We start from the raw sequence: 72,089 nt of genomic DNA, 5'->3' as shown, positions 1-72,089 counted from the left end.
CCCATTTTGTTTTCGGAGTTCTGCTTTGACTGTTCTCTTCATTATTCAAAGCAAAATATTAGGGATTTGGAGTTTTGTATGATACATTTGGCAACTTGTTTTTTCTTTTTTCTTGCACCCATATTATTAATTGAGTAAAAGTGAGAATGTAGTACCTGAATCCCGTAATCCTCAAAATCATCTTACGTGACAGATGATGTAGTCATAAAATTTTATTAAATTAATGACGTAGTTGTATCACGTCTTGCCACAGAAAGTGAGATGCAAGTGATATACAAAAAAATGATTCACCTAATATCATTCATTCTCAAAAGCACATTTCCTATAATCATCTCAATTGAGCTACTAGAAAGAAAGCAATTAGAGTGCAAATATATACTGTGATATCCGCCAATTTAATTAGTTTGTTTTGTGGGCATTGCTATTGCAGATCTTATTTGTTTTGGTAGTGTGAAATATATTTATTATATTTTTATGAGACTTTAGTTTATTTTTGTACGGTCAGTTTTAAGGTTAATTAGTTATTTTAGTAAAAAGAAAATAGGAATTTTAAACTAGTTGTTACAAAGAGGTTGTGTGAAATAAACTGAACTTGTGAATTTTGAGAGAGAAGAAAATTCTTTTGGACATGTTTAAAGTAGGAAAAGAAGAGAGAACAACGTTTCTATGCAAGGATAGAAAAAGGAGAAAATATGTTAGGCTACGCTGACTAGAGAATTAACCATAGAGGCTTGAGATGAAGTATCAAGTCTGAGATTAGATGTTTTTGTTACAATTTCAACCAGGTATTTTTCCTTAAACTATTACGGTTCTTTCAATATTCAAAATTAGACTCATCAAGGGTTATTTTGACGTCAATTTCACAAAAAAATATTAAGAATCGAATTTATGGTGATTTTTCAAAGTTGACACAGAGAAAATAGATTTTCTGCCGACAGAAATTTGGAACGTGTTGCAGTCATTATTTGAAGAGCCAAATGCTTTTTTTTAGTCGTCAAATTTTTTTGGAACATTTCCTTTGTGTCTACTTTCTGCGATAAAAGTTTAATGAATTTATCATTTGAAGTTATTTTTATAAAATTCGTTAACCATCTGAACCTAGTTGTTTAGGTGGAGAGGCTTATTTTGGGTTCTGTTTTGAAGACAGCTTTTGGGGTTTGGAGAAAACTGATTTAGCTCCCGAATTTTTACTATATGCTAGATATTGAGTCTTAAATAGATTTGTCAAATTTCAACAAATTTTAGTTCATATTGAATCCTGTGGAATTTTTGGAAGAGTCATTGTTGGTGAAGGTCTTGTTTCCTGGCAGCAACAGAGGTCAGCTTTGGAATATTATTTGGACAAGTTTTTAGTTTTCTTTTGACTTGATATTTTTACTGTAGATACTTGAGCATGTCTAGTTTAATTCTGTAAATTTTCTAGGGTTTTGGTTAATGATTGTAGCAAGTGATATTTTCCCTTTGGACGTAGGTCCTGCAATATTGTTTTTACCGCAAGTTATAAGGTTCTAGTTCGTGTCTTATTTTGAGTTTTTGTTTGCTTTAGGCCAAGAAATCACAACTTAGGACGTTGTACCAATTGCTTGTATAGCTTGGTTAGTTGAGATAAGTAACTTTTGTCTGCTCTAGAACCATGATAAATATATTATGGATGATATATTACTATTTTATTAGACACTTATGATTTTGAGTGCGCCATTTTTGTTTATGTTGTGATTGCTTTGGCTTATACTATTATGTGTGCATCATGCAAAATTTGATAAGTTTTTGAAAGAGATTTCCGCTAGGTAATCTTTTGGCATATCAATACCAGTAGGCTGTATGGGGAGAAATCTGTTCTGTAAGTGCAAGTTATGCATTGTTCTGTCTTTTCAGGTTCTGCATTGTCTGTTATATGGCTCACATAGTGGGTTCGTCACCGACGGGTGACGTCTGTCTCCCACCTCTGATATATTTGGGTCTCATTGGTATGTTATATTTAAAAGGACCTAGAAAGTTCAGTTTGATTTGTTTTAAGTGCACTCCATGTACTATGCATTTTATTATATTGTATATAAGTATGGAATGCCTTCCTATTTGTTATACGTGGTGTGTTATGGTTACTTACTGAATTTATATCTCATTAGTAATTTGTTGTGGTTCCAGGTACTGAAGATGAATTGAATGCTTAGAAGACTTGGTAGTAGCTAGTGATTGTGTCGACGTCCCCTAGAATAAAGTTCAAGTTTCTTATTTAAAATTGTTCTAAGTTTTAAAATAGAGCTTCCGTTACCTTTTTTATTTTTTTTATTTAAGTTTTTATTTTCAAAGTAATTAAAGTGTATTTTGAAGCTTTTCTTTATATCATTTTGACTTAATAAAAGTACAGTTTTCACCTCCAAATTTTGTAGCATGACATATACAATCTTTGATATGTTGATTATGTTCTCACATCTAAACGAACTTTTTACTTGAGTTGTGAGCTCACCTAATTAACTATACTGTCTTTTTTTATATTTTTTATGACAATATCACTACGTCACTAGTTATATAGTTGAGTAAAAACTCCAAATGGTACCTGAACTATTGTGAAATGTACCTACAAATTTTTTTTACTTCAAATGATACCTGAAGTATTATGCCCTTACCAAATATAATACATCCATTAACTTTTCTGTTAAAATCGCCTACGTGGCATGTACTTTTTTGAAAAAAAAAAAACTCTAAATGGTACCCAAACTACTGCACAATGCAGTTTTTGGTACCTGTAAATTTTTTTTAACCCTATATGGTACCTCAAGTATTGCACCTTTACTATTTCTTTTTCATCATAATATGATATTCATTCATCGGAATAAGTATTTCATCAAATTAACTATTTATTTTTACCTGAAAATTTTATCAACAAAAAAGATTTTGGGCAATACTGGAGGTACCATTTGGGGTAAAATAAAATTTATAGGTATCAAAAAATACATTTTGTAATAGTTTGGGTACCATTTGAAGTTTTTATTTAAAATATACATGTCACGTAGGCGACTTTAACGGAAAAGTTAATGAAGGCGGGGGTGGAACTATGTTATTGTCTGCAGGGGTCTGGACCTCCCTTAGTATTTGTGTAGATTCAATTTCAGAGAGCCAAAAGGCTGCTAATCAAACTGAATATGAAGATGATTAATAAACTGGACCCCCCAACCCTTTGCCCAACCACATAATAATAAATTGTCACGTATAAAAATGAAAAGAAGGAAAGATTAAACTTAACAAATCAATAAGATGTTGCTTAATCCAACAAAATATGTAATATATTTAAAAGCCACTTAATATACTCTTTATTAATTCTCAAAACAAAAAACAAAAAACAAAAAACAAAAAACAAAAAACAAAAAACAAAAAACAAAAACAAAAAACAAAAAACAAAAACAAAAAACAAAAAACAAAAACAAAAAACAAAAACAAAAAACAAAAACAAAAAACAAAAACAAAAAACAAAAACAAAAACAAAAACAAAAACAAAAACAAAAACAAAAACTCTTTGTCAATGTGAAAGACCCCAAAAACATCTCTAATTAACAGGTTTTCAAAATGAAAATAAAAGTATATTAATACCCCTTTTATCTTCATATATTATGTTTATGTTCGGACCCCCTCCCCCCTCCAGTTACAAATCCTAGTTCCGCCCCTGAAAATTGATAACGGTGCAATACTTCTAGTATCATTTGGGGTAAAAAAAAATTCATAGATACTAAAAAATATCTTTCGCAATAATTCAGGTACCATTTGGAGTTTTTACCCTATATAGTTAGGGTTTAGGGTGACCTCGATCGTGTTAAGGTTTCTTTGCTTTTTGTTTCTTGCTTTCTAGTGTAATCACAAATAAATCATGCATTCCATATTTTGAATGGGTGTTAGTTTACTGGGGTTTAAATTCTGATTTAGGCCGTCTATGGCTTAGCATCGACTCTTGCTTTTAGAGCTATAATCTTAATATATGTCACATCTTGACCCTGGCCTAAAATTGTCATATTGAACTACTCCCATACCCCTAAAAAATATGTATAATTACTTAATTAGTGGGCCTATTTTTTTATTTTTTATTATTATTATTATTATTTTTTAAAAACCCTTAGCCCACCCCACCCTTACATATGTCAATGAGAATCGAACCCGTGACCTTTACAATGTTGGAATTATTAGTGGACCTATTCTCTTCGCTTGTTTTTTACGTTTTTTACTTTGGCGGAATCTAATCAACTATAATTAGTGGACCTCATCTTAACTTCTTAAGACAATACATCATTGCTCATGAAAATTGAATCAAATATTTGAATTGAAGGAATACTCAGTCCACATCAACCTTTTAATCCAAATAATCTTGTTATGACTATTATTTCGTTGTGTCTGGCATGCTTCACACCTTTTAATTAGATACTCATCACTTGTAATATAAGTTAGAATTATAGTAAACTTATTGTTAAACTTGGCAGCTCCCACGCAAAGCTTAATGCTCTAGTAGCTAGTATGTCTCAACGTGTTCCACGTACGAAGGGTAGGGCAGGCAAGAACACAATTTCATCAGCTAATTCTGTCTTTACTCTTTTTGGTCTAATTAAATTCTTTGTTAATCACTCGACAATTCCAGATTTTGTTTTTCCTTTTCTTTTATTCCATGACGCAATGTAAGAACCAGGGCACCTAAAACCAGGGAATTGTCGCATGTTCTACATAAATATATGCGAATGCATGAATCAGAAAAAGAAAAAGAAAAAAGGTTTACTCGTAAATAGTAAAACAGTACGAAGCATATATTAAAGAATTAGAATTAGCCGATCTTTCTCTTCTACTGTTGTCAGTCATGTCTTTTAGTGGTTAACTGCCTTAGATATCTACCTTTTTGATTTTAGTTGTCAATAAGACTATTCGATCTAGTTTTCTCTGTTTTGTAATATTTTCTTATCAAAATATACAGAAAAGTAGAACTCGTGGGTTTCCTTTAATCATGATTTCATTAAAGGTCTATCTAGTACATGTAGGCGAATTTAACATGCATGGCCTTCAACAGGGCGTTTCACTATTAGGATTTCATTTTCTCGTTGAGATTAATTAGGTTCAATGACACAAGGAAAAAGAAAGAAAAAGGAGAAGCTCATGAAGAAACATGGTTTGATCCGAACCTTTTCTAGGAACATGCATGCATTTAATCGTTAGTACCGTTAGTTAGTCGGGTTTTTCTCTAGTTTTTTTTTTGGCTCTACACACGCAAAGAAATTTGTTTTGATTTGTTGATCACTAGTTCAACTTTCGGCCACCACCCCAGATCGGATTGAGTATGATCGATCTGATGATGAACTAGTCAATTACAAAACAAATGAAACACGTGTGTTATTACGTGGCTTGGGTAGGTTGTTGAAAGCAAATTAAGTTGCGCAGAAAATTTAAGTCTGTGTGGGAATGAATGTGGTTATGTGAAGATGGAAAGTCATGCTTTCATAAGAAAGGCTTCTTTGTTTTTTTTTTTGAAGAATAAGAAAGACTCAGTTCTCTACATATATTAATTCGGTTTTCATCTTTTTTCTTTTTTAGAGGAATAGTCAATACATTGAAGTTTAATCAAATCACATATAATAACTCGTTTGTAAAAATTGTTAAATAGAGTCATTACTTAAGTAATTCAATAATTTTAGGCTAACAAGTTTAAGCACATCTTGAAATACACCATGCACTATCTAAGAATAAATAAAATAACAAAGATACCGTAGGAGACTCTGACGACATTCCTCAATCCTGAGTTGAATTGGGTACCATCTCAAGATAGAGCTTAAAGATCAAGTTGGGTATTATGCTTGGAGGTAGTAAATTACAATATGTAAATAACCTTCTCAACATCACATATGGTCATGAACTTTTATGTGACAAGGGATTGGGAGATGATAAAATTCCAAGTTTGGACCGACTGAGAATTTAGAGTTGTACGCATTAGTCCACGTCTAATAGATAAATAGAGAGCTGACCAAAGTCCACAGGTATTTGTCAAAAAATTATGTGCCGCACGAAATCTGAATTGTCAGTATCGAATAATAAGGTTCCTTCCACATCAAGTCTCTCCCTATACGACAAGCCTCACCGAAGGGTCCTTTCTTCCTTGGTCATATCATACATAACCCAAGTGCTAATTAAAGCTGGGACAATGGGTTAGCTCTGCCGAATTAGTAGGTTTAGATTTAACAGCGACCAAAAATTAACAGATATTTTTCATTCTTTGGTTTGAGTTCATTGTCTTAAGACCATAATTCATCATTACGTAATGATATCTTGGCTCATTTCTGGTCTTGACTCGATCAACCTTTCTATTGTTTCAATGGAATAGTCTACTCTATGGATGGTTTGCGATCAACATGACTATCTTTTCCCTTCAAAGATCAGAGAAATCGTTAAAAAAAAAATTTAAAATTAAAATGTGTTGTCAAATTTTTGTAGCAAATGAGTGAATTTTGCAATCACTTTATACGGAAAATTCTAGTGTATGACTTATGACATACATATAGTTATTACTTTTAAAATTTAATTACTCAAATACAATTACTATTTTAGGACTTAATTACTCAAATGAGAACCTTCTTTATTCTAATAAGGACATTTTCTTTTAGTTACCTACTTTACTTTAATAAGGATGAGGACTTTTTTGTAGTTACCACATGAGTTCTTAAAGTGATAATATAAGTCCTCAAAGTGGTAAATATTACATAAAATCAGATATGTATGAGAAATGTTAACATACCATAGCTTGAACTACTCTAAACTTTCAGCTGTCTTCTTTCTTTATTAGTTGCATCTCTGATCTCTACTAATACTCAACCACTATCACAAAGACATGTGCATCCAGAAAAAGCAGATACGGATCACCTCCTTTCATAAAGTCAGATCTTAGTTACAACCGTCTTCTCCAACAGTCCACACCGTGCTCCACAAGTCCAAAAAGCTAACTAAACAATTGCAGCACTTTATCCCGCAACAAGCAAGGGCGTGGTCCTCAGTGAAAGAACAGTGATAATTGAGAAGAATGTGTCGAAAATTAATCCATAGGCAAAGAGATATTGGCTTGATCTAAATGACAATACTTAAAAGGACCAAAAACTTATTGCAATCCAACGACGAGTACTAGTAAGATTCAACGCAAAGAAGCCACTAAGTCGACGAAGAACACAGTTGGTTCAACAATGAGGGTAATTTGAAATGCGCCCCTAGGGTTTTTCACTAAGATGATTAGGGCTGGCAATTTCAGCCAAGAGAAATCAACCAACCACATCTGAGCCAACCAAAGTGATCGGTAACCAACATTTTCGGTAACCGAAGTATTGGTACGGTAGTAGCGAACCAAGAAGGAGTACACGGTACGGTATTGGTATTGATTTTTGGAGAAAGACGGTATACCGTACTGTACCACATATTTGATATAATATATATTTATTTATAATTTTCTTATATTTATCAATCCCAACCATTGACTATCAATAGTTTTATGTGATATTAAATCAGAACTGTTAGATTAACAAACCCTAAAGGAATCAGAAACACAATCGAAATTGATTTCATTTCCCTTAGTCTCTCTCTCTCTCTCTCTCTCTCTCTCTCACCGAGCCCAGCCTCTCTCAAACTCTCTCAGCAATCCATGAACCATATCCATCTTGTTTTGATATCCAAACCCTGTGATTAAGCTTGTGTAAACCAGAACACTTGGCTGGCACCCAGATTCACGCATTTCATCAAAAAAAGGTCTATTGCTTCTTTCATATGTTCCTTCAAAGAATCAAACCATTCGATTTCATTTCACATCAATCTACTTGATTCATTCCCTACTGTTGGTGAGTATTACCTTGGTTATTTACTTATTTTTGTTTTCAATTTTAGTTAGAAGCTCTTGAATTGTTAAGTTGAAGGGCCTGATTCGATTCTAATGAAATTCTAATGCTTTTGCCATATCTTGGCATGTTGCTGCTATTAATTTAGTTAAGGCAAACGTTTACAATTTTGTTGAGTTTGTAATTTCATTTGTTTACAGATTTTTTGTTAAGGCAAATTGTTCCAATTTGTTCTCTTTTTAATTCGTCTTTGCATTCAAGGAATCAAGGCTTTATGCTGGAGCAAAATAGGAGCAAAACTTTCAGAGCATTGGAGCAAATGTTGATGATTTAGGATTGGAGCATTGGAGAGGCAGTGGTCATAGGAGAATTTTGGCCCAATTATAAACTCAGTTGGAGGCCCAACCAGCCGATACCAACCGAGTCTCTTGGTATACCGAAAAATTGGTACACCGACTTCTATGGCCGGTAATGGTTGTCCATTTGACGTACCAAACTAGTCCGGTATGGTAGGTGGTATTGAGCCTGCGACTCCGGTACCGTACCGAGCCCAGCCCTAAAGATGATAATGAACATTGAATAGTAATGTTGATATCTTAAACTACTGGAGATGCTTCTAGTTGTCATATTACTTAATATAAATGACATTTGAAAAGGTGCCTTAAATATTCATTGGTTAGAAAAACTTTAAGACTTTTTTTTCATCGAAAATGTAATACAATTACAAATATAAATACAAAAGAAAGCCTTCACTACAGCCATATTCAAGAGAGTCAAATTTGAGCATAGAACTTTAGATTAGTTTGGATTGAAAGTTCCAAGGCAATCTTCTAGAACCATTAATTTGAAATTTTCATAATTTTATCTTTTAAGATAAGAGTTTTTATTCAGACCTATAAATTTTCTCTCAAGACTTTTCATGCTCATTACACCTCTCTTTTTCTTTTTAAACAAACAAATTAACGCAATAGGCTTAAATAACCTTATTCATATAGTTTAGAGCATCTTTAGCAGACTCTTTATTTTGACTCCTTAGCTATTTTAGAGATGATGTTTAGCTTTTTGTCTATTTTAGCAGCTGCCCCAGACTCCTAAGTGGCTCTACGTTATAACTTTTAGCTATCTCGCTCCTAAATATAGAGAGCGAGATGGGACTCTCTATAATTTAAAACATTCATTTTGAGTCATTTTATGTAATTTATAAGTACATTTAAACTATCTAATTTTCAATTAAAAATAATATAAATGCAAAACTAGCTAAAATAGAGAGCACTGATGCAGACATATTTCTCAAGTGGCTAGCCAAAATGAGTTTTTAACTACTTTGGCTAAAACTTGACTCATAAATGGCTAGCATTGCTAAAGATGCTCTTACATACAAAAATATATATAGAAACCTGAGGTGAATTTACTCACCATAACTCCATTCATTAATTTTTCTTAACAAATATTTCTTCTTCTTCTTTGTTTTTTTTTTTGGGTGGTGCTATTCACACACCTATTTTCTCTATTTATACACCCCACTATTTTTATTACTTTAATTCAATTTTTTTTACAAATTACTCTAACTACCTCCCCTTACAATTCTGATTCTTTTTCTTTTTTGTTTTTTCTATTTGGCATGTCAATCATCTCCAAATCCTAAACCCTTATTTTCCCGCAGAGATGACTTAAAAACTCTTTGCGATTGCTTCTTTTCTTTTCCATCTGACTAACATTTTTTACTATGTTCGATCATATTTTGATTATTCTAGCCTTGCTATTATTATTATTATTATTTTTGATTGCGAGATTAGCAATCACATACTCATCACTATCTATATATGGCTGAGGATTTATGGCTAGTTGACTATAAGATGCTTTGATTCCATGTTGATAAGTGTACTATGCTATTTTGCAACGTTTGAGATATTATTGCATAGGATCTACTTGTTACATACTAGAAATAATGTTCCACAGTCTTGTATTTTTTTTTTCAGCCTAATGTTGAACTTTTATTTATGGGTGAATGTTCTTTCAATATAGTTATCTAAAATATATTATATTAAGAGTTTCGTACCATTGATTATGCGTGTGTCTGCATTTGTCTAGCTCCTTAGGCAAGTCTTGTTCAAACAATTAATTTTGAACTATAGTCCAATTTTTTTTTTTTTTTTGTAGTGTTGTACATAGAAATTTCCCAAATTTGCAGACTACGTTTGAAAATGGCTTATTGCCAATCTATAAGAGATGAGAAACTAAACTCAAATAAGCTAGGTGCAATATTGGAACCCGAGACAACAAAGGAGTAAAGCATGCTACTTATCCCTCCTACTTGTATGAGGACAAACTTTGCAAGTTAGATTCAGGTAGATGAACGTAATTACCTAGAAAACATATTCCTTGTCTAATAATACAAGTCATTCCACTTAATGAACGTAATATTTTTCCTTCATTTATATATGTAAATTTTTTTTTTTGATTTAATGTATAATGAGTATTTGATTCATGATCGACTTGCCAAATAGAAAAAAGAAAAAAGAAAAAGAATCAAAATTGTAAGGGAGGGTAGTTAGGATAATTTGTAAAAAAAAAATTGAATTAAAGTAATAAAAAAATAGAGAGGGTGTATGAATAGAAAAAATGAGTGTGTGAATAGCACAAACCTTTTTTTTAGGGCTGGGATCGGTTCTGTTTTTAGATTTTTTTGCTAGAACCAAAACCGAAACCGACAATATGTTTCCGGTTCGGTTTTGTTACTTTTTTTTGCCGGAACCAATTTGGAACCTGAACCGTTTAGTTCGGTTCGGTTACGAGTTCTAACCGATTCTTGTATACATAGCAAAACATCACCAAAGATGCAAAGCTGTCCAGTTTCCTGAAATGCCACAATGCATTCTACCATTCTTGATTCTTTCAAGTTCCAACAGCAATCTACAAATCAACAATCCAACATGACATTATGTCATTATCAAAAGTCAAAACACATCAAGATGGCAAAGCACAGCAAACTGCATAGTTTAAGTGCAAACAACAAATCTAAAAACACAACAAACTGATAAATCTAGAACACAAATCCATACAAAAGATCTGGAGAAATCTCATAGCAGTAGTTATGAAGAAGAAGAAGAAGAAGAAGAAGAAGAAGAAGAAGAGATCGGTTCAAATTAATAAAATATGCCTCTAGTAGTAGTCTGGTACAACCTCTATAAGACTGAAAATCTGAAATAATAGCTACGAAGAGAAGTGAATAAGAATTAAGAAGGAAGAGGAGGATTGAAAGCTTACATTGAGCCATGGCCCAAATCGAAGACGGATCATCAACCAAATCTCAGGCGGAGCTGCATCAACCAAATCACAGATGCGATGTTTCTGGGTTCATCTCGCACTCTCGCTCGTTTGGGTTCGTCTCGCTCGTCTGGATCTGACCGGCTGAGAGAGTGAGAGAGTCAGAGTCGGATCTGATCTAGGATGGAGACTGAGAGAGTGAGAGTTTGAGGGAAGAGATAAATTTTTAGGGTTGATCGAATGGATAGGAGATTATGAGATTAGATGGAAGGTTCTGATCGCATACAAGTAGTGCCTGATCACATGAGAAAGGGTCTATTTTACATAAATAAGCTTGGCCTTATTATCCAATTATACATTGACATCTATATTTCAGTTCCAAGGAGGTTTTAAAAACAAGCATCGGAACCGAATCGTGTAAACAACGCCAAGAACCGAACCGAGAAAATTGCAAACACATATGTCGTAGAACCGAACCGAACCGAGACTTTCGGTGCGGTTCCTCCTGTTTTATGGTTCTAAATCCCAGCCCTACTTTTTTTTGCCGATCTTCTAGTTTTGTTAAGGGAGCTTTTATTCATACCTCCAAAATTGGTATTTGGACCACCTCACTTAATAGACCTCCAACTTACTTTTATAAATAACCAATTTGCTATTTACACCTCCCTAATTTTCCCACAATGCCCATAGTCTAATAAAATAAATAAAAGCCCTTTTTGAAGATTTCACAATTCTATTTCACCATAATACAATTAATTAAGCTGACCAAAAAAAAAAACACACACACACACACATCCAGTTGGTAGTTGTCTCTATCTCCTGGCTGCTTTTCTACCTCTCTCTATTATTGTCATTTGTATTTTTATAGAGGTTGTTGATGGCCTTGTATGCGTGAAATCTTTCTAAAAAAATTTCAACTTTTTATAATCTCATGGAGGTTAGATAGCTTATGTTTCTTTTTGTTGAATCAAATCACTCTTTCTCCCCTTGTCAAATCTTCTTTCCACCATCATTCTTGCTAACAATTCCACAATTTTTTGTTTTCTTATTTTCTATCAATTTCATAGTTAAAACTCTTTTTTCATAATAAACCTATTTCCATTGATGGGTGATCAACCACAAAGTTTAGAAAATTTTGACGGCAACATAGTTAACGTTTGCCGATGTATATTTTAAGATTTACGTTGGTGGAGAAAGTTTTCTCCAATTAAAGACTACTACTATACGTAGAGGTAAGAATTTTTTTTTTCCCCTCCCACTTTTGTGTCTTTATTGGTAAGTTGACATGAGTTGACAAAGTCAACTTTCCCTTCCCACTTTTGTGTCTTTATTGGTAAGTTGACAAAGTCAACTTTCCCTTCCCACTTTTGTTTCTTTATTGGTAAGTTGACATGAGTTAACAAAGTCAACTATTATTTGGAAAAAGAGGAAGGTCTAAATGATAATTTTAGAGGTATGAATAGAAACTCTCTTTTGTTAAACCAACATAATTTTTTATTTTTGATGCAAAACTACTAATTGATTGCAAACTAGTCCAAAATGCTCCTGATGCAAAATTCTTGAGATGAATTTCTTTTTTGACACATGCAAACTTCTTCATATAGGTCCTTTTTTCCCCCTTATGTGCCTAAGGCATGATTCAAAATGTCAATCTAATCAATTACATTCATGCCGATAGATAGTAACTTTAAGATTGAGGTTGAGTATTATTTTCAATAAATACTACTCCTTCTATTAATAATACTTTTAAGTACTTATGTCTGTCACTTATTTAGCATCTTATATTTGAAAAATTATCATCACATGAATAGGTGAAGATATGAAAATAGGGTTTATGTCATTTATAAATTAGGAGGTGTAGAGAAATAATTTTACTTATATATAATTACTTGCATATCCATAATAATAATTTCATATTTAGAATGAATAGGTAATTTAATAATTTGAAAAGAAGAGAGGTCAATGTGCGAAATTTGATGGTCTCAATAACAAATTATTATTATTATTATTTTCAAAAGGAATAACAAAACTTGTTAAAAATACAAAGTGTAACAACTAAATTAGTCAATAAATAATTAGGTAGAACAAGTTTATACAACTATTACTCTTTAACCACGTGGTGTGGTGTGTTAGTCGAATGGCCTAGTCTGGAACCCCCAGGTCTAGTGTTCGAATCCCAGCTTCATCCCGTGGCCAGTAGATTTGAGGGACCTTATGGGTTCGTGCGTCTGTGGTGCAGTGGATTAGTCTGGCTTTCACCGCAATGTCGGTGCAGGTGTCCTGGCGCTGGGATACCACTGCATAGGTGTGTGAGTTACTAACAAGTAACAACTAACCCGATCAAAAAAAAAAAAAACTATTACTCTTTCCCTATATAGATTAATTAATAGGACTTAGTATACATCTTGTCCACAATCTTACATAAACTAATTATAATCGTAGGCGAAGTCACAGGATGAAGTCACACCCATCGTGCATGAACTACCAAGTCTAATTAAATAAGTTACCACTCATATTTAGTTGGGTTAATACCTCAATCTATTTAGTAATGGGGACATACCTCCTCAACTAAGCCCATGTTGCCAAACCAATTATGGGCTAATCACGTTTATCTTAATTAATTAATTTACCCAATTAATCTAGTAGTTAATTATTTACTATAATCTCAAGCTAAACAAAGATGAGCTCAGTTTGTCGGCATGGTCTTGCAGATACAACTCAATTCAAAGATGAACTCTTAGAGAAAGAAAAAGAAGAAGTACACCGACAGAAGTCCCTTTGAAGCGCCACAGACTCTTATTTGTGTGTGTGAACAAGATCTCCAACCACATCATTAGCGGCCTCATTCATTCCCCGTTATCAATTTTTGGGTTTTAGCATCATATCAAAAATATACGAATTTTTCGAGCAAAAGAAACTCGTGCAGAAAATCCCAATATAGAGTGTGTTTTAAATAATTTGAATACATATCAAATTATCGGAAAGTTGCATGGTGGATCGAGTCGGATACATATAAAGGACGAGTCGAAGCGCAGGTATAGCACTATTTTAATGGCGGCTGATCAAGTTTGAATTGATCTGATTCTGAAACCCTCGTATATAAAGCCGTTGTTCTCGAAAGGGTCTTCCTCACATCTCGTTCTGGGATTTACATGTGCCTTCTGAAGGTGGCGAACCAGAGGAGCTCAGGTGACGGCGGGCCGTTTCAAGCTCAAAACGACGACGTTGTCCCCGTGGACTATGAGGAAGCTAGCGGAGAATTGATGAGTAATCAACTAGTACAAGGTGTTAGACTGCAACGACGACCTCAGTCGACTGTGTCGCCGTCTATGTTGTTGGGGTATAGTCGGCCGGAGGCGGAGATGTCGGCGATGGTGTCGGCTCTGACGCATGTCGTATCGGGACAGAGACATGTCGTTTCGGGTTCAAGCGGTGGAGTTGCTTCAAGTTTCGGTCAAGTTTATTCTGCTGCCAGTGGCAACTCTCCACCTTTATCAGCTTTCTCTTCAAATAATAATAATACATCTTCCTCTTCTGGCTCCCGGGCTGGTCAAAAGAGAGGCAGAGAAGAACAGACTCAAGCCCTTTTGATGGATCAAAGTAATAGGCCTTATGGAGGTGGCTATGCTGATTTCAGAGCAACTCAGCCGGAATCTTCAACCGGTGCAACAACAACTGGTTAGTATTTATTCAATCAAATTCATCATCCTTCATTTTCTTTTTCATCACCCTTGCTGTTCATTCTTTTCTTCGTCCAAGAATTTTCAAAAACATTGATCTCATATTTTCTTACAATTCTTAACAAAAATCCAGTTGGATTTTCATATAAATTCACCCTTAATTTTCTTTTTCATCATCCTTAGCTGTTCATTCTTTTCTTCACCCAAGAATTTTCAAAAACATTGATCTCATATTTTCTTACAATTCTTAACAAAATTCCATTGGATTTTCATATAAATAAATTACTTTTACTTCTATTTTTTTTTCGTTTACAGAAACTATATCGAATTACTACTATTTTTTTGTTCTTCGTCTTCTTAAGAATCGAATAGGGTATTTCGTTATACATAAAATAGCGTTAAGATTTGCAAAAAAGCAACTCTAATATATGATAATTTGCATGGTCACCTGAAAATTTTTGTTTACAAGTCTAGAAGAGGTCTCTACAAGATTAAAATTTTCCTATCATCAGATTTGTAGGGTGAGATATCCAATTTATTTTCACAATTTTATTTTTTATTTATTAAAAAAAAAAAAAAACAATGAAACAGTACTTGACACCATAAGAACATATTATCTAAGAAAATTATGCATACCCTCTTATTTATTTATGTAATCCCACTTACATCTCTATAAACTTTGTAATTCGATATAGTTTATGAAGATGACACGAAATCTGTCACCACTGCCGGTAGCACCGTCACTGCGACCGCTTCCACCGCAGTAAGATCAGTTGTTGCTGAAACTGTTTCCCCAGAAGAAACCGGCGAGAGGAGAAGAAGATACAGGGGAGTCCGGCAGCGGCCCTGGGGAAAATGGGCCGCCGAGATTCGTGACCCACACAAGGCGGCCAGAGTCTGGCTCGGCACTTTCGACACCGCCGAGGCCGCCGCCAGAGCCTACGACGAAGCTGCCTTAAGGTTCAGGGGAAACAGAGCCAAGCTTAACTTCCCTGAAAATGTGAGAGTCATACCACCACAGCAACCCCTCCAGAACTACGCTCAGTCCATCAGTTCACATTCTGCATCAACTCATTTGGCGCCAAACCGACCCGTACGGCCATTGCAGCCTCCAACGCAGCCACTACAACACCAACAACCGCTTTATCAGTCTCAACCTTTCCAGGGCTCCCCTGACTTGCTCAGAGACTATCTGGACTATTCTCATTTGCTTCAGAGCTCCATCGACATTCACTCGCAACAACAACCCCAGCCGACGAATTTCCTGGAGCAGATGTACTACAATTCCCAATTAGCTTCACTTCAGTCCTCGCTATTGCAACAACCACCACCCTCATCATCCACTGTGTCTTCCGCATTGCCATCCTCTGCTTCCTCCTCTGCTTCATTTCCTCTGCTTTTCTCGGATCATCAGCAGCAGCTAAGTTTCTTCGAGGCGCCGGAGAATCAGAATCCGGGCGGTTCATCGGGCTTTCCAGCACCATCTTGGTCACAGTCCGGTCACAATCATTCGTCTTCCGGCTAATACGTTCATCATTTTTATTTCTTTATTTTTATTAATCAGAATATTTTCTTGTTCCTAGGTTCTCATTTCAAATCATATAAATATACCCTGTTTTTTGCACGTAGTTTTTGGTCTTATTGTTTTATGTACTTAAAGGAGAAAAAAGCCAGGGAAGAAAGGATTATAGAGATAGAAACAAAGCGGCACTTCGTATTGTAGGTGATAGTTTGTTCACATAAGTATTAGAAAGTAGAAACCTTTTTTTAACCTGGCTTGGTTTTGTGCTTTACGTTCATAAATCAATTAAGAAAGGCCTTTGTCTTATTTTTTTTTTCTCAGCTTTGTAGTGGCGGTGGTGTTGATCTTGATGTTTATCCTTTTCGTTAAGAGTTATGCTTCAGTATGATTTGACGGGTACAACTTGATCTTAATACCTAAACTATGGATGATATGGATGAGGATCATCTCAAAAAGAAAATGAAAAAGAAAAACTATGGATGAGGATGGAAGTGTGGTGTAATAATTATCGATGGTGAATCCTATCCGATGTTAGGGGCTGAATGAGACTCGGACCCAACGTATTGGATATTTGTTCTAATAATTTATCCCCTCTTCCAATGATGAGAAGCATATTTTTTAATTTATCTTTGCTGAGAATGAGATCAAGAGCATATTTGTTCTAATTGTCATCCCCTGTTCCATGTTCATTGTTTTATTTGGAACGATAATAATTTTACTAATAACATATTAATATTACAAAGCATTTTGTGAAAGAGTAGTTTAATCTGTCTGGAGTAACATTACAAGTAGAAATACAGTAATATAAAAATATTTTAGAAACCAATTATCCACTAAACCAATTGGATCATTACCTCCTTAGAAACTGAAAAAAGCCGATTTGGTTAATTGAGAAAAAAAAAAAACAATATGAAATGATTCAAAATACAACTTCCAACTCCAAACCCAACATATCTCAACTCCGAAAGAACCTAAAACCAAACCAAGACTAATTGTCTAAGAACAAAACTAGATAGACCTTGCAACAATCTCTAGTCATCTCCACTTTATATTATTATATATCTTCCAGAACTCACACCGTCATAGTCCAGCCTAATAATATATATGTTGGGGTTAGGCACAACGTCCCTTCCATGTATTCTGTTGTTTCATTAATGATTAGTGATTCTATTGAACAAGAATAAGTGTGTGTGTGTAGTGATTCTCTGCTATTGGTCAAAATAAAAAATGGGGCTCTGGCGAAACCTAAACCTTAGCCCTCAGCCATGGCGACCGGTATCGGTCTCCCTCTACGTCATCTGTTGATGACACTCAAGAGCCGATCTTGTGTAGTGACCACCCAACTTAGCCCTAGGTTACTCATCACCTCTTCGTGTCGGAAGGAAATAGTTGATGTGAGGGATATGGATCGGTGCTCCGGTCCGATCAGACTCAATATTGATTGGGCGGAAGAATGGCCGGGTCGGATAAGGCCGAGGCGAGGCCGGATCAAGTCTGGGATGTACACAGTTGGGAATGACCGGTGCATGAAGCTTGGAAGCCAAGAGATGAGAGACCCTGTTTGGCAGACGCGCGACCTCTAGACCTGGATCAAAGAGGCAAAATTCCGATTGATGGCGGCGCAGGCCTTTGCGCTCCAATATGTGGAAGTGGCGGAGATAGTCGCCGTGCACCATTAAGCATAGAGGCTTTGGAGAAAGCAGAGCACGCCGGAGGGGTGACCGGATCTGAGATGATGGCGGTGGCTGCATCCGCTGTCCAGATTGGAAAAGGAATGGTAGCAGTGGCGCCTGCTGTGATTGGCAAAGTAGCGGCAAGTGGGGTGCCCAAATCATCTAGGAGGCCCAAATGGATTGGTTGGCCCAAATCAATTTTGAGGCTAAAATTAAATGGGTTTGGAGTGTCCAAACCTGTTCTAAGTACCTGTTGGAATTGGGCTCTTTGGTGGACCATGTGAATAGGCTCTGTTTCTTCAGGGTTTCGTATTTGGGATCCTGGAGGATCATTATGCTTCAGTTGGAGGCTCGTGATAAGGGCAAAGGAAAGCTTTGGGTTTTCCTGGTCTTCTTGCCTATTACTAGAAATTTGGTCTTCTACTACTTTTCTCTTGTTGTACACCAATTGAGGTCTCTGGGCAACTAGGTTTACTATTGAAAGAGAGGTTAGTAGTGAGGATTTGTTTTCTTGTAGTTAGGCTCAATAAGTGAGCATATGAGTTAACAGTGAGGGTCACCTGTCCTTTGCTTGGTAGCTTGTGTCATTTATGATTTTGGTATGAGACAGCATCTGATGTATATTCCTTCTGGCCCATGGATAAGTTAATGAAATTATCTATTCTTCAAAATAAAATAAAAAAGTGTTTCTCTGCCAAGGACTTTCACATATATTAAAATATGCGGATTTCCTTGATAAACTCACTTTTCGATCGCATATCCATATCTTGACTGTTCAGTTTTTAGGTCCTAATGTATAGATCACTTCTTCAAATTTTCAGTCAAATTGATGATCATTAAAGTATCGAACTAAATTAAATCAATGATCGAACCGAATTTGTCCAACCTGAATAATTCGTGTTCATAATTGTAAATCGCAGCTTTAAATGCCTTAACGATCATCAATTTAGTTGAAAATTTATAGAAGTGATTTATACATTAAGACTTGAAATTAAAATTGAACGGTCGAGATGTGAATATGCAATCGAAAAATTAGTCTATAAAAAAATCCGCATATTTTAATATATGCAGAAGTTCTTAATGTGTATATATATCCGAAAAAGTTCAAGAAAACAAACAAATTAGTCCAATTAGTACAAGCTGAATGTGTTTTGAAACACAGAAAACGTGTTAGACCTATAATATTATATTGCTTTTGTTTATTTTTGGTAAGGCCACATTGCTCATACTAGACCCACACTCGAACCAATTCTTGATAAAAAAATAAAAAATAAAAAATAAAAAATAAAAACAAAGACTTGCTTGAGCTTGAAGTCTCCGTATGATCCAATGCTTTGGCTGTCACTTCGTTCGTCTTGAACACGACCTCCTTTGCCTTGATGACTCATTGCAATCGTGCTTATTAATTTTATATAATTGACATAATTCATAACCCAACATTCCAATTTCCCACCCTCCGAAAAGGAAAGCATCTACATGATTTTGGCCTGACGTGTCCGGCACTGCCGTAATTTGGTAACCACAGTTATATGACACGTGCCTTAATTATTGGATCTTTGATGATTCATAATTGATTGATGGCGAGGCTTGGGATGAATCACAATTTGTGGTTCACCTACCTTGATGGGCAAAGATTGAGATGGAGTCAGCGGTGGTCGGTGGAGGCAGCGGTGGTCGGTGGAAGCAGCGGCCCACCACTCCACCAGAAACGGGGTCAGAGCAAGCAAAAGGCAAAGACATCACTCATCCCTGCATATATATAGTTCTTGTTCTTTTCTTCTTCTTCTTCTCCTTCTCCTCCTTCTCCTCTTTAAGTCATTAAATCAAGAATAATTATAATTGAAGGTGATGCGCCAAATGTATCCAAGTAAATCAGAGCAAGCAAAAGGCAAAGACACCACTCATCCCTGCATATATAGTTCTTGTTCTTTTCTTCTTCTTCTTCTTCTCCTTCTCCTCTTTTAAGTCATTAAATCAAGAATAATTATAATTGAAGGTGATGCGTCAAATGTATCCAAGTCTTTTCAGAGCAAGCAAAAGGCAAAGACACCACTCATCCCTGCCTATATAGTTCTTGTTCTTTTCTTCTTCTTCTTCTTCTTCTTCTTCTCCTTCTCCTATTTAAGTCATTAAATCAAGAATAATTATAATTGAAGGTGATGCGTCAAAATGTATCCAAGTCTTTTAGAGAATGATAAACCTAAATTTAATTTAAGTATGGAAGGAGCTATAAATGGAATAAGTCTAGGAATTCAATCTTCCAAGGATCAAAAAAGTAATTATGAGTCAAACTCGAAGAGTGGTCAGTCCTTCAACAACTCTCCAGAGAGGAACATCAAACTAAATTCTTAAGCGAAAAACCATGTGTTTTGAATGTGGAGTTGCTACTAGACATTTGGCTGTTGATTGTGGCAATGAAAGGTATCAATCTCATGTGGACAAAGTCTTGAAATTCATTTGGAGTGATAGCGAGTGTGAAACTCATTCTGATCATGAGGCAAAAAATATTGCACTCACCTCAACTCTTCATATTGAATCCTCGGATAAGTTAAATGGTGATGGGAGCATTCAAATAAAGTGCTGAAAAATTTGGAAAAGAAAAGAACCTCATCACCTTACGTTCTCTCGTATTGGTAATTGAACTCTCCAAGTGTTTTTGCATATGCAACATCATTTTTTGAGTGTTCATTAGGGTAGACGCACCCTTAGAATAGTCGTCTGCATTTTGGCTCTTTTATTTTTCTGTGCTTCAATTTTAATACAATGGCATTGTTGTTTCAGTCTTATTGTCATCAGTTTATGATATGTTAGAATTTCATGCTTAAATCTGGAATGTGGAGCACGTATTTCTTGATACTGAAGTCTCTCTAGCTCATTAGTCTATGTCTTTTATGCTTGGTTAGCACCTGCTTCGAGTTCAAGTTGATGACAATATGATGAAATACATGTATTCATTGGTGTGACGGTATGACCGTTATTATTTTTCGTCTTCAGTTTCTTAAGAGAATTTTTCAAGTATTTTAAGTTCTGTTTTTCGTAAAGGGTCTTTTTAGCATGAGTTGCATTCATTTTGTTTTTGAAAACAAAAAAGTTTGTTATGTCCATTAATTCATCTCGCATTCATTTTATTCTCTTTGTTGCATATTGCATTTGACACTTGCATAGCGGGAGCTTGGTTCAAAGAAATGTCGATATTTCAATTGGTAATCTGTCACACAATATTGTTCAGCTATCCTCGTTTGTTGGTTTCTTGCTTGTTGAAATTCATTGCCCCTTTCCATCTTATTATTGCTTAGAAATAAAGTGTTTCTTTCAAGTACTCATGTCAATGTAAGTGTTAATGACAGAACTAAAAAACACTTCAATTGCGACGGCAGTTTGCGATGGCAAATAGTAATTTTGCCGTAGCAAATACTTTTCGCGACGGCAAATTGAGCTTTTGCGACTGAAATGTTAGCGTTGCAATAGGTGGCGTCACAAGATCCAATTGTGACGGTAAATTTCCATTGCAAAAGGTATTTGCAATGGAAACTACTGCCGTCACAAAGCCTAATTTAGTTGCGACGAGTACTTTGCCGTCGCAAAAAGATATTTCATTTTAAGGAAAAAAAAAAAAAAAAAATATATATATATATATATATATATATATATATATATATATATACGGGAGGGTTCGAAAGAGGACGTCCGTGAGTTTCTAAAACTGCGGATGAACTCTTCTCAGCCGTTGATTTGTTTAAATGAAAAGCAACGGCCAGATGAGGAAGCTTGCGATTGTCAAATGGATCCGGTACGGCAACCCGACTCCTCAGTCTCACCCTCAACGACAAAACCAGTGTCACCATCTCCAGTTCTCCACCCAAAATCCATGTCTTCCCACCATTGATGTTTGAAACTCGCCTCAGGTTGCACGATTTTCATAACCAAAGCTTCGTTCTTTTTCTTTCTCTCACAAAAATTGCAGTCCTCCAATGGTATCGACCTCCCATGGAGTTTTCGCCCCCAAAATTGGGGACTTGGAAGCACATATAGTCATCTAGAGTTTTTCTCGAGTATGGGTTCCCTCTTTTCTGGTACTCTTGATTTCCAATTACAAAATTTATGGTTTTTTTTTTTTTTAATATTTTGATACGAAATACCAGAATTGAGATTTTTCCTTTCAATAACTAGTTAGCGAATCGATCCGTTGTTGTACAAAACAAGACTGATCATGTACAGACTGATCATGGTTTCAATTGTGAATGGTTAGTTGGATACTCGGAAGATTCTTGGAACAATGGAATTTTGTACATGATTAGTCTTGTTTTGTTTTAAAATGCCAGGCTTAGTTATGAACTGATGTGGTTCATTTTTGTTTGTGTAATGGTTCCAGAAAATATGATGCCAGGCTTAGTTATGAACTGATGCTCTCTGTGATCATGTTTCATTTTGTTTGTGTAATGGTTCCAGAAAATATGATGTTTCATTTTGTTATGAATTGATGTGGATTGATCATGGTTTTCGTTCTATTGTCTTGCTATTGAGTTTGTTTGCATTTAACCATCATGTCAATGTAGATGCAAAAGTTCAAAGTCAATAATTTGTTATGAATTGATGTGGACTGATCATGTCTTCACAATAGATTTTTGTAGTGGAGATTTGCTTATCATCCACTAGGCAATTTGATGCATTCTAAAATTCTTTTTCATGTGAACCAAGTGCTCAATATAGCTATCAACTGGCCTTGTTATCCAGTAATAGGAACTACTTTGTAAACATCCATCTCTCTAATGGAAGAGGGAGTTGATGTTGTAGCAGCACAAGAGAAAGCCATGCTTGACGAATGTGAAGCATTGCTGGATTCAGCAGCAGTTATGCTGGTACAATAATGTGGCCATAAGTTTTTACAAACAGTAAATACTTTTCTTTAGTAACACAGCAACTAAATATTTTAGCCTTCGGCTTCTGTCAAATCTACATTCTCTTCTGTGCTCAGTAGTGCCTTGTGTTCTCCAAGTTATTCTGTGTCCTAGTTCTTCTGAAATAATTGGCTTCTGTTAACTTTTGATTCTTCATCAAAGCAGGTAGAGGAAAACAGCCTTAAGACGCAACTCATACAAATGAAACAAGATTTGGGAACTGTCAGCAGCCAATTCTGGCAACCAAGACAGCTTCTTGACCCTAACTAGCCTCTAAGCTAATTATACAAGCTTTTCCAATTCTGAAGGGATGCATACTCGGGCAGAGATATAAGTGTCTCCTCGTTTCTCTGTGAATGTAAATTGAGTTTTTAGCCTCAGGATGTCAACATGTTGTATTCCATTCTTTTCTTCTTCTGTTCTGAGCAAAGAGACATCGGCTCCATGCTTTCCATGGGTAGCTTTTTGCATTACACAAATGAAAAGAAAATGCAAAGGAAGCAAAGTACTTGATGTCAATGCAGATGCAAAAGTTCAAAGGAAATGAAATAGAAAATATATGTAACCATCATGGTTTTCGTTCTGTTGTCTTGCATTTGACTGATTTGAGTTTGTTTGTATTTAACCATCATGTCAATGTAGATGCAAAAGTTCAAAGTCAATAATTTGTTTTGAGTTATCATGTTTCATTTTGTTTGTGTAATGGTTCCAGAAAATGAATAAGGAACTATGGGATCAAAAGTGCAATTCTGCAGCTGTATGCAATTTGGGACTAAAACAACCTTGTTTGTTAATAAATGTCTGCTGCCAGTGGTGCCTGCTGATACCAAAAATAACAAATTGCAGGAAAACAACAACCACAAGTCCACAACCAAGAAAGCTAACCTTTCTCCAGAATTGCACAAGCAAACTCTGTGTTCTTAAAAAATGCACAAAACAACAACCACAACCAAGAATACAAAATGCACCCAAATTAAAGCTAAACCTGCTAACAATTTCTCAATGTGGTATAATACAACATTCATGTAGACTGATTTCATTCCTTCCATAATACTATGAAGTACAAAATAAAAAGAACCTTCCAGATTGGCACGATCACAGGTCTGTGTTCTCAGAAAATGCAGATTACATTGACAAAGTCTATACATTGATTTTGTAGATCTAAGAGCTCACCTTACTACTAAAAGTATTACACAAATAAACAGATTCCCAAACCCACAGCCAATATATTATATGCGAAAACCAATCCACCAGATCTAGATAGAAATAGTCTTGCATCCAAAACCTGAAGAATCAAACACACCATAACTCGTCTTGTTCCAGATGTTTTTTGGATTGTCCTTGATGACTTGTTTCCTGAAGAATCAAAAATAAGAAATTAACATCGATTGAAGAATGACCATGAACCCCAAAAACTCTATCAAAAATAAGAAACAAACATAAAGCTCTCTAAGTCGTAGAAAATATTACACACTTGTGGAAACCAGATAAAGTGATAGAAGTTCCAGAGTTAATGAAATCTACACTAGCAAGCTTGATTCATACACATAGCAGCAACAGAAACTAAGGACAATAGATACATCAATGGATCAATTCGCCAACTAGTTATTGAAAGGAAAAATCTCAATTCTGGTATTTCGTATCAAAATATTCAAAAAAAAAAAAAACCATAAATTTTGTAATTGGAAATCAAAAGTATCAGAAAAGAGGGAACCCATACTCGAGAAAAACTCTAGATGACTATATGTGCTTCCAAGTCCCCAATTTTGGGGGCGAAAACTCCATGGGAGGTCGATACCATCGGAGGACTGCAATTTTTGTGAGAGAAAGAAAAAGAACGAAGCTTTGGTTATGAAAATCGTGCAACCTGAGGCGAGTTTCAAACATCAATGGTGGGAAGACATGGATTTTGGGTGGAGAACTGGAGATGGTGACACTGGTTTTGTCGTTGAGGGTGAGACTGAGGAGTCGGGTTGCCGTACCGGATCCATTTGACAATCGCAAGCTTCCTCATCTGGCCGTTGCTTTTCATTTAAACAAATCAACGGCTGAGAAGAGTTCATCCGCAGTTTTAGAAACTCACGGACGTCCTCTTTCGAACCCTCCCGTATATATATATATATATATATATATATATATATATATATATATATATATATTCTGATGTGAATTTCACACCAAAGCTAGTACTGTACTGCAAAAATTATATTGAAAAATGTTTAAGATACCATATGAACACATTTCAATTACAAACCAACAATCACAATTGCAACACCAACCAAAGGTTTTGCAAAATCACAAGCATCAAAATACCTAAAACTACTAATCTTCTTGTTGAACTTAAAGAGTTACAAAGCTAGTGGCCAAAACTTCTGAACCATATGTATGGTAATAACGAACATCCTCCTTGCTTAATTGTAACATTCCTCACCAAAAGACATGTTGAAAGACCTGCACATACAAAGACAATACTCAATAGCTTTTCTGTATCCAGCAGTAAATATTTGCAGAAAAGGTGGAACAACCTTGTTAACTCTGTATATGTTTCTCTTTGTATCAAAGCCAGAGAGAGTAACAAAGAGTAATGAATTGTGTTATATATATGGCATGGGTTCCCAACTTCCTATCTCAGACCATAATGCAAATTAATAAGTAGCTCAAGGCAATAAAGGAGTGGGTAAATGTATATTATGCCAAAAGATTAATAATTAGTTATACCTCCATTGAGTCAAATGACCTGAGGCTTAGAAAATGGATTTTTAACAGCAGCCTCAGTGAGCCAGTAAAAGAGGGCTCTTCCAACCCAGTGATTTACAGTAATAACCTACATAACTTTTTTTTTCTATGAACTTTTGAAACAAGATGGTCGATAACCAACTTAGTGATGAAAGAATGCAGCAAGATTTTTGTAATAATAATATGGCGATGATAGTATGCAGCAACATTTTCTTTCTACCAAGTCTAATGGTAAAAGGTTAATAAATGCCGCATACCTCTTTCAAAGTTGGTACAAGCCTTTCGTTGTAAGACTGCTCAATGTGCCCCGAAATTCAACATAGGCTGGAATTACATTGGATGCAGTCCCTCCTCAAACATAAGTGACAAACATAACCTTCATCAGAAAACTAGCTATTAGGACCTTATTACAGTGGAGGTTCTTATGTTTTCGTTACTGTTATATGCATACTCAACCAGCATAAAAAATTTATAACTAATGAAACATAGGGGGTTTCCTTCCTCCAATGACTGTTAGTACAAATAAAATTTGCAATAACTCTTTGCCCTACAATGGAGCAATTGGATATTAAAGCTGACCAACTGAAATAGAAGAAGGCTTTAACTGAGATTATGTAGAGCCATAATATCAGTGCTTTCAAACATTTCAAGCAATAGTTCTATATCTTCACTTCCCAATTGACAAACAATTTCATTGATATTAAAGCTCTTACATGAAAACTGCATAGTACATAATCTTTTGGAAAGAAAGGGACTCACTTGACTTTGGAGGGGATTAATTTCTCTTGAGATGAGCCAGTGGCGCGCGGATCCAGAATTCATCGTATCTGCGAAATAATTGTAAAAATGGTTAAGCATAGACATGCCATGAAGAACGAAATGTCATATTAAGTTAGGCTCAAGTCTCTCAAGCCCACAGTTTCTGAGATATGTCTATGGCTTATTACAGTGTTGAAAAGTCAGTTAGGATCTTGATTATATTGTGTCAGGAAAAAAAAAAAAAAGGGAGGAAGAAAGTGCAGCAGATAAAGCCAAATACAATTAGTTTTGTTTGAATAATGTACTCAATCTCCTCAAGTTGGCTGGAACTCCATAAGTATAACATGATCTAAACAAGTCGATATATAATTCTTGATAATTGATTTTCCATACATGAATTCGAGCATAACAACTCCAAAACCATACATGCATACACATCTTTTTTTATTGCATTAGGAGATATATCACTCTGAGTGCTATGAAACATGCTAATAACCTTGGAGGTCAAGCATCATGTTTCCTCGATCTGTATCTATGCAATAAAGAAAATTGTTGCAGAAAAGAGTAATCATCAAGACATGTATCCAATTGTACATGCATATCCAGATTATTCCAATTACAGGGCAAGTGAGCAACTAGTCCAACTAAAGTTTTAAACTAAGTAACTAACAAACCAATCCAACAAATAACCCAGATTCATTAAACTAAGGAATCCAAACAAATAACGAACAACTCTGCCTCATTAAACAACCCAGATTCATTAAACTAAGGAATCACAAACAAATAATCCAGATTCATCAAACAATCCATACCATTTTCGTTGGCAAGTTCTGCCGCAAATAACTCTGCCCTCATCATTCTTCTGCTATCGATGGCACACAAAACAATCCTCAATCCACTGCTAAATCAAAATCCACGAAATTGAATTCAACATTAATCCTTAACCCTAAAATTTGCTCCAAATTAAATGAATTAAATTGACAAAATTGAAATCATACTTACATTGAATTGATTGATTGCCCCAAATTGAAGAGGAAGAGTAGAAGACGAAGAGATGGACAGAGTCTCCGCCGCAAACCGAAACACTGCTCCTTCCAATGGACAGAGGCTCCCTCTTACTACGGTAAACATTTGCCATTGTAAATTATAAGACTTAATTGCGACGGAACATTTTCCGTCTCAATTGCTACAGCAATCAATTGCTACAGCAATCAATTGCTACAGCAATTGGTGTCGAATAAAAAGGCGAAGCAATTGAGGTTTTTTTTAGTAGTGTGAGCAGGTTTGAAAGGGTAATATTTGAATAAGCCTTTTTGTTAAGTGCTTGAACTTTTCATGATTGATTCCTTCAAGATTCTAATGGATTCAAATTTGCTCACCATCTTTGGTTAGGTGATGATACCACCACGCCATCAAATTTCGCCATGTATTTCATAATATAACTATGGTTAACTCTTCAGATTAATACTAATAAATTAATATTTGTTTTAGGAAAACGATATTTGAGTGAGAATTGTTGTACTTTCATTGATAATGGGGGCCTCTTTATATAGAGGATTACAATGCATAGAACCAGAATTGTACAAGAAAAGGTAATCATACATTGAATGTATATCACTAAGATTCTCGGAGATTATCTCTAATTAAAACCCTATTACCACTAGGTCAAGTAAGCTAGAGTTTGGGCCAGACACGATCTGGATTTACTTAAACACTCCACCTTGTGTCTCCTAAACAAGGTGCTTTTCTCGTTGCCTCGTCAAAAACCTTGCCGAGTAACAAAAATCCAGTGGGACAAAAATAACCTCGGTCGAAGGAGAAAAAAAGCACAACACACCCTTCACGTTTCGAGATCAACATGTAGACATCTCCCCCTGATGTCTGCGTCTCCCCCTGATGACTACGATCATGGGAGTTCGGATAACTTCTGCAAGCCAATGCTTACAACATGTTTCTCGAACGTGGATTTGGGCAATGACTTGGTGAACAAGTTTGTCACATTGTCCTCAGATCGAACATGGTTCATTTTGATCTTGAGGAGCTTCTGTTGTTGCTGATTGTAGAAGAACTTAGGCGATATGTGCTTGGTATTGTCACCTTTAATGTAGTCTTGCTTCATTTGCTCAATGCAAGCAGCATTATCCTCACAAATGCTAGTCGGCTTATCTGTGGTGGATTTTAAACCACAATTACTTCGAACATGCATAACTATGAATCTAAGCCACATACATTCACGTTGAACATGCGTAACTATGGATCTAAGCCATATACATTTACGAACTGTTTCGTGAAGAGCAATAATCTCTGCATTGTTCGAAGAAGTAGTGACTAAGGTTTGTTTGGTTGACCTCCAAGATATCGTGGTCTTACCAATGGTGAATACATAACCAGTTTGGGAACGACCTTTGTATGGGTCAGAGAAATACCCAGTATAAGCAAAACCTTCCAAAACACTTATGTCATTTTGGGATGGGGAAAGAGAACGCAGACCACTGTTGGTGGCGTTCGTGGTATATGATGGGTCTAAATCCATCGTCTCTCTGTAGGGATATAACAAGCCCATATCAATCGTACCACTTAGGTATCGAAAGATATCTTTAACACCAGTCCAATAGCGTCGTGTTGACGCAGAGCTATATTTAGTTAACAAGTTCATGGCAAATGATCGAGATGTCCGGTCTTGTGCACTGTGCTAAGTACAATAATGCGCCTATTGCACTTAGGGAGGACACTTCTACCTCTAGCACATCTTCGTCGTCATCTTTCGGACCGAATGAATCCTTCTTTGGATCAAGACTATGGACGACCATTGGGGTGCTTGAAGGCTTAACTATGTCAATATTGAAACGCCTAAGCATCTTTTAGGTATAAGCTGATTGATGAATCAGGATACCATCTTCAGGGTGCTCAAGTTCCAAACTGAGGCAAAACCATGTTTTTCCAAGATCTTTCATCTCAAACTCAAATTTCAAGTGTTTAGCAGTTTCCCTTAACTCTTTAAGGGTGCCAATTATATTCATGTCATCGACATATGCCACTACTAATGCAAATCCGGAACTTGTTCTTTTTATGAACACACATGGGCATAGTTCATTGTTAACATATCACTTCCCAATCAAGTAGTCACTTAGACAGTTATACCACATCCATCCGGATTGCTTTAATCCACATAGTAAGCGTTTTAATCTTATTGCAAACACGCTCCGTGGTTTAGAGCCACTGATTTGGGTAATTGAAGTCCATCTAGGACCTTTATGTATATCTCTGTATCTAGATCCCCATATAGATACGCAGTAACCACATCCATAAGCTGCATGTTCAGTTTTTTGGAAACTACCATACTGATAAGGTAGCGGAACGTAATGACATCCATTACGCGAGAATAGGTCTCCTTATAGTCAATTCCAAGGCATTGTGAGAAGCCTTGCGCCACAAAGCGAGCTTTGTACCTTACAATCTCGTTTATCTCCACTACAACAAAATCGGGTATTAGTGACCACTTCAATATTGGTCACAAATACTATTGAATTAATGACCAATACTACCAGTTGGTCACTAATACTTTTTGGACCAACTAAATTCATTTACCCGCCTATTGTTCAAACTTTAATGACCAAAAATTTTAATATTAGTGACCATTCATGTTGGCTCACTGATATTTCTAAACTTCATAATGCATGGTTTCCGTTTAGTGACCAAATCTTTTCAATTGGAGGGATTTTTTCTCAGGCGGGTTCTTAAAACAGGCTTCTCAAAATTCAAAAATCAAATTCCTTTCCAAGCGCGCAGCGCGGCATGCTAAAGTGCTATCTTTAAGTAAAGACCCAAAAAAATTAAAATCCCTAGTTCACACTTCTCAGACCCTCTTATCTTCATCGTCCTTCTCCCTCACTCCTCTGTTCTGTTCGCGAGTCATGGTGGGTCGAGCCCTGAATTCCAACCATCTTGGACAGCCCATACGAGCCAATGACCATGTGACTCGACCTCAATTTGCTGGACAAAGATCCCAGAGTTAGCCGCCATGTTATGGGCTTCGAGCCGAGCACATTACGATTCTGTTTCGATATCCTGGATTAAAGGTTTGTTTTTGGTAAGCAAGCTTGGAGATTTGATTTTGTGGGTGCACTTTGTTGTAAGTTGAGGAAATTTTCTGAATTGAGACTTCATCATAAAAGGATTTCTAGGGATTTATCTTTTTGCTTAATATTCTGTCCAAGTTTTGCAGTTTGTCCCTCCTCGTTCCCAGAAAGAATCGCAAGGCATTTGGCATCAGAGCTTTGACCGACGCCGGAGCTGCTGCGGCGGTTGATGTTACTCATCCTTATTTGGTCAAAATCCCCGTTGGTGATTATGCACGTGAGTTCTTTTGTCCCAATTCTGCTTCTGTTCATTTCTAGATTTCTTATTTCCACAAATGTATCTTGAATTATAGATAGGCACTATTGTTTCATGAAATAGTATAGTTAGTTTACCAGTGCAGTTGTATCGAGTTGTGTATTTATGGAATCATGGTTGATTTATTTGGCATCTTTACGGATTTTGATTGAGACAGGTCATATTGGGAGACAAGCCAGTGGTTCTCTTATCGTCATAGATGGAGAAACTGTAAGTTATATATACTCACTACCTCATCCTCCTCCTACCCTTGTACTCTTTTATCTTCACTTACACTAGTAACTGGTTTTCGTTTCTATCATTGCTTCAGTTTGTTTGCTGTTTTTTTTTTTTTTTGGGATACCTCCTTTATTGCTGAACACTAAGATTGGGAGTGAATATGTTTTTTTTTTTTTGCTCTCCAATCTACTATTAATTTTCCAATCACCAAGTTAATCACCACGACTACACAACAGAAAGGAGATGTATGATCATTGTTATAGACTTATATCTTATATATGGTTGAACTCTGGGTTTCTCTTAGTGAAGATTTATCACATTTATGTTTCTTTTTGTAGATTTTTTACACATCTGTTTGTTTGGCTGATGCTCCAAGTGAACTGTCAGACTTTTTCCCTCTTTCCTTTCATTATCAGGACTGTTTTTCGGCAGCAGGTTGGACTAGGTATGGCTTGGAACTTTTCCCCTTATTTTGATTGCTTTAATGTTTACTTGTTTTTTGAATTATTTCAATTGCTTGTATCTGTCACTATTACAGTGGAGGCTTTTTCAAACGAGAAGGAAGGGCAAAAGATCACAAGGTACATGCACAATTTTTTGGTATTAAGAACCCATCTCTGGTTTTTTTTAGTTTTGGATGAAGCTGTCATGATATATCAGACATTCAGTTTCAAATTTTTATTTCATGCGATATCTAGGACAGATACATTAGCGCTAAAATAAAGTTAAAAAATAAAATAAAACTATAAAACAGGAATTTAGTTAGTGTAGAAGTGCGTTCAAGTGCCTAAATGCTTATAATATGTACTTTAATTCAATTACCTGGTCTAGAGTCTTCAATTATGTACTGCTTAGTACTCCACCTACATGGGTAAGTGTATGATTCCATCTTAGAGTAATTGATTAACATCGATCGCTATAAGTACTTGCCGTTGCTGCTATGGCTGCAGAAAAAGCCAAGCCAAGGATCATCACTTTCTGTAGTTGTCTAGTTGACAGACATGATGATCTATACACATCAAGAAAATCAATTAACTCATATGTAAAACATGGCATATATGCATGATATTTCACTGTTTCATTGGATCATATATATCCTGAACATGTATATTTCCAATTCCATGGTTGGTAATGAAAGTAAAAGCAGCAAAAGCAACTGAGACAGATAGTGATCGATCATTGAGTAGTCAAGTTTGAGAGTACATGCTTATCCAATATTACAAACAGTAATTACTCTGTAGTTGGTTAACTACATATATAACAACCACTTAAACTAAACCACTTCTACAACAAATAAGGAAGAAGATAGGTTATACTACATAATTAAAACTGAAACTATGACAAATAAAGGAGAAATCAATAGTAAACGTACTACACTCACCAGTAAATATGAATACTTACAAATATTGGGATTTTTTTGACCAAGTTTTCTAACCCTGGTCTGTTTACTAATTTTTTTTCTTTTTGACGTGGGAAATGAAAGTGTGCAACAGTTTGCCTTCTTAAATTGTATTGTATGTGTGTAAAAGCTAGGTAACAGGAATTAGGGATCTTAAAAGTATCAATGCATGTTTGATTCTTACTGTCAGATATTATGAAAAAGAAATGTCTTTGGGTTTGAATCTTTTATTTAGAGTTTTAGTCTTCCACTCCTTTCTCAGCCGCTATAAATGGAGTGGCCAATTAGCAATTCTCTCCATAAATATGAGTGAAGGGTGAGGTTATGAGTTTATTTTCCATGCCAAAAAGATTGCATTATGTATTTTAGTGAGTGATGAATTTATCAGTTATTACGTGATTGCATTACCACAAAAGAAATTGTTAGATATGGTCATTTGTTCTTTCTTACCTTTTTTGCTTATGTTTCTCCTAATGGGTAGCTTGAGCAATCAAATAGATCAGAGACAATTTTGTTTTTACTGGTTGTATATCCTCCATACAGTGTTAATTTCATTCTTAATTTTTTTTTACTTCTCAAAATTCTATGTCAATATCGTTGCTCTGCAATTTTTTCACTTGATTAAGTTTTATGTGCTACTCACATTGTCTTTTCAGTGATTTCTGAGGTTGTTATATCTTTTCATGATTGAATATTTGATCATATAACTACGCTATAATAAGATAGAATATTTGATCATATAACTACGCTATAATAAGATATAATAAAGCATGAACTACTATGGTGCTTCAATGAAGTTCCTATAACTAGGTAACCTAATTGTATTAAAACTTTTGAGCAGTATAGTACTGGTAAGTAGTTCATAGAGGTCTAGAGACTAAAGTAAAGATTAAACTTTTGTGTAGCTTGGGCTGACAAAACTTTATTATTTGGGACTGGTTCAAAGAGTTGAAATCTTACATTAGTTATAGAAGAAAATGGAAAAGTAACCAGAGTCTTTGGTCTGGAAAAGTACTCTTTTGATGTTCAAAATGATTGCTTTTGCTATAAGTTATTATGTGATTGCATTACCACAAAAGAGGGCCCCAAATGTTCCACTTGGTGAGACTGTGAGAGCAAGGCTGAAACAATTTTCTGTAATGAACAAACTGAAAAAAAAGAGCTCTTGGGTTAAGTTTTTTATTTTTTTTATTATCCTTTTAAATATTATTGATGTCCCCCATAATTATGGAAGGAATTTATGTTGTGTCACTTGTATATTGTGTGGAAGTTGGCCTTTCTTCTTATATGCTTCAAAATTTATGTCATTTGATGTTTGAACTTTTTGAGTATCTTATATGCAGGTCATAGTCGAGCATTTGTCAGTTGAGGAAATAGCTGGCATAAAGGAGGCATTTCAATTGATGGATACTAACAACAAAGGCAAGGTATCCCTGGATCAGCTTTGAAATGGAATACAAGAACTCGGCTAGCAGATTCCTGACTGAGATCTACAAATACTAATGGAAGCTGTAAGCATCAATTTGTGCTTCATGGTGTAACAGGGTATTTGTTTGACTGCGATTTGTGATATAAATTACGCTTTGGTTACTCCCCTTAACCATAGTTAAACTTCTTACCTGCATTTATTTACCTCCATGTCAGTAGATTTGATTGAGTTTATGTCTAGTTTGTATTAAATTTTAGTGCTAAGAACAGATTCAAAATGAGGAGTTAAGGGACATTCAAAGCCGGTGCAGGTCAACAAAATGAAGAGTTGAGGCAGTGAAGGCTAGAGCCGCTCAACAAAATGAAGAGTTAGAGGCACTAAAGGCAAGACAAAATCATATTGACACTTTTACTTAAACTGATGGCGCAATTTTCCTCCCAAAACTGAAGCTATGCATACATGATTCACTTTTATTGTTGCAATTATATTATCATAAAACATAATTATAGTGCATATAGTGAATACTAGACCTTTCTTAGATGCAACTCTTACCTACAATAGCATAAAGATTATAACTTGCTATATGTTTTGTTATATTGCAGATGGTCAAGCTTGAAAAAAGTACATGTTGCAAACTATCATTGAAGGCTTATTGAACTTCTAGAAAGACTTATATGTATTTCTGTTTATTTTGAAATTGCTATGAAGGATGGATATTGACAATTGTATATTTTGGATTTGCGAAGTTAGTATTTCATGATGGACTTCATGTCTTATTGGATTGGATCGGTTTAATATAGATAATTGGTTTCAGAGTACGCTTCATTTTGTTGTGTTCGAATATAGAATGCTACTTTGAGTAGGTTATTGCATAAAAAATTGAACAATTAATGTCTATGTATTTAAAATATTTTGATTTGTTAGTGAATGGTTTTTAATGACCTAATAATATGGTCACTAAAACCATGCAAGTGAATGGTTTTTAATGACCAGATTTAGTGACCATTGATAACACCTTTAGTGATGAACATGGTCACTAATATCATTATTATTTGTGATCATAAAACCGTGGTCACTAAAGACTTTTTGAATTAGTTACCAACAGTCGTAAGTTGGTCACTAAATAGAATTAGTGATGGACCTATAGTGACCACCCAAATTTGGTCACTAACCATATTTAGTGACCAAATTTGCTAGTTTCAGTGACCAATGCAGTGGTCATTAATACCCAATTTTGTTGTAGTGCTCATTACGCTTTCTAACAAATACTCATTTATGACCAACTGGTTTGGTGTTGGGCGTATTGGCACAACTGGCATGAATACCTTTCTTTTCGCTAGAGAATCAAGTTCTGCCTGGATTGCATCTTTCCATTTTGGCCAATCAACTCGACGTTAGCATTCATCAACCGAGCGTGGTTCGATGTCATCGGTCTCAATAATCTCACACGCTACAGAGCACGCGAATACATCATCAATGATGATGGAGTTCCGTTCCCACGTCTCATGTACACTAGTGTAATTTACAGAGATCTCTACGTTCTCAAGGATAGGGTCTGACATTGAGGCGTCCCCCAAAGATGTCTCTTCTACATAACCATAATCCGGAACATTCTCATAGGACGGATTTTGAGTATCGACGATCAAAGGATTTGTTTGTGCCTGATTCGCCCTAGTCCCCCAAAGATGTCTCTTCGACATAACCATAATCTGGAACATTCTCATAGGACGGATTTTGAGTATCGATGATCAAATGATTTGTTTGTGCCTTATTCGCTCTTGCTAGTGGGACATGAGGCCATAGACTCCACATCACTGCCAATATGGGCAGTTGCGCCATCTCCTAGTACCTTAGGAGTGGCGTTACATCCAGTATTTGGGACGTGAATCCTTGTAGGCACATTTGCAGTAAGTATATATGATCTCGTCACTTTAATTAGCAACATCAGAAAACACATCAGGCAGAGTATCTGCTACGTTTTGGAGCTCGATTATTCTTCGCACTTAGAGTTCAGAATGTGCAGTACTGGGATCGAGATGAGATATAGTGGGGATAGACCACAACAATTCCTGTCGTTCCTGTTGAACATTCATATTCTTGTCTCCCCTAACGATGGGAAGACTATCTCACCAAAGTAACAATCCGCAAATCTAGCAGTAAAGAGATCGCCTGTCAAGGGTTCCAGGTAGCAGACAATAGTTGGAGCCTCATATCCAATATATATGCCCATTCGTCTCTATGGACCTATCTTAGTACGCTGTGGCGGTGTAATAGACACGTAAATTGCACACCCAAATATGTGTAAGTGTGAGATATCAGGCTCGTACCCAATCACTAGCTGTAATGCAAAATAAGGCTGGGTGGTAGGGGGTCGTAGATGAATTAGCGTCGCTGCGTGCAATATTACATATCCCCAAGCGGAAACAGGGAGATTGGTGCGCATAACCAATGCCCGAGCTATCATTTGTATTCGTTTGATAGCCACTTCCGAGAGACCATTTTGGTATGAACATGGAGAACTGGATGCTCTCCATCAATCCCCAGTGACATGCAATAGTCATCGTGTCACGCCCCTGATTTTACACACATGAAAATCGATATATATAACCCCATAATTATATATGCGTGAACGTCCAGTCATCAATACAAAATACCTGAAATCTTTTTCCCTTAAACTTACACACTTATTGATGCCCTGAACCCTCAAAGTTAATATACACCCACTCCAAAGAGTTATATATTACACAAGCTTACGAATTAAATTGTCAACAACAAGATAAACGTAATGCTCCTCAGAGCTCACTACAACGGAAGTCCAAATAACGGTAAAGTCACAAAATTGGCTTCCTACCGTAAAGCTGCTAGCTCGCTGCCTCAACCTCGATTATCCTAACCTGCAGGATTAACCCCTACACCGTTGGAATGGTGCACCGGGTTGCCACACAACAAACCCGGTAAGCTTTTGCAAGCCCGTATGAGTAACTCAAACCACACACAACTAACTGTCAAAAATAAGGAAAACAACTCACGCTTTGATTCCTTAAAACACGAAATAAAGGAGAATAACTCACACTTTAATTTCCTTTCAAATTGAAATAAAAGAAAGCAACTCACACCTTGTTTCCTTTTAAAACGAAACATAGAAAACAACCCACACTTGAATTCTATCAATAAAACATAGAAAACAACGCACACCTTGAATTCTATCAGTTGTACCATAAGCGTACCCTAGAAAGCAACTCACACCTTAATTTCTATCAGTAAAACATAGAAAGCAACTCACTCCTTGATTTCTATCAGTAAAACATAGAAAGCAACTCACTCCTTGATTTCTATCAGTAAAACATAGAAAACAACTCACACCTTGTTTCCTATCAAATGTACCATAATCGTACCATAGAAAGCAACTCACACCTTGATTTCTATCAAAACGTTAATAAGGAAAACAACTCACACCTTGTCCCCTTAAAAACCATTAATAAGGAAGCAACTCACACCTTGTTCCCTAAAAATACGTAATGTCATGAGTTGTAAATAACCAATTCCCGTTACCCCATGAATTACCTATATGGCAGACAGATTAGAGCTCTAACTGAAAAACGTAACCACTCGTCCGGCCAAAGACGTGGTCACCTGAGATTCTGCCCAAGGTCTTAGACCTTCGATCCTCGGGCCGCAATGTCCCTTGGAGCAAAACATTAAAGGAGTCGCATTGGACCCAAAATGTTACACAAATCACAACGCTTTTGAAAACAATCGAAATCAACATTTCCATAATTATTGTTTTCCAAAAAAGCCATAACACAAAACAATAAAAAGCATCAATTCATGCCTATTGTTTTCATACCCAAATCTCAACACTTTTCTCAAATCTCAACGCTTTTCAAAACAAATCGAAATCAATCATTTCCACAAATCATTTGTTTTCCAAAAGCCACACCCCAAAACAATAAAAAGCATCATTTCATGCATATTGTTTTCATAAATCCACAAACCACCAAAACATATATATTTCACGTAAACATATATCTACTAATACATGAATACGTATGTATATATATACATCCCATAATATACATATATACACACGTAATCATCTACTCAAAAGTGCCACTAATACCATCTATAGTTTGCAGTTAACTAAATAACTCTCAAAATAATAAGGGTATTCCCGTTCGTGAAATGAACTTCGTGAGATTACTCACCTCGAAACTCCCGCTGCGTCTTCTATACAGAACCGAACTAACACTATCACCAACAACTCGTCCAATTCACCTTTAGAAGCACCTAATCACCAATGATCAAAATCAGTAACGATTCACATTTGATTTAAGTCCGAAACCCTTGTTTTGAACTAAAATCCCCAAAGTGGCGCCAATCGAGGCAAAACCACATCCGAGACCTCCCGAAGTCTCTGGAATACGTCCACGATCGATGTGACCAAACCACAAGTCGATCGGACGCTCAAATCCTCACGGATAGAATAATCGATCGGTATGAAATTGCAAAAATCATAACAATTCCATACGAACTCCAAAATTTGCATATTATATATCGAAACGCTCGTATCAACGAGTAGAACATATATAATACCAAAAACAGTTCCTTTAGTGGCCGGAACACCGCCGGAACGCCACCACAGACGGTGGTGCACCGCCACCGGCCAAAACACATTATTTCACAAAACTCCCAACATCAAAGTTCTTCATCTAAGCATGCTTGTGAATTCTCATAACTAGCTCGAAGTCAGAAAACAAGCTTAAGGGATCGAAAACTACCTCACAAGCCGTGAACAGTAATCCCAACTGAGTTGATCGAATTTTCACGTGAATCGATCCAAACAACCACCATGGATCGACCTGGGAGCTTGTTCTGAACTCAACCCAAGAAAATCGAAGCCGTGCCGACGTCGGAACTGTGTTTTCCGGTCGGGTCCGATTTCTCCAGTCTGCACCGCCTTGAACTGCCACCGAGACGGAGAATCGCCGTAAGAGAACACCAGAGGGACGACCAGACGGAGGAGACGACCCTGCTGGCCAAGTTTCAAGGCCGGAGACCGCCGCAGTTGGCCGGAAAAGTCGGGTCTGATCGGCCGGGTTCGGGTCGGGTCAGGCGGTTTTCTTCGATACTGAGGGAGCGGACGAGAGAGAAGAGAGAGAGAGGGAGTGGCTTCCGGAAAAGGAAAATGAGGAAATGAATATATTTTCTGATTTTTCCTTTATATACTAAAACGGAAACTTTTTCCAATAGCCATAACTTCCTCATACGAACTCCGATTCTCGCGTTCCACATGTCCACGAACTCGTATCGACGCGCTCTACAACTTTCGTGAAGGAAGTTTTCGGAGAATCCCAACGAATAAAAAGTCAACCTTTGGCAACCCCCCTAAAACCATATTCTTCAATTAATTATTCGCCCGAAACACTTCCGCTCCATCCACGAGCCACGAAACCGTCCAATAGTTATAAAATTAATTCCGGAAAATCCTCGGAAAATAATTATGAATTTCCGGGGCATCACATTCTACCCCCCTTAAAGAAATTTCGTCCCGAAATTTACACGCACCAATCCCACAAGTACGCATAAACCAAGCTCAAATCCAATTTTCATTCTCAGCAAGAATTCCTTCATTTCAAAGTACGACTTACCTCGATCAATAGTGGATACAGGTACTTCACCTAGTATCTCAACAGTAGGAATCGTTACCACACCACTTGGTGGTAATCCAATCATTTTATGAATTCCCATCCTCGTACCCTGCCCACTAAAACTCTTGTGACCGCAACACTACACACAGATCACACAAAAGTCCAGAATCCTGTTATCACAACAGTATCTGCACCACTCAACGATGATGTAACCCTTACGTTACAAGAATTGAAAATGAAACCGTCAATTCAATTCAATTCGACCAAGGCCTATGCATCACAACATGCCACACTCATAGGTCAAACTATAATCAACAAGTAAAACCTATCACAATACAACATACGGAAAGAAGTATGCAACTATCACACATCGTTCTAACAACCCAAGTAGAAATAGATAAAGTACCTTCTTCCTCGGTATTCTGTTGATCAATAGCAAACACCCTAGTCTGCCCCTGAGGCAGTTGCCTCTGCTGGTTCCCTTGTCCCCTACCCTGCTGCTGGGTACAATCCCTTGAGAAATGCCCTGTCTGGCCACAAGTAAAACACGCCAAGTTCTTCGGTTTTGTGCAAGCCTTAGCAGTATGGCCAATCTCCTTACAGTTGTAACATCTCAGAGGTGCTCCCTGCCCAACAGGTGCAGCTCTAGCAGGTGCAGCCGCTTCCCTAGCTGGCGCCTGCTGATGAGTCCTGCGCCTCTTCCAGAACCCACCCTGAGCATCTGTCCCTTCATTGCTCTCAGCAGTTGCCTTCCCCTTCCTTCGGGAGTCCCTCTCAGCCGACTCCTGCTCCTGGAAAATCAAGTTCTCCTGCTCAATGGCCATAGCCTTAACGAAAATGAGCTCTACCGTCTTCAGTTCCAGAACAGCGACATCGCGCCGGATTGAAGCATTCAGTCCCCACTGAAACTTCATAGCTAAGCTCTCAGCATCCATCTGCCTCACAAAGCGATACAACCTTGAGAACTCAGCTTCATACTCCCTCACACTCTTAGTCCCTTGGACTAACTAGATGAATTCCCTTTCCATCTGCTCCCTCACTGAAGGCGGAAAGTACTTCTTCCTGAACAGTTCCACAAAACCGTCCCAGGTCATGGCGGACACATCCATCACCCTCTGTGTGCCGCTCCACCATACCCGTGCATCGCCTTGGAGCATAAACGCCGCAATCTTCCCCTTCTCAACGTCGTCGCAGACGACCATCTCGAAGTAGGTCTTCATGTTCTCGATCCATTGATCTGCCAACATGTGATCCGTACCTCCCTGGAATGGAACTCCTCCCAACCTCGAAATCTCCTTTGCCAACTTCGACAAACGAGTGGGATCTACAACATTCGCAACCTCCACAACCGGTGGAACAGGCAGCTCAACATTCGATGCCTCGATATCATTCTCAAACATCTCCTCAACAGGAGGAGGAATCCTGCCCCTACCTCTGGCTCCACCCCTGCCTCTGGGTCTACCTCGACCCCTAGCTCGGCCTCCTTGTGAATCCATCACCTAGGAAGCATAACAACCTGTGATTAATACTTGTACAACTTCCAACTACAAGTATAAGTCAACAACATGACTAAATCAACCACCTTACTACGTCAGAAGATACAATTCTATCCCCTACGTAAATCTTGAGTCAAATCTAAAGGTCCTCATTCCTCAAAAGATTATAACTCCTAGAAGCTACCTTAAACTCCTACACTTGGTTCACTGAGCTAACACTACCCTGATGACTCGCAATCCAACACTCATTGCATACCCAATGACTATATCAATACCGAAGAGCATCAGATGGGGATCCGCTGCAGACGGGCCATCACTCGAGGAGTATTGATTGTCACCAAATATGCACCTTACGCTCTGATACCAATCTGTCACGCCCCTGATTTTACACACATGAAAATCGATATATATAACCCCATAATTATATATGCGTGAACGTCCAGTCATCAATACAAAATACCTGAAATCTTTTTCCCTTAAACTTACACACTTATTGATGCCCTGAACCCTCAAAGTTAATATACACCCACTCCAAAGAGTTATATATTACACAAGCTTACGAATTAAATTGTCAACAACAAGATAAACGTAATGCTCCTCAGAGCTCACTACAACGGAAGTCCAAATAACGGTAAAGTCACAAAATTGGCTTCCTACCGTAAAGCTGCTAGCTCGCTGCCTCAACCTCGATTATCCTAACCTGCAGGATTAACCCCTACACCGTTGGAATGGTGCAACGGGTTGCCACACAACAAACCCGGTAAGCTTTTGCAAGCCCGTATGAGTAACTCAAACCACACACAACTAACTGTCAAAAATAAGGAAAACAACTCACGCTTTGATTCCTTAAAACACGAAATAAAGGAGAATAACTCACACTTTAATTTCCTTTCAAATCGAAATAAAAGAAAGCAACTCACACCTTGTTTCCTTTTAAAACGAAACATAGAAAACAACCCACACTTGAATTCTATCAATAAAACATAGAAAACAACGCACACCTTGAATTCTATCAGTTGTACCATAAGCGTACCCTAGAAAGCAACTCACACCTTGATTTCTATCAGTAAAACATAGAAAGCAACTCACTCCTTGATTTCTATCAGTAAAACATAGAAAGCAACTCACTCCTTGATTTCTATCAGTAAAACATAGAAAACAACTCACACCTTGTTTCCTATCAAATGTACCATAATCGTACCATAGAAAGCAACTCACACCTTGATTTCTATCAAAACGTTAATAAGGAAAACAACTCACACCTTGTCCCCTTAAAAACCATTAATAAGGAAGCAACTCACACCTTGTTCCCTAAAAATACGTAATGTCATGAGTTGTAAATAACCAATTCCCGTTACCCCATGAATTACCTATATGGCAGACAGATTAGAGCTCTAACTGAAAAACGTAACCACTCGTCCGGCCAAAGACGTGGTCACCTGAGATTCTGCCCAAGGTCTTAGACCTTCGATCCTCGGGCCGCAATGTCCCTTGGAGCAAAACATTAAAGGAGTCGCATTGGACCCAAAATGTTACACAAATCACAACGCTTTTGAAAACAATCGAAATCAACATTTCCATAATTATTGTTTTCCAAAAAAGCCATAACACAAAACAATAAAAAGCATCAATTCATGCCTATTGTTTTCATACCCAAATCTCAACACTTTTCTCAAATCTCAACGCTTTTCAAAACAAATCGAAATCAATCATTTCCACAAATCATTTGTTTTCCAAAAGCCACACCCCAAAACAATAAAAAGCATCATTTCATGCATATTGTTTTCATAAATCCACAAACCACCAAAACATATATATTTCACGTAAACATATATCTACTAATACATGAATACGTATGTATATATATACATCCCATAATATACATATATACACACGTAATCATCTACTCAAAAGTGCCACTAATACCATCTATAGTTTGCAGTTAACTAAATAACTCTCAAAATAATAAGGGTATTCCCGTTCGTGAAATGAACTTCGTGAGATTACTCACCTCGAAACTCCCGCTGCGTCTTCTATACAGAACCGAACTAACACTATCACCAACAACTCGTCCAATTCACCTTTAGAAGCACCTAATCACCAATGATCAAAATCAGTAACGATTCACATTTGATTTAAGTCCGAAACCCTTGTTTTGAACTAAAATCCCCAAAGTGGCGCCAATCGAGGCAAAACCACATCCGAGACCTCCCGAAGTCTCTGGAATACGTCCACGATCGATGTGACCAAACCACAAGTCGATCGGACGCTCAAATCCTCACGGATAGAATAATCGATCGGTATGAAATTGCAAAAATCATAACAATTCCATACGAACTCCAAAATTTGCATATTATATATCGAAACGCTCGTATCAACGAGTAGAACATATATAATACCAAAAACAGTTCCTTTAGTGGCCGGAACACCGCCGGAACGCCACCACAGACGGTGGTGCACCGCCACCGGCCAAAACACATTATTTCACAAAACTCCCAACATCAAAGTTCTTCATCTAAGCATGCTTGTGAATTCTCATAACTAGCTCGAAGTCAGAAAACAAGCTTAAGGGATCGAAAACTACCTCACAAGCCGTGAACAGTAATCCCAACTGAGTTGATCGAATTTTCACGTGAATCGATCCAAACAACCACCATGGATCGACCTGGGAGCTTGTTCTGAACTCAACCCAAGAAAATCGAAGCCGTGCCGACGTCGGAACTGTGTTTTCCGGTCGGGTCCGATTTCTCCAGTCTGCACCGCCTTGAACTGCCACCGAGACGGAGAATCGCCGTAAGAGAACACCAGAGGGACGACCAGACGGAGGAGACGACCCTGCTGGCCAAGTTTCAAGGCCGGAGACCGCCGCAGTTGGCCGGAAAAGTCGGGTCTGATCGGCCGGGTTCGGGTCGGGTCAGGCGGTTTTCTTCGATACTGAGGGAGCGGACGAGAGAGAAGAGAGAGAGAGGGAGTGGCTTCCGGAAAAGGAAAATGAGGAAATGAATATATTTTCTGATTTTTCCTTTATATACTAAAACGGAAACTTTTTCCAATAGCCATAACTTCCTCATACGAACTCCGATTCTCGCGTTCCACATGTCCACGAACTCGTATCGACGCGCTCTACAACTTTCGTGAAGGAAGTTTTCGGAGATTCCCAACGAATAAAAAGTCAACCTTTGGCAACCCCCCTAAAACCATATTCTTCAATTAATTATTCGCCCGAAACACTTCCGCTCCATCCACGAGCCACGAAACCGTCCAATAGTTATAAAATTAATTCCGGAAAATCCTCGGAAAATAATTATGAATTTCCCGGGCATCACACATCGACCGTTTTCAAAGTAAACTCCCCAGCATTATTAAGTCGAATTGACTTAATTGGGTGGTCTGGGTAGTGAGCCTGTAGGCGGATAATCTAGGCTAGGAGTTTAGTATAAGTAGCATTTCGAGTGGACAACAGCACGACATGTGACCAGCGTGTCGACGCATCAACCAATGCCATAAAGTATTTAAAAGGTCCGCATGATGGTTGAATTCGTCCACAGATATCCCCTTGGATTCTCTGTAAGAACAGAATGAGTTTTTGGGATCCTTTTCATAGGACGGTCTAGGTCCTAATTTCCCTAAGTAGCAGGCTTTGCAAAATGAGTGAGGGGCTTTAGAAGCAACCAATGAGGATTTTGGTTGGGTCTGAGCGTCTGAAGCGCTATTGGAAGTAAAATTTGTGACTACATCACCCATCATGGCGTTGGAACCATGGAAAGTGGCACCATTGCCATGTGTGATGCCATTTATGGCATTGTCAAGGGGGACATGGGAGGCCTTGGGTCGGCAGTGGACGGCGGCGGCGGTCACACTAAGTCTGGGATCAATCTTTGATTCTTGCTTCATTTCGCTCGAAAGAATGGATGTCCGTGTGAAGTTTTTAGTATACGGATCATCATATCACGACCAAGATGTCCTAGTCGGTCATGCCAAAGCCAAAATATGTCAGAATCCAAGAGATGTTCTCTTATTACATTATTGGATTCAATAGGTCGAATGGTAGTGACATAAAGTCCACTAGATTGACACATAAGCTTCTCTAAGATGCGCTTTCGTCCGCAATCATTAGAGGTAATGCAAAGGAACTCTTTTCCGTTTTTAGTATGCGTTTCCTCATGGAATCCTTTGGCTCAGATATCTTTAAAACTCAATAAGGTTCGATTTGCCTTAGGAGCATAGAGAGCTTCTACGACATTAATCAAGGTGCCATTTGGCAAGAGAAATTGGGTCATTCCATGTCCTTGAACTAATCCTGATAGCCCAGCCATTGTAGTCACAAAGGAATATGTAGGCAACATATCCAAGAATAATTGCCTATGGTGGAGAATGGTGTGCGTAGTCGCACTATCGGCAAGACATTGCAGTTCGCCATAATTCATTCCTAAAAGAAAACGCTTGTAATTAAAAAGGAGTCATAAAGATAAGAACTCAACTTTTATTAATAAGCTAATGAAATTACATCATTGTCTCTTTAACTATAGAGAATCTAATCCAAAAAACTAGCTAATGCAAAACAATGGTAGTCATCTAACTTCTTTCGGTAGCTCCAAAGCAAATGTGACCAGGTAAGTAGAGAAATGTCAGTGGAGCAACACTCGCTTAAGTACCACTTATCTCAAAACCTTCCTAGACATCACACTTATTTTGGGTGAGCCTACTTTGAAGAAAGACTAAACCATTCGCATTTACTACAAAAATAATATGGCAATTGCCTACATCTCTTGGAAAATATAAACGACTTAATCAAAATCCCCCAATCTCTGGATCTTGGCCTTTGAAGTCTTCCACCCTCAGATCGAGATCGCCATCTTGTTCTTCTTGTTCCATGTAATGTGCTTCCCTTACTTCACGATACATCTTGTATGCGTTTGCAACATTCTCGGATGCTTTACACACCCTGGCCCAATGTCTGGATGTTCCACACCTAAGACAAGCATCTTTATGGTCAGACACCCTTGATCGAGGTGCTTTAGGAGTGCGTTGAGGACGACTTCTATTCTTGGTTGCGTCACCACCATAGCTGGAGGCTTGGCCTCTCTCTCTTCAAACGTTGACCTCCACGGTTTTGTGTATGCCTATCTTGGTAGTTTTCTTCATCTTTGGGGCGAGAATATGGATCAAAATATCCAGAATTTTCCATTTCCTTAGGGTTTCGCTCCTTGCGCCCTCTCTTAGGAGCGCGACTATAATTAGACTCCGGAATTAGCTTTGTTCCCACGGGTCTAGAGTTATAGTTCTTCACAAGTATGTTGCCGTGCTTTTCAGCTGCGTTCATGGCTCCAATAAGCTCATGAAATCTTGTGATGTGTTCGGCGTTGACATCAATCCGATAGTTCTTGGCTATCATCAATGCAGAGACGGGGAAGGTAGAGAGAGTCTTCTCGATCAGCATCGTATCAGTGATTTTTTGCCCATAGAATTCCATCAAAAACTTGATACGAAGTGCTTCCGAATTGTAGTTAAGTACAGACTTGAAATCACATAAGCGAAGGCTATGCCATCTCACTTCTAAATCAGGAAGCAGGGAGTCATGAACGTTGCCAAAGCACTGCTCAAGTTCTACCCACAGCTTTCTAGGGTCTTCCTCATTGAGATACTCATTTTGGAGCGCGTCATTCATGTGCCTTGTCATGAGAATTATGGCTTTAGCTTCATTTGACTCTCTCATAGCTCTATTCACTTCAAAAATGGCAGCTTGTTGAGGAGTAAGCACGTTCTGACTCAGCTCATGGATCGTATCTAGGATCCCATCAGCCTTAAGATGCTAGTGCACATCAGAAACCCACTTGTGGTATCCTGCGCCTGTTGTCTCTAGTGGAGCGAAGCTCAACTTGTTCAGGTTACTCATCCTGAAAAACAACAAGAAAGTAGGGTTAGTTTTTGAGCGAAAAAGGCTACCACGAAAACAATAAAAATTTCTAAAAGTAGTTGCTTCCAAGAAATTAGGAATTTCCCGGCATAGTCGTTTCCAAGAAATTCGATTCCAAGAAGGGTTGGATTAGATCGAAACAATGATGTTTGTGGTCGATCGTTTCTTCTCAACAAACTCTAAGTTTGGAGGACTCTACAAGCTCTAAGCTTGGAGTTGGCATGAACCCCCATAGTTCTTCTTAATTAGGTCTCCCCTATGATAAAGAAATAGTTCTTCTTAATTAGGTCCCCTAGAAAAAAAGAATAAAAACTTTTAGTAAAAATTACCTCGAAATAGGTTGCCGAAAAATTTGGCCGGAAAAAGTCTCCAGAAAGTGGTTGACTGGAGGAACTGGGCCTATGGGCTGGGCAGAATTGCTGGGCCGGTGCCTTTTTTTTTTTTTTTTTTTTTTTTTTAAATTTCAGGCCCGCTGCTTTTTTTTTTTCTTTACTTTTCCTTCTGGGCTTCTAGGCTTTTGGGCTTCTGGGTTGCAGGGCTTCTGGCATCTGGGCTGACAGGAGCAGAAGGATTAGGGCAGACGGCGGTTCAAAAGGGTGCATCTTTTCTTGTGGCCGGTTCGTGGACTATAAGGTTGGTTCCAGGAAATTTCAGTTCCCGGAATCTGGAATCAAGGCGCTGATGGTGACGAAATATGATGGTCGGAGGCGGACCGGAAGAATACGAACCGGGCAGGGGATGTTCTGTTTCTTTTGGGGGCTGATTTGGTATTTTTCCGGCCGGTTCTGGGGGTGGCGTTGCCGGTTCTGGACTCCTGGGACTGGGGGCTTCAATATATGCGGCGGTTGTTGCTAGGGTTTCAAGGCTACGATTTTAGGGTTTCAAGGTTAGGGCTTTGTGCTGATAACGTGTTTTAGGGAAACGATATTTGAGAGAGAATTGTTGTACTTTCATTGATAATATGGGCCTATTTATATGGATGATTACAATGCATAGAACCAAAGTTCTACAAGGAAAGGTAATCATACATTGCAATATTGAATGGATATCTCTAAGATTCTTCGAGATTATCTCTAATTAAAACCCTATTACCACTAGGTCAAGTAACTTAGAGTTTGAACCAGACACAATCTGGATTTACTTAAACAATATTGATGAAGAGAGAGAAATACGAAAATACTCTCCCCCTTCCAGACTAGAAAACTCAGATTTGGAATTTAATTTGAGTTCTACAAACTTTTTCATTATCAATTTCTCAAAGTAACAGAAGAAGTCTCAATATTATAATACCCAGCCTTTTCCAACAAAATTTTCAGCACGAAAACCCAAACTGAAATTGGTTACCCACAATTCATAGAGCTTCAATTTCTCAAATTGGTTTTGAGTGATATTTTTTTTTTTTGCCATGTTATACTTCATGAAAATTAAGCCCAAAAGTAAAATAAGTTAGAAGAAGATCGATGGTAGGACGGTCTGCAATTAGGTTTGCTAGGATTATTTGGTGAGTTGCCTCGTGGTGGACTGGTGGTGTCGGGAGGAAGATGGAAAGGGCTGGACGAGATCTGGGTTTGTTGGTGTGTATCTGATATACCCTCACAAACCCATTACTGCTCTGCTTCGTTTTTGAATCACTTTCTATTTGTTTATGTAGCAGACAAAAGCCAAAGAAGAGTTTATGTTCATTTGAGATTTTATAGGTATGTAGTTGGATTTTGCTGGGTTCTGAAGTTGAAAGAAATCATTGTAGGTTTTGCTCAGTCGATGAAGAAGATGAGAGAATTAATATGTTTTATTTAGGGTGGTGCTATTCACACACCCCTTCTAATTTTCTATTAGTTTAATTCAATCTTTTTTATAAATTACCCTAACTACCCTCCCTTATAAATCTTTTTTTTTTCTATTTGGCAATTCAATCATGAATCAAACATCACTAAACAATAAATTAATTATTTTTTTTACCTATAAATGATGGAAAAATAATACGTTTATTAAGTGGAATGACCTATATTATTAGACAAAGAATATGCTTCCCAGGTAAAACACCTTCACCCAACTGAATCCAAATTGTAAAGTTTGGCCTCATACTTTGCAAAGTACCAAACTCAATACTTGTTTGTTTATGACTCTTAATCCAAGTGCATCATCCTCAAATAAAAATAAAAAATAAAAAAAATATGGAATCAGCGTTTTATCCACTTCAGCCACAAACTTCCACACTTGATGATGTACACAAAATTTAGAGATGCTCTACATAATATTGAATGCAATGAGTTGCAATCTTCGTGTGGGTACAAAATTATGTTCTACTAGCATAATATAGTAGAACAAATCATGTTTATAATCATAAGGCCATCATTATTAGGCTGTTGTAAAGTTATATAATTGCTCAATGGATTCGAATACACCAAATAATATCAGTTAGAATCTTACTAGGAATAATGGATTCAAATGGGCTCGAATGATCACTGAACTCATATATATATTTTTTCCATGTCACCATTGCAAATCAAATGTAAAATTTTCTCAAAAGGTGGGTCCAAATTTTCTTGTTCTACCATGATTAAACTTTAAAGCATCATGTTAGAGAGATAGAATGACTATGATATAGAAGTTTTTAATGAAAAAGAAAAAAGAGAATTGAAAAGAGTTTTGAAGTCCTGTGTGTCTGCAGGAAAATAAGGATTTAGGATTTGAAGATGGTTGACTTACCAAATAGAAAAAAGAAAAAGAAACATAATTATAAGGAAGGGTAGTTAGGGTAATTTTCAAAAGAAAATTGAATTAAAGTAATAGAAAAATAGAGGGGGTGTGTGAATAGCACCACCATTTATTATTAGTTAATTTAGTGATTAATTAAAGTATTAAACAAGAGTTTTATACTTTTATTATTATTAAATTTCTTTTTTTGTCTTCATGATAATTAAGTCAATCATGGTTAATTATGAGTATGGTTTATCACACATAGCAGCTTTTTATTGAATGGTGGTATCATCACCTAAGGAATAATGGTGAGCAAATTTGAATCCTATTCTATTAAATTTGCAAATCTATTCAAGTAAACCCTAATTTGTGTTGGGTCCAAACTCTAGATTATTTGCTCTTGTGGTAATAGGATTAAATAAGAAGAATCTAGATTCCTATTCAATGTACGATTACTTTCCTTGTATGATTGAGATTCTATGCATTGTAATCCTCTATATAAAGAGACCCCTATTATCAATAAAAATACACAGCAAATTCCTCTGAAATTCAGTTTCTCTAAAACACGTTATCAGCACGAAGCCCTAACCCTGAAACCCTAAATTCATAGCCTTCAAATCCCAGGAACCATCGCCGCCAACCTTGAAGTTTTCACCTCCAGGGGCCCAGAACCGGCGGCGCTGCCCCCAGAACCGGCCAGAATCGACCTGAACCGGCCATCGGAAGAGACCAAACCGGCCTCCCAAGAAGGATCCGAGATCTCTTGCCTGGTTTGCCACCTTCCAGTCCACCTTGCACTGCCATATTTTGTCAATAGCTGAACCTCGTCCCCAAACTCCCGGAACCGAAAAAACCATCACCGGAACCGGCCTGGAAACAGCCTAACCGCCCGCCTGAATCTGCTGCACCTTTGAACCACCGTCTGCCTCTCCAGCCTCTACCTTCAGCCCTGTGAAGCCCAGCCCAAAGTCAAACGAAGCCCTAAGTCCAGAAGCACAGAAGCGACTCGGCCTAAAGACAGAAGCCCAGCAGCCTGAAGCCCACTGACGTCAGCCCTGCGTCATCAGCCACGTCAGCGCCCAGTCAGCCTGCCACGTCAACTTCAGAGAGCCACGTCAGCACCTGCGGTCAACACTTTTCAGGCCAACTTTTCCGGTCAAAATTTCCGGCAATTTTTCAAGGTAAACTTTTCTAAAAGTTCCCATTTTTGAAGTTTTTATTACTTTTCTCTTCTTTTTATCGGGAACTTCCAACATCCCTTCTCCTACCCCCCTTTCTTCTTCATAGGGGAGACCAAAAAGCTGAACTATGGGGGTTCGTGCTTACTCCAAGCTTGAAGCTTGTAGAGTTCTCCGAACTTAGAGTTTGTTGAGAAGAAAACGATCGACCACATACATCGTTATTTCGATCTAATCCAAAACCCTTCTTGGAATCGGATTTTCTTGGAAGCGACTACGCTAAGAAAATCCCTAATTTCTTGGAAAGCGACTACGCTAAGAAATTTTATAGTTTTTCCTGGTAACCCTTTTCGCTCTGAAACTAACCCTATTTTCTTGTTGTTTTTCAGGATGAGTAACCTGAACAAGTTGAGCTTCGCTCCACTAGAGACAACAGGCGCACGATACCACAAGTGGGTCCGTGATGTGCGCTAGCATCTTAAGGCTGATGGGATCCTGAGTACGATCCAAAAGCCAAGTCAGGACGTGCTTACTCCTTATTTCCTTAACAAGCTGCTACTGTTGAAGCAAATAGAGCTAAGAGAGAGGCAAATGAAGCTAAAGCCATCATTCTCATGACAAGGCACAAATGATGCGCTCCAAAATGAGTACCTCAATGAGGAAGACCCAAGAAAACTATGGGTAGAACTCGAGCAGCGTTTTGGAAACGTCCGTGATTCCCTGCTTCCAGACTTAGAAGTGAGATGGCATAGCTTCCGCTTCTGTGATTTCAAGTCTATACTTGACTACAATTCAGAAGCACTTCGTATCAAGTCTATGATGGAATTCTCTGGACAGAAAATCACTGATACGATGTTGATTGAGAAGACTCTCTCCACCTTCCCTGTCTCTGCGTTGATGATAGCCAAGAACTATCGGATTGATGTCAATGCTAGATGCATCACAAGATTTCATGTGCTAATTGGTGCCATGAACGTATCTGAAAAGCACGACAACATACTTGTGAAGAACTATAACTCTAAACCCGTGGGAACCAAGCCAAATCCGGAGTATAATTATAGTCGCACCTCCTAGGGAGGATGCAAGGAGCGAAACCCTAAGAGTAGGGATAATTCTGGACGTTCTGGTCCATATTCTCGCCCTAAAGAGGAAGGAAACCGCCAAGATAGGCGTGCAATAAACCGTGGAGGTAAACGTGTGAAGAAAGAGAGAGGCCAAGCCTCCTGTTATGGTGGTAATGCCACCAAAGGCCCGTCCTCAAAACGCTCCCAGAGCACCTCGATTAAGGGAACCTGACCATAATGATGCTTGTCTCAGATGTGGACTACCTGGACATTGGGCAAGGGCGTGTAAAGCATCCCAGAACGTTGCAAACGCATACAAGATGTATCGTGAAGCAAGGGAGGCAAATTACATAGAACAAGAAGATCAAGATAGCGATCTCGATCTGAGGGTGGAAGACTACAAGAATCAAGACCCAGAAACGGGCGATTTGGATTAAGTTTTTTTATTTTCCAAGAGATGTAGGCAATTGCCATATTATAGTAAATGCCAATGGCACTAGTCTTTCTTCATAAAGGCGTACTCAATGTAAGTGTGATGTCTAGGAAGGTTTTGAGATAAGTGGTACTTAAGTGAGCTTTGCTCCACCGACATCTTTCTACTCACCTGGTCACATGTGCATTGAAATTACCAAAAGGAGTTAGACGACTACCATTGTTTTGCATTAGCTAGTTTATTGGATTAGATTCTTTTTGGTTAAAGAAACGATGATGTAATTCCGTTTGGCTTATTAATAAAAGTTGAGTGCTTTTCTTTATGACTCCTTTTTAATTATGAGCTTTTCTTTTAGGAATGGATGAACTACAATGTCTTGCGGATAGTGCGGCTACGCACACCATTCTACGACATAGGCAATTATTCTTAGAGATGTTGCCTACATATTCCTCTGTGACTACGATGGTTGGGCCATCAGGTTTAGTTCAAGGACATGGAATGGCCCAATTCCTATTGCCAAATGACACCTTGAGTAAAGTCACTAAAGCTCTCTACGCTCCTAAGGCAAATCGGACCTTATTGAGTTTTAAAGATATAAGAGCCAACGGATTCCATGCGGAAACGCATAATGAGAACGGAAAGGAGTTCCTTTGCATTACCTCTAATGACTGCGAACGAAAGCGCATCTTAGAAAATCTTACGTGTTAATCTAGTGGACTTTATGTCATTACAATTCGACCAATTGAATCCAATAATGTCATAAGAGAAGATCTCTTGGATTCAGACACATATTGGCTTTGGCATGACCGACTAGGGTATCCTAGTCTTGATATGATGCTCCGTATACTAAAGACTTCACACGGACATCCATTCTTCAGAGTGAGAAGAAGCAAGAATCAAAAATTGATTCCTGGACTTAGCAAGACTGCAACAATTGCAGCTTGGGGCGCTGCAGCCGTCTTGGGGCGCCATAGGGCTGCCCAAGTCCCATGTGATGACGCCATCAATGGCGCCAACCATGAGCATGATGCCATGGTTGCCTCTCCTAGTGGCCATGACGCCACACACACCAATTTCCATGGCTCTAATGCCATGATGGGAGATGTAGTCACACATTTTGCTTCTAATAGCGCTACGGATACTCAGGCCCAACCAAAATCCTCATTGGTTGCTTCTAAGGCCCCTCATTCATTTTGCAAAGCCTGTTCCTTCAGGAAATTAGGACCGAGACCATCCTACGCAAAGGATCCTAAAATACTCATTCCGTTCTTACAGACAATCCAAGGGGATATCTGTGGACCAATTCAACCATCATACGGACCTTTTAAATACTTTATGATATTGGTTGATGTGACGACACGCTGGTCACATGTTGCGCTGTTGTCCACTCGAAATACTGCTTATGCTAAACTCCTCGCCCACAAATTATCCGTCTACAGGCTCACTACCCAGATCATCCTATTAAGTCGATTCGACTTGATAACGCTGGGGAGTTTAAATCGAAAACGTTCAATGACTATTGCATGTCACTGGGGATTGATGTAGATCATCCAATTCCCCATGTTCATACCCAAAATGGTCTCGCAGAAGCTACTATCAAACGACTATAGATGATAGCACGGACATTGTCCAGTCTCCCTGTTTCTGCTTGGGGATATGCAATATTGCATGCATCGACGCTAATTCGTCTACAACCCACTGTAACCCAATCTTACTGTGCGTTACAGCTAGTGACTAGGTACGAGCCTGATATCTCGCACTTACGCATTTTTGGGTGTGCCATTTATGTGCCTATTAAGCCACCACAGCGTACTAAGATGGGTCCACAACTACGAATGGGCATATACGTTGGATATGAATCTCCAACCATCGTCCGCTATCTTGAACCCTTGACAGGCGATCTCTTTACCGCTAGATTTGCGGATTGTCACTTTGATGAGACAGTCTTCCCATCGTTAGGGGGAGATAAGAACACATATGTTCAACAGGAACGACAGGAATTGTCATGGTCTGTCCCTAGTATGTCTCATTTCGATCCCCATACCGCACAGTCCGAACTTGAAGTATGAAAAATAATCAAGCTCCAGAACGTAGCAGACACTCTGCCTGATGCGTTTTCTGATGTTGCCAAAGTGACGAGATCACACATACCTGTTGCAAACGTGCCTACAAGGATTGATGTCCCAAATAATGGACATAACGCCACTCCTGTGACACTAGGAGATGGTGCCATTGCCCAGAATGGAAATGATGTGGAGTCTATGGCCGCAGGTCCGGCAAGGAAGCGCGGTAGACCGATTGGTTCGAAGGATACTCGCCCTAGAAAGAGAGCGAATGAGGTACAAACAAATCCTTTGATCATCGATACTCAAAATCCGTTCCATGAGAATGTTCCGGATTATGGTTATGTCCAAGAGACATCATTGGGGGATGCCTCAATGTCAGAACCTATCCCTGAGAATGTAGAGATCTCTGTCAACAATAGTGTACATGGGACGTTGGAAAGAAACTCCATCATCATTGATGATGTATTCGTGTATTCAGTGGCCCGTGAGATTATTGAGACCGATGACATCGAACCACGCTCCGTTGTTGAATGCCAACGTAGAGCTGACTAGCCAAAATGGAAAGATGCGATCCAGGCAGAACTTGATTCTCTATCGAAAACAAAGGTATTTGGCAATGTTGTACCAATATCGCCCAACACCAAACCAGTTGGTCACAAATGGGTATTCGTTAGAAAGCGTAATGAGAAAAACGAGATTGTAAGGTACAAAGCTCGTCTTGTGACGCAAGGCTTCTCACAACGCCCAGAAATCAACTACGAGGAAACCTATTCTCCCGTAATGGACGTTATAACGTTCCGCTACCTTGTCAGTTTGGTAGTTTCCGAAAAACTGAACATGCAGCTAATGGATGTGGTTATAGCGTATCTATATGGGGATCTAGATACGGAAATATACATGAAAGTTCCAGATGGAATTCAGCTACCCAAATCAAGTGGCTCCAAACCACGGAGTGCGTTTGCGATTAGATTGAAATGCTCACTATATGGATTGAAACAATCCGGACGAATGTGGTATAACCATCTAAGTGACTACTTGATTGGAAAGGGATATGTCAACAATGAACTATGTCCATGTGTGTTCATAAAAAGGACAAGTTCCGGATTTGCAATAGTAGCGGTTTATGTTGATGACATGAACATAATTGGCACCCATAAAGAGTTAAGGGAAACCGCTGAACACTTGAAATCCGAGTTTGAGATGAAAGATCTTGGGAAAACACGATTTTGCCTCGGTTTAGAACTTGAGCACCATAGAGATGGTATCCTGATTCATCAATCACCTTATACCCAAAAGATGCTTAGGCGTTTCAACACTGACAAGATTAAGCCTTCAAGCACCCCAATGGTCGTCCGTAGTCTTGATCCAAAGAAGGATCCATTCTGTCCAAAAGATGATGACGAAGAAGTGATAGAGGCAGAAGTGCCCTATCTAAGTGCAATAGGCGCATTATTGTACTTAGCACAATGCACAAGACCGGATATCTCATTCGCTGTGAACTTGCTAGCTAGATATAGCTCTGCGTTAACACGAGGTCATTGGACTGGTTTTAAAGATATCTTTCGATACCTAAGTGGTATGATCGATATGAGCTTGTTCTTTCCCTACAGAGAGAAGATGGATTCGGACCCATCTAGTGTTAGGGACGCCACATATGGTGGACCGTGTTCCCTCTCCCCACCCCAAAACGATATAAGTGGTTTGGAAGGTTTGCTGATGCTGGGTACCTCTTTGACCCACACAAAGGTCGCTCCTAATACTAGTTATGTTTTCACCATGGGAAAGACCACGATATCTTGGAGGTCTACAAAGCAGACCTTAGTCGCTACCTCTTCGAATCATGCAGAGATTATTGCTCTTCACGAAGCAGTTCGTGAATGTATATGGCTTAGGTCCATAGTTACGCATGTTCGAAGCAATTGTGGTCTGAAGTCTACCACAGATGAGCCAACAAGCATTTATGAGGATAATGCTGCTTGCATTGAACAAATGAAGCAAGGCTACATCAAAGGCGACAACACCAAGCACATATCGCCTAAATTCTTCTACAATCAGCAACAACAGAAGCTCCTCTAGATCAAAGTGAACCAAGTTCGATCTGAGGACAATGTGGCAGTCTTGTTTACTAAGTCATTGCCCAAATCCACGTTCGAGAAACATGTGGCAAGAATTGGCTTGCGGAAATTATTTGAACTCCCATGATCGGAGTCATCAGGGGAAGGCACAGACATTAGGGGGAGATGTCTACATGTTCGTCTCGAATCGTGAAGGGTGTGTTGTGCTCTTTTTCCCCTTCAACCGAGGTTATTTTTGTCCCACTGGGTTTTTGTTACTCGACAAGGTTTTTAACGAGGCAACGAGAGAAGCACCGCGTTTGGACAACACAAGGGGGAGTGTTCAAGTAAACCCTAATTTGTGTTTGGCCCAAACTCTAGATTACTTGCTCTTGTGGTAATAGGATTAAATTAGAAGGATCTAGATTCCTATTCAATATACGATTACTTTCCTTGTATGATTGAGATTCTATGCATTGAATTCCTCTATATAAAGAGTCCCCTATTATCAATAAGAATACACAGCAAATTCCTCTCAAATTCAGTTTCTCTAAAACAAAATCTTATTAATTATGGAAGACATTTGCATTCTTTTTTCTTTTTTTTCTTCTCTTCTTTTCATTAACGGTGCGTTTGGATGAGAAAATTATGAAATCTGAGGAATTTATAAATGATGGAATCTTTAACTCCATCAATCTAAAATTTCATTAATTGCAATTTCTATTCTTTGGTTGTATCTATTTAGGATTTGAAATGTGTAATAAATTAAAAAAGTTTAAAATAAATAAGAAAATAAAATAGAAAAAGCCTTGTTTTGGAAATGAAAATTGAATATTGCAAAGGAATTCGTAAATGACACCTATTTTGGTGGAAATTGAAGCTAGGAATTTAAACAATGAATTCCTTCATTTTTTTCCACAGAGAAATTTAAAATTTCCAATCTGATAATGCCAAACGAGGGAATTAGATTATAGGAATTATGAAATCCTCACTTTCAATTAAATTCCATCATTTTTTCCCTCATCCAAACACATTCTAAAAGAATATCAAAGGATTTCATTCATACCCCCATGATGACTCAAACCCAGGACCTGGATCCTAAGTAGTGGGCGCTCTAACAATTGAGCTAACACCACTTTGTCAAATTAATGAATTTGAATCACAAACCCATAAATATTAATGATACTTTTCTCTAATAATTGTAGTTTTTTTATAAAACCTTATATTGACAGGACCTGCCTTTGAACTCCGAGTTGGCCCTATGGGGCCCACCTTAGGAATAAGTCTACCGAAAATTCAGCAGAGTTACCCCTAAAAATGGACTACCCAAAACCTGTATAAACACATTCACACTTCTAATAAACCATCCTTATTCTCCACCCTGCTCCCCAAATCACAACAACTCCACAATAAGCAACTGAAGTCTAAAATACAACATGTTTCAAATACACAAATGTAATTCCCAAACTTTAAAACGATTGTCCCACAGGTTATCAGAGCAATCTAAAAGACGAAAAAGAAAACAAGATACAAGTAGGTTCAATAAATAACCTACAATTAGGAATACAACAGCAGCAGATGTTATGCCCCGAATCCTACTATGTCGAACCATACCAGCAACTCTGCAAACTGGGCATTTGAAACCGAAGGGCCTAGAGAAAAAGCATATAAAAATGTTAGCGTGAGATGTGAGTTAACAAAAATAAGTAATTATAAAGAAAAAAGATTTTATACTTGCTCACGTTTATTCCTTTAAAAACCCGATACATGCAACAATTATAAACATATTTCTTTAAGCTCAAAAACTCTTAAAAACATACCAGCCCCATTGGTTAAGAGACATCGGACTAGCCCCGCTAATCAAGTAACAGTAGAGTATGGGAAAGAAGTTATCACCATACGAGTAAGGGAGCCTCCCAGGCTCTTGAGCATCCCATGCTATTTGCTCAACTCACCCACAAACATATAGTAAGTGGGGAGGAGTACTAATAGGCTAGCTAGCAATAAATAAGACGACCCAAATATGGTGGAGTAAAATCATACAAAAACCGAAAATCAATAAGACTTCCCCAATATCTCGCAAATAAAAGCACGAGTACAGTTCCCAACCGTACTCAGTAAATCTCATGGTAAATCAAATGAATCAACGACGTGTCCCACATGCCAAGATATTCTCGAATCATCAAACAATAAGCGAGGAGTAATAGATAGATATAATTCCATCGAAAATGGGATTTTCGAAAATCTTCCATAAATCTCAAAATCGATGAATAAAATATACTTAATTCCGAAAATCACATCAGAAAATAACTCGTCGAACATCATCATAAAACATAAATCAAATTCCGAGCATAACAAGCTCACATTCGAAAATCATGAAGGAAATCCAAATAATGTGCTTGATAAATAAAATAATAAATAAATAAAATCAATAATTCAGAAAATATTCGCATGCATCATTTAAAATCAAAGGTCCACTTACAGTATACAGCTAACGTGGCCAAACTTAAGGATCCTCATTGAGCGATGGGTCGGTACCTCATCCTGTACAAAATTATATTCCATAAACAACAATTCGACAATTAAATACGATTTTAAACCGAAACCCGAAAACCCCTTATAACTCAACATCTCCATTTCTTCTCGGATTCAACCCAAACTTCACCACTGAGACCAATTCATCGATTAAATTATTCTATAGCATAAATGAGGGAGATCCAATGGTCGGATTCCCGTAAATCGATAACCGAAACTCCAAACTTCGAAAATTCACAATCGATATCAAACTTCTCCAAATTCCACCAAAATCATATCTACAAGTTCTACAACATACAACTAATTTAACTAGCCAAATATAGGAAACCAGGACCAGCCCTACGAGTCTCCACGTGCCACCAACAGTGGCGGCGCGTGGGGCCCCAAACTGGTGAACAAGACCTATGCCAAAATCTTCCTCTCAACAAGCCCAACAACTTTCATAACTACAACAAGGTCTAGAAATACCTTGGTTGGCCGGAAATTGAGTTTAATTGGAAAAGGGCCAATTTAAACGGTAAAATCTTCGATTCGTCCTCCACGCTTTGAATTGCTGCAAGAGACTTTGAGGGATTTATCAGTGAAGGATAGGCTTTCGATTGGGACCATTTTCGTCGCCAGAGGTAGTTGAAATCGGAAGAAATCGCCGGAGAACCCCAATTGCTACAGTAAACTTCTTGGCTTCGATTCGCTCTTCTCCGGCCAAGATACCGTGATCCACCACCACAGGTGTGTCGAGGAGGAGCAGACGCGTCGAACACTACCGGTGGCACGCCGTACGGTGGAGATTTGACGGAAAAACTAGAGGGAGGCGGAGAGGAAAGAAAGGGTTACCCGAGGATGGGTTTCCGGAAATAGAAACCTACCACAGTAACTTTCCCTTTTTATACAAAATTTACTATGAACAGTAACTTTAGTTTTTCAATCATAACTTTCGCATACAAACTCCGATCTAAGCGTACCACATATACACGGACTCGGTTTAATGTCCTCTACCACTTTTGTGAAGAAATTTTTTTCAAAAACTGACCCGAACAAAAAGTTAACTTTTTGGGTCCGCTAAAAGTACCGAAACTACAATAAAAGTGAAAGAAATTATCGTTTACTGTCCAAATGACTAGTAAACTGATAAATTGAGATACGAGACGTTACATATATTTTTAGGCAATAATTATTTATTCTAATGGTTAATGCATATTAATTACTATAAAATTTTGTTGGAAGACCAATTAGATTAAATAACAAATTGACCAAAACCAACTTGTATTTTGAGCACCAGTGTTCATCATTATGTGGTAACAGAGTGATGTGCTTGGTTGTCATAGATTGAATCAAGGCACAAATCTATAAATATGTACGTAATCCATGTCAGTTGGTTAAGCAATTATGGGAGGGGTCCAGACCCTCTCTGGCCTGACTATGATTCCGCCACTGTTGGCGATTGAGAAATAGTTAAAGGTTTATCCATTGAAAACTCTGAAGGGTGTATGGTTGCAGACTTTTATTTGGGAGGGGAAAATCGAACTTGGAAGTGGAACATGGCTAACATTTTATCATCTCAAACTCAATTGTTATCTGACCTAGCCGCTCTGCTAAGGTTTCTCGTCAGCCTCACACCTTCGACAAAATTTTCCAAATCTTATGGCTAACGTCTTACGCGGATCTTGGGATCACTGGCGATTCACCAAGCAGGTTGACCACCGCACTATGGTTGGTTGTCTCCTCTCCTGCCTATCGTATCTAGTGGGTTTCATTAGCTTCATACCAACCTCATTGGTTTTGTCGGTGTCAAAGGGTGGTCATCAGATCACTGATCGGACCTAGAGGCTGGTTGTTATAAGGTCGGTGACGGTGATCTGATGGGGTGGCCTCGGGGTGCTGGTTTGCAGCGGGTCGGCTAGTGAATCGGGTTACCGAGCTTCCGTAGGAAGCTTCTGTTGGCGTTTGCAAGTTGGCGGTGGTCGAGTGATTGAGTGCGTTGCTAGATGCTAGTGTGATGGGGGTTGTGGTGGCCTGAATTCGAACCCATCTTGGGGAATGGCGTTTAAGTTGTTGGGATGTCGAAGCTTTTCATCGGCGGTGGCCATGAAATCTTTGGAGGAGGCTGTGGAGTGCCCCCATAGCAAAATTCTATCAGTTGGGCCAGCTCGGCCTGCTTTTGGGCTGCGGGGTTTAAGGATGGTTGTGATAGGTTGGGTTGGGTCCTAATGACTGCCTCAGAATTGGCGGTTGAGCGTGAGCTGCAAGAAGACTAGTTGCTCTATTGATCAAATTTATTCAACTTCAGATGGACTAGTTTTTTTGCTTTAATAAAGGTGCTTCATTCTTAAAGGTGTGCGTACTGAGGATATTGAATGCTTGTTCTTGATACTAGAATAGGTTTTTGTACTCGAACAACCCTAGAGGGGTGGGTTATTTTTGTACTGCATGTTGAATTTCATTAAGGAGAAATGTGTCTACTGCTGGACTATGTGCTAGTTAGCTTAAATAAAAATAAGAAGGTAAAAACACGCTTTGATCTTCAAAATGTTGATTCAATAATGGTGTGAAAAGAAACAAATATGATGAAACTCTTAGATTTCCCTTTTCTTATTAGGATACAACTATAGTAAAGGAATATCATATAAAGTAATTCATTTAATCAATATGATTAGTGATAACAAATCCAATATTACTATATAAGAACATTGCATGGTTTCTAGAAGCTATTTCAGGAACTTGAAGCCCTTTAGAACTCAATGCGTTCTCACAATCACGGACATTGTCGCCGGCAATTTTGATGTCATAGTTGGCCGACAAAGGGTCCTCCTTCAGCTCCTCTTTGGCACCTACAAAATCCCTTACCACTATATTATATGAATCTGCACACTGTTTTATAGCTTCACTGCTAGAGTTGTTCTTGAGCAAATTTTTAATGAAAGCTTCGCTATCCTTTGCATTTGCTATTGCTAAATCAATAGCGATCGGGGCAAGCACTTCGTAAGTGGACGCCGATCCGGTTCGAGGATCCAACTCAAGAGCTTTCAAGCATTCAGAGTTGCTGCCTTTCAAAATGCCTACTACTTCATTGCACACAGATTCAACTAAACGAGTTGATGCATTTGTGGGTGAAGGGGAAGAGAGAAGCAAGAACAGGGAAGCAAAGAACAAGGTTGACGCAAAACCTAGTGGAGACTCCATATCATATTGTATGCACTGATTAAAATGATATTGATCGTAATATAAATAATGAGGGTGGGGTGGGTTAGGGCTCACTGCATGTTACCAAAAAGATTTGAAATGCTGAAATACAAATTATGAGAATTCACTCGATGTCCTGGAATGGTGTTATCTTACCACTTACGGGATTTGATACTTTCTTTCAATTTGAGGAGATATATGATTGACCAATTGCATTTATTATTTTAATGTGCCATTTTCTCTTAGGTCATTTTTTGGAATTTTTTTCCTCGTGGATAATAATAATTTCCTTACAAGGTTATTTGAATGGATTGGAAGGTTATTTTAATTATTTTTTAATTAAAATGATTAGCGGAATATTGTGGATATCATACTATTCTGGGGAGTAGAAATTTATATCATATTTGGTAGATTGCATATATATCTGGGGATTTCATATCATACTAATAGATCATTTCCTCTTGAGGTCATTTGGCGAAAGCAATCTTCATACATAATTGGATATTTCCTCTTAAGATAATGCAGTAATAAATTTGGTAGATGAATGCTACTTCTCTCACCTGATTTCATCTCCTACAAAATTCCACAAATACAATATTTTATTAGCAAATAAATATAATCACATTGATGCCATAATAAATTGAAAATAAAATATCAACACTTATCTTTTAGATTTGTAAGCCACCACCCAACGATTACTTCAAAAAGAGTTTAAGGTTGAGACGTGTAAACACTGTCCTTAAGAGTAGAATTCACCCCTCGGAGACAATGTCTCGGTGTAGCAGATTTGTGGTGCCCTATACCCTCCAAGGTACAACAACCTCGATCCTTGTAAGTGTACACTCACAATACTCATATCGTATCGAACAGCTTGAAACTTTCTTTTAGTGGAATAGAAAAATTAAAGGAAACACTTGAATAGTTTGAGCTCGGAAAGGAAACAAAGGAGATTGAATTTATGTTGTTTTGATTATTTGGAAAGCTAGAGATTATATAGGGCAAGAATGATTAATGCAATAATAATTTGCCAATAGCAATTAAGCTTTGTAACTTATGTAATAGAAATGAACAGAATGACATTGATTAGGAACTAGGAAGAATCAAAACGGAAGGTATCAAATAAGGAATGAACCAATATAATTGCAGAGTTAACCAAATTAATGGTTTAAGAATATAGAAAATTACATAGTAGCACATGACCAAAGATGTAAACACAGAAAACCTACTTTCAAAAAGATTTATACAAATAAGGACATGAGCTCAGGCCCAAAAGCCTAATGATGCAACTCTGACACCTAATTTTAATGAAAAATTACCAAAATGCTTAGTTTGATGAAATATTTATGCGTATGCCACTGACCAAAATCTCTCTTTTTCTCTCCACATTTTTACCCGTTCGCATCCTGATCCTACTCTGACCCCACTCGCCTTTGCAAAATGGACGAAACCGCTGCTGCTCTCATTTTTCAGAGGTGTGTGCACTCCCTGCATAGAGAGAGAGAGAGAGAGAGAGAGAGAGAGAGAGAGAGAGCTAGAGAGAGCCATGATGGACTCCGACGAGGGCAAATGAGAAAGGTCCAGGCCTCGTCGACAGCTCTAAGTCATCGTTGCTGCTTTAGGAGAGAGGTCACTTTAGTTCGACGAGGTCCTTCGTCGTGGAGGTCATCACCGGCTTCAATGAGACCAACCTCCACTGCTCTTGGGTTGGCATGTGTTAATTTCTTAATAATTCATTTTAGTTGGATTGCCAAGTTGTTGGTTGAATTCTTAGTTAGATATGATTTTATTTGCAGGCAAGCTATTTGTTTTGGGATGAATCTAAGGTTCAGGAGCTGAGAAAATCAAGATCCGATTTTTAATTTAATTTCGTGCCAATTTTGGCTAGATGGTTTGTGGTTATTCACAAAAGAAGAGAAGAAGATTGGGGTTGTTGCTCAATTTGCTATCAAACTTTTCTGAGAGGTAAATCAAATTTGCTATCCAATCCTTCTGTGATCTTCAAGTTTCTGGAAATATGTTGAAATCCTGTAGGAAACAAGACTGAAAGTCTGCAAATGAAGGCGGCAAATGCAAATGAAAGAGGTTGGTTGGGAGAGATGGTGGAGAGAGTGATGATGATGTGTAACGTCCTGAACCCAAATTCACCGGTTTACTAGTCATTTGGACAGTAAACGGTAATTTGTTTTACTTTTACTCTTTTTCAGCAACTTTAGTGGCCCTAAAAGTTGACTTTTTGTTCGGGACAAAATTTGGGAAAATGTTCTTCATGGAAGTCGTACAGGACGTTAAACCGAGCGCGTGCACATGTGGTGCGTAAAAATCGGAGTTCGTATGCGAAAGTTACAAGCGAAATAGTAAAGTTACTGTTCATTGGTAGAAAGTATAAATTTAAAAATTTACTGTTGCTGGGTAATTTTCCTCTCTCCCCTTTCCCCGCGTTTTCTCTCTCTCTCCCCGAGCTATCGCTCTCTCTCTCGCTCGCCTGCAACTCCGGCCTTCTCCCTCCTCCGGCCACCTGGTGGCATAAAGCCGACATCTTTGGACTCGCCTCCGCCCCCTCTTGGCACCGGTGGTGGTAGCTCACGGCGTTTGGCCAGAAAACGAGGCATCGGCCCGTGAAACTCTACTGTAGCAGTTTGGGATTTTCGTCGATTTCCGACGATTCCGGCCATCTCCGGCCACCAAACCGGCGTCGAAGGAGCTGTTTTTCCCAAGGATCATGTTGCCCCTAGCCTTGAGCCACGATTTGCAGTGTGGAGGTCGAATCGAAGGTTTGAAATTCTGAGTTACTATTCACAATTCGGGTTCAAACTTCTCTTTAATTGTTGAGGTACTTCCGCTCATTTTCTAACTTGGTCACAGTTGAAAGAATTAATGGGTGTGTTGAGAAGGTGCTACTGCCAAATTTTGGTGGCCATCGGAGATGATGGAGGTGGCGGCGGCGCCGTCACTGTGGGCGGCGGTAGCGGCGGCTAGGGTAGCTTTTTAATTTAAATTTCTGGCTAGTTAAATTCTATAATTATCATAGAGCTTGTATGTGAAGTTTGGTGAATTTTGGAGAAGCTTGGAATTAATTATGAATTTTTGAAGGTTAGGGTTTCGATTATCGAATTACGAGAATCCGACCGTCGGATATCTCTCGGTTCTGCCTTGGAACCTTTAAATTAACGAATTGGTATTAGTGGTATAATTTGGGCTGAATCTGAGGAGAATGGGAGATGTAATTTATGAGGAATTGAGTTTAGGAATCATATTAAATTGTTGAATAATTATTCACGGAATATAATTGTGTACAGGATGTCGTACCGAGCTCTGGCTCGATGAAGGAACTCGTATGCGTGTCCGTCGGAATAGTACTGTGAGTGGACCTTTGATTTTAATTGATGCATGCAAATTATATTCCGCAAGTTTTGAGTTTATCGATTTATCAATTTAATTATCGAGCATTTTATTTTGGTTTGGATTATTGAATGTTTATTGGTTTGAACTTTTGAATTGAGATTCGTTATGCTCGATTTGAGGATTTTGTTTTATGCGGATTCGGAAATTTATACTATTGATTTTATATTTATATTCAGCTCTTGGAGTTTTTTTTAAGAGATTTACGAAATAAGAATTTGAGGAAGCAAAACTTTATACTTCTTTATACCCTACTTATTTTAGAACTTGAGATGATCTTAGCGTGCGGGGTCACGTCTTTATATACTTGGATTCTTATTTCGTGAGATATGTGGGGAAATTATACAGATTTACGGGTTTATGACGATCTTCTTCCTCACCATACGCGGGTCATGTGAATAGGTCTCCTCCTCACTTAGTTTGTGTTTGTGAGTGGCAGTGAGGTAGCTTTCTCCTCCTCACGTGGGTGGTAGTCGAGGTGATATTCTCCTCCTCACACAATCTATGTGTGAATGGAAGTTGAGGTTATTAGTTCTCCTCCTCGCACAATCTATGTGTGAATGACAGTCGAGGGTAGGTTGAGCCTGAGGGGCTCCATTCCCGTATGGTGAACCCATTTTCCCCATGTTCTTTTGTTGTTGTTCTTGACTAGCGGGGCTAGTCGGTCTTTTCTTAATTACTGCATGCATCGGGAGTTTTTAAAGAAATAAATGTGGGAAAGTATAAAATCTTTTTTATTTAAAGTTATTTATTCTTGTCCACTCACGCTAACGTTTTTATGTACTTTCCCCTGGGCCCTTCGGTTTCAAATGCCCAGTGTGCAGGAGAAATTAGTTGAGGTCGGGCGTACATGGAGTCGAGGCATAGTCAACAGTATGGCTTCCGCGATTGCCTTTGAATTAGGTTTTCCTCATTTACCTTTCTATTAGAATTGCTCTGATTACCTGCGGGATTAAGGTTATTAAGTTGAGATTTGTGTGTTGTGAATTTGGTTGATGTTGTTTGGGGGAGCAGGGTGGCTCCAGGAGAATAAGGATGGGTGATTTAGAAGTGTAAATTCTCTTTCTACAGGTTTAGGGTTGTCCACTTTAGGGGAAGTTCTGCCTAATTTTTGGCAAAATTTCTTCTAAGGTGGGCCCCGTAGGTCCACTTCGGATTTCAGGGTGAAATTCGGGACGGGTCCTGTCAGTTGGTATCAGAGCATTAGGTTGTCGGATTCTGTAGACTCGTTTCTATCTTGTTACCTTATACGCTTGATGTTACACAGTACCCCCCGAGTGATGGCCCGACTGCAGCGGTTCCTCATCGTTTACTCTTCGGTGCTGATGTACTCATTAAGTGTGTAAGGTATATGTCTAGATGGTGTTCCTTTAGGTGTTATGCCTCTTGTACGCCGACCTCCTAGGGTTTTCGTTGCGTAGCGGATTATTCGCATGTTTTGCACATTTCCCTGCTGATGGTAGAGTAAGACTACTCTACAATTTCGAGTTGTGCTACGATGTATATTCGAGGAAATGTTGTGGTTGTTTTTCCCTCGATGATAATAAGTTTGTTGGGCAGGATTTAAGGTGCGTGAACGGAGTTCGATTATGTGTTTGAGTGACCGTGATGAGCGACTATAGCGTTGGGTCATCTTCGAATACCTTGAATCAAAATGGTTTTTGAAGTGGGACTAATAGTAATAGTGGTTCTGACTTTGAACTGAGTTTCGAGGAATGTGTCACGTATACGTGGTTGATGTTGCGAGCATCATTTTGGAATGATACCTTGCAATTTACAAGGAAAACTGGATTGGAATTTTCCTCTTTGGACACTTTGGTCTGTTGACCTGACCATGACTGGTGGACATAGTTTTGTTCAAGTAAAGGAAATTGATTTTTGGTTCTTTGAGTTATGAATATGTCTTCTTAAGTTTTGGATCGTATTGAGTATGGAGATGGACTGAAGTGAGTTTTGAAGCCGTTTTGTGTTTTAAGTTTAAGTAGACGGGACACTTAAAGTTTTGCAATGGAGTTTGATCTTGGTCAGTAAATAATGGAGAGGATTAGAACCAACTCTTTGTAAAGGATATTGTACGTGAGTGTGTGTCTTTGTGGGGCTGTGCTACTTGACAGTTTGATATATTTCAAGGGAGAGAATTCCCTTAGTTTACTCAGAAGTTATTTTAAGGCTTTATCAGAGTTCTAAATTTTTGTGATCGGGTGAGATGTATTGTGACACGTTTGATAACGATATATATTCTTGTGTTGATTAGTTCGAAATCGGATCCGGGTATCGTTTTGTGTGATATGATGATGTTATACGAGGAAAGATTTTATGAATGGTGTTTTGTCGTCTTAGTAAACTGTTTGTTACTCGGGTTGAAAATATTTAACGGATTGTTTTGGAGGAATTTAGTTAACACATTGCAAAATACTAGATACACATCTCCTACTTAATAATACACCTTCTATTAACTTTTTTATTTTAACATTTTACTAGAAACACAACCCTAGACTTCCTAAACTATCCTTATTCCCAATACACAATACCTATTCACTAAATACACATCCTTTTTCTTTTATATATATACCATCTTAACTTGAAAAAAAAAAAAAAAAATTCTTGATAAGAACAAGTTCTTCCTTAGTTGATGTTGAACACTTATGCATGCATCTTCTCATTTTCTCTCTCGAACCTAATGAGATTACTTAAACTCGAGTCTTTGGCTTGGACTCAACGATATGATGTATGCAAAGGTGAAGCATTGCTGAAGAAATGAAAACACATTCCTAAACTTTTCACAATCAGAGCAAGTTTGCAAGTGGTTTTGTTAATGTCATCTTAAATTTGAAATTCACTTTCGATCAAACTGATTGGTGAGGTCAAGGTAATAAAAACAACACACTGATGATTAAGATACTTCGTGAATACCAACTGGATTTCCAACAAGATTGGATTAAATTACTGAGCCTAGCACAGAAGCCGGCCATTTATATATGTAGATATGTAACTTTCCTATACTTTTGCTTTTAGTTACCTCAGATGCATGCCTATATATTTTGTTATCTCGAGAGTTCTTTCCTCCCTCGAAGAGATTATTTGAATCTCTTTTTGAGCAAATTTCTCTTCGAGCAAATCTTTCTTGAAAGGTTTCGTTGTAACTAGATCCTTCTCGATAAGATATTCTCTCTTTAGACAAGAAACATGCTCCTCAACAAAATATTTTCTCATTGACGAGATATTTCTTCCTTGAATATGCTCCTCGACAAAATATTCCCTCCTCGACAAGATATTTCTTCCTTGACACAATATTTTCTCCTCCCCTAGATACTTTTTCCTTGACAAGATGTGTCCTAGTTGTGTTTATAAGTTCACTCTCAACTTTTGTACCCCACGGAAGGCTCAATCTGATGCATACTGCTAAAATGAATCCTTTTAATAATCCATCAGGAATGCAGCCTATTCTCACTGCCACTTATCTCTTACATTTTCCGGCATTATTCTTTTTTCTATTCTTTCTTATCAGTACAAGAGTTTACGATTACAAATTTACAAGTTTTCTAATCTGCTTGAGGTTTATTGGCAGTACTGCTCTTGGTGTTTGTCTTTGTGAGAACATGTTAAGGGCATAATGCATAATGAAATTTTGACAAAGGCATATTGGAATTACATCAGTCTAATCCCTGATCAAGCTCGAGCTCTTACGCTGCTATATACATAAATAATAATTCAGAGTAAATTAATGAGAACCATAGCAAACACAATGTCTTTTCAGCTATGTTTCTTTATTTCTAATATAAATGTCTCTTTTGGTAATTTAATGTACCTATAAAATCTGATGTTTGGTATATTAAAAAAGGGATGTGTATCTAGTATTTTATTTCTCATTGACCAAGCACATTCAAATTTCTCCTAAAAAAAAAGCACATTCAAATTTCTCCTTAAAAAAAAGCACATTCAAATTTTTTTTGTATTTCTTAAAGACGGGCGGGCAGTTTTTAGAGTTGGATACAAAGAACTAAATGTGGTCAAATTTATTATTTGTTTAGTGCAATTTTAGGGTATTAGTCAAGATGGTCAATTGTGCTGGTCTTTGGAACCACAAATATTGTAATTGTTAACTAAATTCTAGAATTCAAACCTGACCAGTCCACTCTGATAAACCCTATTTATACAAACAAACATTAACAGCATCTAATTAAGCATCCTATAAGTTACTAGCTAGACTTGTAAATGAACCGGATTTAGATCGGATCGACCGAAATCTAAATCCATTTACTTAAAAAAAAAAAAAAAAATCGATTCAAACCCACTCCGTTAACCGGCGGATCATTCATAGCTCGATCCAAATCCGTATACGCTAGATTAACAGATACCCAGTCCGCTAATCCGACTCGTTTATAATTTTAAATATTTTAAAATTATAAATAGTAATATTAAATTTATATCATGATACCTCATAAAATATTAAAACAACATGAAAATTAGTGATAGAATTACATTATCAAAATTCTTAATGCTTTTTGAAATTTTGGGTGATGGATTGTCCCTTAGATTTCTGCAAAAAATTAGTATTAGAAATTCTTCATATTTTATATTTTATATTTTATATTTTGTATTTTTAAAAATAATAATGTATTAATAAAAAATTATTTTTTATTATTACGAAAACGGGCCGGATCATTAACAAATCGGATCGACCTAAATCCGTATTTGATCAATTAAATAAACAGGTTAACGGATTCGGATCATTAACGGATCAACGGATCAAAATTTTCAATTCAAACCCGTCCAATAACCACGGATCTGGAGAGGGTCCGGACTAAATCCGGTCCATTTATAGGTCTACAAGTTACTGGGTATTTTCCAATACCTTCCAGTAACCCAACGACTCTTTTTGTGCCAGCCTACTATAGTACAACTTTGTGCCAGCCAGCTGCAGTACAACGGTCATCCCTTGCCAGCCTGTAGGTAGTACAACTTAGGATAAGCATTGTCAGATTGTGACACTTGTCACCCTTCCACAAGCTGGAATCTTTTGCTTCAAGTCTTTATATTGTAGGCTCTGCCATTTTGAATAGTATGAATGAAATGATGTTGTTCCTCTTAAGCTTCTGGAAATTTTTCTTTTTGTTAAGTTATAATGGAGTAATATGCCAAATGGGTTATTCATTTCAATAATAGGAAGAACTTCATTTATAATATTTGTAGCGATTTCGTTGTCACATCAAAAAATATTCTAATTCTATTAGAACCAACTCCAAAAATCTTTATAAAAAAAATTAAAAAAAAGAAGAAGCAAAATACGTATTTGAGACCTTGATTTCTTATCAAAAAATGTTGAAATTGGACTGGAATGGTTATGAAATTGATTCTTACTGATTTCGATCTTCAAATGATTAATGAATGATTATGTAATTTTTTTCCTCAAAAAACAATTATGAAAAAGGAAATCATCCAACACACTCCATTAGAGATTGATTTGGCCTAAAACTAACCTAATTCGGCCTGACCGCTATCAAACTAAAGTTGGTCGGTAGGCCCAAATCCTGAATCGAGTGTGTCCACATGCAGAAAGCACATGTAATGAAAATGAATGAGCAAAGTGAAATTGATAAATTAACTCTCTTGGTAAATACAAAAAAGTTACACTCAAACTTAGATGGAGACTTCAATAATATTTTTGACACCAACTTGTTTACCAACTTTTTATTACACATTCATGCGATAAAAAATGTTGGATGACATAATATCTGTTGTTACATTTTTCAAATTTTAAAATTATTTTATTATAATTATTTTTTAGAATTGCATTACCTTAGACTCTAAACTTAAAAACTAATGTTCACGTAAGTTGGTGCTAATATTCTTGTAACAAAATATTTTACTCACATGTGGGTGTTGAGATTTACGGTTCATAAATAAATTTATGAGAAAATGATCACATCCGACACAAGCAATAAAGAAACAAAATTACTGCTTTGGCTTTTCTAACTATGTGTGCCTCCCGTCAGCGAAGGGTGTAACAACACTGTAGCTTGGGTTTTGTTTGTCGTGGAGAGCTTCTCTCTCCAGAACCTAGAGAGAGAAATCCAATCTGAGATTTCAATCCCCCCCCCCCACCCACTCTCTCACCCAGATCTTGATCCATCTAGATCTAGATCGACTGTTGAAGAGCTGGGGGAGGCCACAATAGCAAAGGCTTCAACTTTTTTCCTTCCATCTCCACTGTTCATCATCTTCCTCAAGCTGTTTTCAGCTTTTTCTCACCCTTGTGGTGATTTTGTACCCTCTGTGGTGTATTACCTGGCTATGTCGAGCACGGGAGAACCTTGTTCATAAATTAAAAACTTAAACAGTACAGACCCATCTAGATTGCTTAACCCAGCTGAAATAATTAAACTTATCTTGAGAAATAACCCTAGAGAGAGAGAAAAAAAAAAAACCCTATAGTTTTCACCCTCCATCCGGCGGCGCGTCCCGGTGACACTGTAGTCGGACGGGTTTGTTTTCACAGACCTCTTCGACTGTATTGACTTGGGGTGACAAGACCTGCCCCGGATTTCACTATGAGGTGAAATCTGAAGTGGCTATGTGGGGCCCACCTTAAAAGAATTTTCAC

General features: G+C 37.8%; 4 protein-coding genes across 8 annotated transcripts; 2 read left to right on the top strand and 2 right to left on the bottom strand.

The window, feature by feature from the left end:
- Positions 1 to 13,836: 13,836 nt before the first annotated feature.
- Positions 13,837 to 16,622, top strand: LOC112170560 (ethylene-responsive transcription factor ABR1). The gene is made up of 2 exons (XM_024307894.2): positions 13,837 to 14,783; positions 15,481 to 16,622. The coding sequence occupies exons 1-2, from the start codon at positions 14,258 to 14,260 to the stop codon at positions 16,308 to 16,310; spliced, it is 1,356 nt and encodes a 451-aa protein (XP_024163662.1). The 5' UTR covers positions 13,837 to 14,257; the 3' UTR covers positions 16,311 to 16,622.
- A 13,465-nt stretch (positions 16,623 to 30,087) lies between these two features.
- On the top strand, positions 30,088 to 34,633 carry LOC112174342 (probable polyribonucleotide nucleotidyltransferase 1, chloroplastic). 5 transcript variants are annotated; one of them, XR_005802129.1, is made up of 7 exons: positions 30,088 to 30,463; positions 30,591 to 30,729; positions 30,926 to 30,978; positions 31,326 to 31,432; positions 31,526 to 31,568; positions 33,730 to 33,897; positions 34,126 to 34,633. XR_005802129.1 is itself a non-coding variant. In XM_024312081.2 (6 exons), exons 1-6 carry the CDS (start codon positions 30,395 to 30,397, stop codon positions 33,832 to 33,834), a joined length of 516 nt encoding a protein of 171 aa, XP_024167849.1. In that variant the 5' UTR covers positions 30,088 to 30,394; the 3' UTR covers positions 33,835 to 34,633. The 5 variants fall into 5 exon arrangements, 1 of the variants encoding a protein (XP_024167849.1); XR_005802128.1 differs by having other exon boundaries at positions 34,073 to 34,633; XR_005802127.1 differs by having other exon boundaries at positions 34,056 to 34,633.
- Positions 34,634 to 39,774: 5,141 nt separating this feature from the next.
- On the bottom strand, positions 39,775 to 40,287 carry LOC112171250 (cold shock domain-containing protein 3-like). The gene is made up of 2 exons (XM_024308463.1): positions 39,870 to 40,287; positions 39,775 to 39,788 (listed from the first exon to the last, which is right to left on the bottom strand). Exons 1-2 carry the CDS (start codon positions 40,285 to 40,287, stop codon positions 39,775 to 39,777), a joined length of 432 nt encoding a protein of 143 aa, XP_024164231.1.
- A 21,256-nt stretch (positions 40,288 to 61,543) lies between these two features.
- On the bottom strand, positions 61,544 to 62,086 carry LOC112171248 (pectinesterase inhibitor). Its single transcript, XM_024308460.1, has one exon. The coding sequence runs from the start codon at positions 62,084 to 62,086 to the stop codon at positions 61,544 to 61,546; it is 543 nt and encodes a 180-aa protein (XP_024164228.1).
- Between the last annotated feature and the right edge of the window lie 10,003 nt (positions 62,087 to 72,089).

This window comes from Rosa chinensis, chromosome 6, assembly GCF_002994745.2.
Source record: "Rosa chinensis cultivar Old Blush chromosome 6, RchiOBHm-V2, whole genome shotgun sequence".
In the NCBI taxonomy this organism is placed as follows: Eukaryota; Viridiplantae; Streptophyta; class Magnoliopsida; order Rosales; family Rosaceae; genus Rosa; species Rosa chinensis.
Note: the sequence above shows the minus strand (reverse complement) of the source record. Positions and strands in the feature narration are given on the sequence as shown.

Excerpts from the sequence above, each read along its gene's own strand:
- LOC112174342 (XM_024312081.2), top strand. The coding sequence starts at position 30,395 with ATGTTATGGGCTTCGAGCCGAGCACATTACGATTCTGTTTCGATATCC. Across the intron at positions 30,730-30,925 it reads CCCCGTTGGTGATTATGCAC|GTCATATTGGGAGACAAGCC; the intron begins GTGAGTTCTTTT and ends TGATTGAGACAG. Across the intron at positions 30,979-31,325 it reads TCGTCATAGATGGAGAAACT|ATTTTTTACACATCTGTTTG; the intron begins GTAAGTTATATA and ends TTCTTTTTGTAG.
- LOC112170560 (XM_024307894.2), top strand. The coding sequence starts at position 14,258 with ATGTGCCTTCTGAAGGTGGCGAACCAGAGGAGCTCAGGTGACGGCGGG. Across the intron at positions 14,784-15,480 it reads AACCGGTGCAACAACAACTG|TTTATGAAGATGACACGAAA; the intron begins GTTAGTATTTAT and ends AATTCGATATAG.
- LOC112171250 (XM_024308463.1), bottom strand. The coding sequence starts at position 40,287 with ATGGCCATTGAGCAGGAGAACTTGATTTTCCAGGAGCAGGAGTCGGCT.
- LOC112171248 (XM_024308460.1), bottom strand. The coding sequence starts at position 62,086 with ATGGAGTCTCCACTAGGTTTTGCGTCAACCTTGTTCTTTGCTTCCCTG.